Raw genomic sequence first — 72,089 nt, forward strand, 5'->3', positions numbered from 1 at the left:
AAAATGGTCTTTATTGATATTATACCCTATCAATATAAGTTGATAGCAAAAATTATATATCACTCTTCCATTCAGAATAAATTGAATATTACAAACGAAATTATATTAGTGGAGATTAAATACCCATGTTGGTTACTTGTTATCGTTCAGTGGTAAACCGATATTAATCGTAGTAGTTGGACGCAATGTGCCTTAGGCAATATCGATGGCTTGTGCAATCCCATAAGCTTTCCTATCATCTAATTGCAACTGGTATTCTAGTGCCCTGATCCGATATAACGCAGATATCAGGTTGGGGGCAGAAATGCCTCTTCAACTTAGAAAGAAAGAAATCCTAGTCGTCACTTGACTCCCCCGGTATTATTACAAACACAATTGGAATGATTCTTCCACTGCCATTCTATGCCAGAGCTAGCAATAGCTGATAGGTATATTTACCATATATAAAGATACCGTCAATTTGTACCAATGGCTCCAGAATAGATGCTTGAACACTTGGCATCCACAGAGCAAGTGGTCGTTATAGTACACAAGGCTCGTTTCAAGGTTTGTTACGTAACCTAAGACGTACCTCTCCAACACTTGACACCACTATCACACCTCATTATATGAAGCATCCCACCCACTATGCATATTTTCCAACGCCTTCTGCTTAGCTATCCAGGCCTTGCAGTAAGAAGACATGTACTTCAATTGGCTACGAATATTGGTAATTAAAACCGACACAAAAGTCTTGAGATTCGCCTTCACCATCGGTAGTATTAAGCTAGCTATCATATCTGAATTCATCTTGGGATAATCTTGTGAAACACCTGTCAATGAAATACTTTAAATAATGCAACATTAAGTAATAACAGTATTATTCAAAAACCCTAAACACCTAGTGGTACTGTACCAACAACACATATATGTGGACCTTATACTTCTTTATCCCCCATAACCCTATCTTTTTCCTAACTGAAGCTATGCTTTTCCATGAACATATATCGTCTTGCACTGCACACTTGGCTTCAAACTTCTTGGATTTGGATTTAACCACGTGGTAGTTAACCCCGTTCATGATGTTATATTGTTTCAATGCACCAAGAAAACTATCATTTCTGTAAAACTCCTTACCAACTTCTAATTCACCCTAATCCAATGAAGAACTTGTACGGTTACTCCTTCTGTGTGGTAGATCTGGAAACTCCAACACATTATCTGCCGATAGATCAATATTTTGCATGTGGGCTGGAGGCGAGTATGCCGTGAATCACAAATCTTCTTCTTCTTCATTTGAACCCCCTTCATCGTCATCAGGTTTGGTTGGAACAGGCTCTGGTTTAAAAAATAATACAACTTCTGCACTATCGGGGCCAGGCTCTCGAGATGGATCCACATCGGATTTATCATCTAACCCATCATCATTTGTAACATATGAGGTCCCTTCGCCGGTGGATGTCGTATAGAGTACATCATCCCTTCTTGTAGATGTTTCATAATGTTCCTAATCATATATGGATTGCCAACCACTAGAAGTTGATGTCATTCCCCAGTAAGTATTTCCAGCATCGAACATCGACCCACAAAGATGCATGTCCCATCCACTAACTGAGTGTCGTGCAGGGGTTGTGTATTTCATATTGCCACCAAACATGGGCATTTCTGTGTTCTGTTTCCCACTAACGGAGTGTCAGGTAGGGGTCATGTATTTCTATCGAACAACAATAGATGTTGAAGTCGCGAATACTTCATTTGACAATGAAAATTGTACATATAACTCAAGATAGGGTGATCCACTAGCGAGATGAGTTTGCACCATCGCCTCCAAGCTACGACCACCTTTGATATCAAATGAGTCATATATCACAGGATCAACTGAAGCACAAAATTGATACTTAATAGACAAAACTCTTATTGGCGTCTATCCGAAGATTTTGTACCTAATTCTTTTACGAAGTTCTGTCAAATCTATGTTCTAGTTAAAAACCAATCGCGCTGTGTTCTTCGATAAAAAAATAACACCGTTCTCGATGTCACAGAGCTCACCATCATAGTAAATAACAACGCTAATACGTTTACTCATCTTCAATTTCTATTCTGCTTAGCCTCTCTAATTTTTCTTGCTGTAACTTATGCAACATGAGAATGAAATTTGGCTCATTTATAGCCTAAGGCCAAACAGGAATTACTGTAGAAAAAGAGTGTCCACGTGGGAGCTTTTTTCAGTAATTTTGTTGACAGTGCATCCTGCTTGAAGCGTTTTTGACACTATTTTTTCCGAATCGTCTTCTCAAAATTATTTTTTCAAGAACTATTGTAGAAAAAGAATGTCCACGTGGGAGCTTTTTTCAATAATTTTGCTATCAGTGAGTCCTACTTGAAGCGTTTTTGACACTATTTTTTCAAAACCGTCTTCTCAAAATTATTTTTTCAAGAACTATTGTAGAAAAAGAGCGTCCACGTGGGAGCTTTTTTTAGTACTTTTGCTGACAGTGCATACTGCTTGAAGCATTTTTGACATTATTTTTTCAGAAACTACTGTAGAAAAAGAACGTCCATGTGGAAGCTTTTTTCAGTACTTTTGCTGACAGTGCATCCTGCTTGAAGCGTTTTTGTCACTATTTTTTTAGAACCGTTTCCTCAAAATTAATTTTTCAGAAACTACTGTAGAAAAAAAAAACAAAATCCTTCTTGTCAATATAATTTTTTCAAGACTCAACCCTAAACCCTTTTACAAAAACCCTAAAAGCTAAACACAAAATTATTTTTAAAAAACTCTAAACTCTAATTTAATTAAATTTTTTAAAAACCCTAAACCCTAATTTAATTAATTTACTTAAAACCCCTAAAACCTAATTTAATTAATTTTTAAAAAAAATTCTAAACCTTGATTTAGTTTTTAAAATACCGAAAACCTAAACAAATAAATTCCTAAATTATCTTAACAAAACCCTAAATCTAAACCATTAAAACCCTAAACCCATAAACCCTAGGCACTAAACATGCAAATAGCCTTAACACTAGAAAAACACGGGCTAAAACGTGTCCCTGAGGGAGCACTTTTGCCATGTCAGCAAAGCGTGTCCACGTCAACGCGTTTTTTGTTAATATGGCAAAAGCACTCCCTTAGGGACGCGTTTTGCTGGAATTTCCCCTAAAAATGCTCCTATGTGGACGCTTTTTAGTACTTTTGGCCCATTCCAATAAATAATAAATAAAGTGGCTCATTTCCATAAATAAAATAGGAAATGAGTCTTTCTTGGTAAAATGGTCATATATTTCATTCAACAAAAAACAAATTTTTCTAAAAATTAAATTACACTTATGCGATATTTTCCAAAAGGATTCCTCTTTAGGTATCAAAATGCTATTTATTTCACATTAAGATACCACGTTTGAATGTTAGTCCGATTTCATGTTTCGTAAAAAATAGACTTAAGGGTGTAAGCAACCCTTAAATTTTTTTTCAAAAAAATAAAAATAAAATTAAGCAATTTATTTTTTTCACTCATTTGGAACTTGAACTTTCACAATGCATCAAAAAGACCATCAAATTTTTTTCAAAAAAAGTAATTAAGCCTTTGTTTTTTTTTTTGCACTCAATTAGTTACTTGAACTTTCAAAATGTATTAAAAAGGTCTTCAAACTTTTTCAAAAAGGCAATTAAATCTTGCTTCTTCTTTTTTTCACTCAATTGGGTACTTGAGCTATCCCTAATTTATTTTCAGTTAAAGTCACCACATGTCACAGCCACAATGTGACATGTGGAAAAATATGATAAAAATTCAATAAAATGATAAAATGATTAAATTTTAATAAAAAACATAAAAAGTATTTAAAATTTATTAAAAATTAGAAATTTTTTTATAAAAATCATAAAAAAATTATAAAAGATTGTAAAATTATATAAAAATTGTAAAAGAAAATTTATAAAATATATAGAAATATAGAAAAAAATTATAAAATTTTATAAAGTCGTAAGAAAATTATAAAAAATGTAAAGAAATATAAAATTTGTAAAAAAAAGTATAAAATTAGTGTACTAAAAGAAGCATTTTATAATTTTTCTATAACTTTTATTTATTTTTATTTCTTTATCATTTTTTGCCACGTCACATTGTGTTGTAACACATGATAGTTTAACTGAAAAAACTGGGGGTTGTTTAACTTTAACAGTTAACTATTAAAGTTAATGGTTAAAGGGTCTTTTTGATGCATCTTGTAGTTTTTATAAATTTTTTTACAATTTCTATAAATTTTTTTCTTATTTTTATATTTTTAATAAAATTTAATAATTTAATAATTTCATTGATTTTTATTTTTTATAATTTTTTACCACATGTCACGTCGTAATTGTGATACGAGGTGGCTTTAACTGAAAAAAATTAGGGGCAGTTAACTTTAACCGTCAAAAACTTTTTTAATGCATTTTACAGTTAAAGTATCTAATTGAGAACAAAAAAATCAGGTGTTTAATTGTTTTTTTGAAAAATTTTAAAAATCTTTTTAATGTATTTTGAAAGTTTAAGTACCCAATTAAGTGCAAGCAAAAAGCATGGGCTTAATTTTTTTTTTTGGAAAAAGTTTGAGACTTTTTAATGTATTGAAAGTTTAAGTACCCAAATAAGTGGAAAAAAGGAAAAAAAGAAAGAAAGAATAAGGACTCAAGTTTAAAGGCTTTTTACAAGATATATTACATTTTCCTAAATATTTTGCAACTATTTTTTCAAAAAAATAAGTGTTATAATTTTGGTGTAAAACAAATTTTTTATTTAAATCAGGAGATGAAGATTTGAGGGAGAAAGGCACGGAAATGAGTTATAGAAATCAGAAATTTCAGTAAAAAGGAGCATATCGTACCAATTTGAAATTGAGAATGCAATTTATTTTATTTTATTTTATTTTATTTTATAATAATTTGAGGAAACAAAACAAATGAAAACATATGACGCTGTTGAACAAAAAATAAAAATAAAATGAAGCAACGTCACCAATAATTTATGGTGTTTACTTCAAATAAGAAACCATATAGTGAATTGGAATTTAATTGATTTGTTGTTGTTGTTGAACGCCTCTTTATACAATTTTGCCTCTAAATTATTTGAGAAAGAAGAAACGGTGAGAGGATTCCAAATGGTTACGGAAATTGTTTTTTAGAGATGAAAGTCTTGTATACTATTTACTTCACATTACATGTCACTATATCACACCACAATTTTCATTAAGCTCCTCTAATCTCATTTTCTCACCCGCTCCCTCCTACCAAAAACAAACAAACAAACAGTAGGCAAGAATGAAGGAAAACATACTGGAGAGAATATTAGATGATGCACATATGGATTTAGTCTGTTAGCTCAGCGAGGTTTGATAGAAGGAATAACGCCACTGATAAGATCACTCCCTGAAACATTCAATGTTGAAACATAGGAGGCGGAAGATGATGCTGGTGATAGCAACTTGCCTGAATTCGGATACGAGGAAACCGAATCTGATGAAACCGATTCAGTTTCTGGTATCATTGTCAGTATGTACTCTAGTTGCTTTACCACATCCAACATTGATGGACGCTTCTCTGGCTTGTTGTGGCAACAACTCAGAGCTAGCCCTGCAAATCTCTCGATACATTCAGAGGGATAACACCCCATTCTACCATCTATTATTGACATCATCATGCCGGACTGATGAGCCATATTCACCTTAACACAGATTTCAGATTAACTTAATAAGTAGCTGTAACATCCACATCAACATTTACATTCACCAAATTTTAAAATCTTGGAGTTTTCAGACAGGATTTTGCTAGGGATACAGAGAGAGAGAGCGCACTGTGTAAGAGAGTACCTCACGGACAATGTTTCTGCCATGTGATATTGGCCGCATACCCGTCAACATCTCCAGGAAAACAACTCCAAGGCTATAAACATCACTTCTATCAGTCAATTTATGGGTCAAAAAGTATTCTGGATCAAGGTAGCCCTGCACACCAGAGAGCAATCAATAGCACTGTGGTCACTAACATCTACGAGTTTATATCTAAAAGAAGCGGATCCTATCCATTTGAGGCATGCAACTGAAATGGTGAAACCTCTCCAAGAAGAAAAATGTAAATTCCACTTCCGAGTTTATCACATCATATATTCAATAATTTTCTCATACCTGATTAATCTGACAAATTTCGCGTTTCATACTACGAGTCTTGAAGTATATAAAACATAATGGAATGCCTTTTAGTCATAGCAAGCTTACTGGTGTTCCCCGCACAACTGTGGACACATGATCTGGCACAGCTCCCTCGTCTTCCAGGGCTGGAGCTAAACGTGAGAGACCAAAATCAGCAACTTTTGCATTAAGTTTGGAGTCAAGAAGAATGTTGCTAGCTTTGATATCCCGGTGGAATACCGGAGGATGTGCTTCAGTATGGAGGTAAAGAATTCCCTTGGCCGAACCCAGTGCAATACGTAATCTCATTCCAAAATTTAGGCTTCTTTTAGATTTAGCTGCATATCATGTTTTACATTAATTAATGAGCTAAGAAGACATTTTGAAAGCATATCAAGTATCATCATAACATATATAGCGCCATAATATATATTCCAACTGTTTACAAGCTAAGTAGCCAATTAATGGCATCAACAATGGTGACACTACACTACTAATGCTGAACTTATAGCCCATCCAAACACTTTAGGATTTAAAAGCTGATGATAAGATTTGTTACAATTACCAATAACAGAAAGTAAAAATAGCAGATGCAAACAATTTGGTTCAAATAAGCAAACATTTCAAAAATCCGCTCCAAGCCAATAATGACCAAAGTCCTAAGTGCAATCTTTTATACACTAACACCAAAATTTTCAACAATATTTTCTTCTCTCCTTTTTCTTTTCCCAGAACTACGAAGAAAATGAAAGAAGTGATAAGCATGCACATGATAAAACTTGAAAAGCAAGGACTACTGAAAATTAAGTACCAGAAAGCCAGTCCCTCAAGGTGCCATTGGGCAGGAACTCATATACCAACATCTGCAAATGGGCCAACAACACAAGGATATGAATTTTATATCTAACTCACACCTTATGTACCTAAAAACTAACTAATAGACTGCTTGGAGACTTAAAATCCACACCATAAGGACACAAAGAAATGCCACATGCACAGCCCAACCCACTCATGTTATTGACTTAATACAGGTTTATAGTGATCAGAACCACAAAAAATATACCTGTTCCCCTTCTTCATCACAATATCCAACCAAGGAAACTAGATTCCGGTGATGCAGCCTTGACAAAAGCTTTATCTCTGTAAAAAATTCTTTTTGCCCCTGCAAAGATCCTTCTTCTGCACGTTTTATAGCAACAACTGTTTTGTCTGGTAAAGTGCCTTTATACACTTTTCCATACCCTCCTTGACCAACTTGATTTGAGCTGTTAAAGTTGTCAGTAGCAAGTGCCATTTCTTTAAATGTAAAGTATTTCACCCCACCAAGTCTCATAGAAACCTTTGTAGCTGCAAAGCATAATAAGATATTTGGACTAGACTCCTTTTGTGGTGATAGTTGGAGACTATATTATTGGGAAAATAATTCAAGTAGCATATCAAGGAGCTTACACAAACATTTTCTTGACATTGCATGCCGGTTTCCTGTGTATCTTCTTGTTATTAGAATTGTTATTATAACAGACATTGCAACTGCACAGGCAACACCCCCGACTGCAACGGCTACCAAAATACCCTTACTAATACCTTGATTTTCATTCTCAAACTTCACTGAAGCAAATAACAAATCAAACAAGGCATTATTAATAATAATAAATTAAGAATAAAAGACAAGCCTGTTAAAGAAATATAATGCAGATACTTAAACTATCAACTAGCCTTAGTTATTCTTGGAATATAACAATATGCATCCACCAGTTCCCTAGTTGCATTCTCACAGCGTTGCTTCTCTCAAGGAAACTGGATTTTGCCCAGATTGACAGTCTTGTTTTATACATAAGGATGTTCTAACAATCTTTATGATAATTTAACTTCTATGTAACTAGAAAGTTCTGCCATAAAAGTTTCAAGAATAAGAATGAATAAATTTGGAGGAATTTATTTATTTCAGGTTACCAAAAAATAGCTTCCCAAGTACTACTTCAACTATGTCAACATAAATAAGAAAACATTATTCCATTAGTGCCAGAAGAACTGCAAGATGAAGTACATACTATCTGCATAAGGTCCAAGTAGAGTGAAATTGAGCAACTCATAGGGTCCAAACAAGGCACTACCAGGAAAAGTCCATGATGTATATAAGTGTTTGATTCTCTGAACTTCGCTCACGTTAAAAGTACTGGAGTGGTTAACATTGATGCTAGGAAAAAGCTTCAAGTACATCCTTAGACGTGGTCCTTTCTCCCAAGAATATGTGTCAATTGACAATTGATATCGGCTTAATTTCAATGAACTAGTCAAATACACCTCCAAAGGCTGGATGTATGGAGGAAAATAAGAAAAACTAGGGCTCTTCAGACGATATCCAATTCTGAGAGGTGCTGCACAGAAACACGGCAGAGGAGATGCTGGGACATATTCATAGAAATTGTCTGTGGGGCATGCTTGAATTGGGCAATTTGCTATTGAGTCATTGAAGTTTGTAAGCATCTTATCCTCTCCAGGTTCAGATCCACAGAACAGGTTTACATTCAATAAGTTCGCATTTTTGCAGACAGGATTGCCTTCAAGCCTAAAGAAAAACTGCTAAAATAGTAAGGGTTTTGATAATAATTTTTTTATAAAAAAAAGCATGAACAAGAATCCTCTATTAATATGCCAATAAGTTCATTACAAACAAAAGGTAAGAACAAGAAATAAGACAAGAAGTGAAATCTTAGACACATAAGTGGGAAAAGCAGTAACAGATCCTGTCATTTTCAACTATGAGCCATTTTTTGTGTAGGTTGTATTTGACATGGAGTCAAGAAAGTTCTTTTGCAGTGCGTGTGTGTGTTTAACTTTTGGAATCTTGAAGAATGTATTAAGGATGCTATTGTACTATCTTAAAGATAACTCAGAGGTGCTCCAAAACATGGCCTACTTTACTGACATCGTAATCATCTAGTTAGGTTAATTCCAATGCAGATTTGATGGTTCCTCATTTGAGATGTACCACTCGGATATTGTTTTTTCTTGGAAGTAACTTTGTGTCTCGGTAGATGTTGACTATGATTCAGTGATAGCTAATTGTTGATGAAGTGAAAGCACCGTAATGACAGATTCTTAGGCATATTCTTCAGGATTTTGATTCATTTATTGTTCATAGTTTAGGCAACGTTATGTATATGTATATAGCGTGTAAATTGATTAGTAGAATACACAACAATATGATTCAGAATTTGCACAGAAGATTTATGCATGTAGGTGGTAAAATAACTGGAATGCACTCAAAGATTAATCAAAGAGTTCAAAAATGTTAATAAGAAAATTGAAGAAAAGTTTATGGTCTAATAAAAAATTTTGGAAAGGAAAAGAGGTCATTGCCCCTCCCTCTATCCTTCCTTGAACCAAGGGCATGATAACCATTAAGTGGTAATTTTCTGAATCGAGTTGTTGACCAAGGCTAATGCATGAAACAAAAAAATAAGAAGTTTACCTCAAGGTAACATTCACCGGAGGATTTAGATGTCCTTGAATGCTTGAGAATGAATTGTTTCTAAGATCTCTGCATTTTGGAGGTGCAGACAATGGGAAACTATTACCAATGCATTCTATTTCATAAGAGCAGTGCTTAAATGTGTAGGAAAACAAAGCTTTTCAAAGACAAATGGTTTATAAAAAGTGAGTTCACTACTTTCAGATCTTACAGCTTAAGTCTAGCACCAGTACTGAAGGACATGTTCTGCCAAATGTTGGTAGGAACAGGACCTGTCAGAAAATTATTCTTGAGTGATCTGCAATAAACCATCATTCAGATTCTAGACTAAGCAAATATATTCATCCATGAAATCCAAGAGCATCGTAATAGATATTTTAAGCATCATTCAACAACAGGAAATATTAGATATAGATTCTCACAGTGTCTGAAGTGAAGGAAGGTCTGAGAAACTTCCAGGGATAGATCCTTTTAGCTGGTTATCTGAAAGATCACTGCAATACGAAGAAGTCATCTCTTACTGGGAATTGGTCTTCACTGCATTTTTATTGAATAATCAACAGAAGGTAATAGTACAAATTTCAACAGATCAATTTATCATTCAGTTTAACCACGAGGCAATTAGATTATCCAGATCGGAACAGGTAAAATTTTATAGGAGTTTATTTATTTATTGAAACAGAACGCTTGATAAGTTTAAATTAGCACTTCACTTACATGGTTGTCATATTCTCTGAAAGCTTATTTTCTGGTATGGGTCCAGCAAGATGGTTCCGGCTGAGATCCCTGCCACATGAATGCAGATACAAGAACAGGAGTTAAGTCTGGTGGCTGCAATGAGATGAAAATTTGCTTTATTGCATAAAGAGCAGCCATGCCCATGAAGGTAAATATTAAATACACACAATAATTTAAAGAGTAACCCAGACATACAGATAGGTAAGGCTTGGGATCCTGCTAAGATCAGGAACTGCTCCCTGCAAACCGCAATTTCTGAGACTTCTGAAAGACATGAAGAAAGATAAAAAAAAGCATCAGTAGTCTTCCGCAGATTGGTGCCAAAACATATTGCTTGTACAGTTTATTCCATGGTATCAAATACAAAATCTAGAGAGTTAAACATTGAAGAGTTAATTAGGTATACATTATATTCAACATTGGGATTGATGTATTTCTATCTCAATGGCAACTCCATGGTCTTTATGACCCTTTTAGTTAATTAGTGACATAACAATCACTACCTTTATAAGCTTAAATGTTTATACCTCACTAGGATTAAGTAAAAGGTTTACTAACACTCACAATTTCACTAATCTAGAAAAGTTCCTGTAAGAAGCTGGAATAACAGATCCACTGAAGTCGTTGTTATCGAGCTGACTGCAGAAATGAAGAAAACAGTTAATGCCAGTACAACTAACAGATACATAAGAAAATGAAATATGTATGCCTTATCAAAGTTTGCCACTTAAGATTTTGGTGACAAACACTTAGCTTGGTACGAAAAAGGTATAACATCAATAAAGAAACAGATTAAACCTGGAAGATAATGTCAATAACTAAAGAAAATAATGAGGAAGATGATTGTAGGGAAGAAAAATACAGAATGCGCAAGTCTGGCAAGTTCGAGAATTCTGGAGGAAGATATCCAGATAAGTTATTATTATCCAAAAGCCTGCAAACAATCAAAATTTTATATCACCAATAACTCACCAGATTACAAAAACAAATAATTAAATATGATAACAATGCAAAAGAAAAGAAAAACGCATATGAACGTATGTTATATGAACTTACAAGTGAAGCAAAGTGAATATCTGAGATAACTCTGGAGGAATTTGGCCTGCAAGGGAGTTGTTGTTGAGGTGGCTGCACATTACAAACCAGCATGTAAAACAAGTAGAAAATTGTTTGTCTCCTATTTAAGCTGCGTAGAAATATACAAGTTAGTTTAGCTAGTTATAAATGAGTTAAACAGCTAAGTTAGTTATGCCTATATATAATATAGCTTAGAGATAATTAACTAAGAATGTATAGAATTCTTTTCTTTGAATTTCTCTCACCTTTGTACAACTTTATTCATCCATATGGTGAATATTAACAAGCTGAAACACATTTAAATGTTTATGTCCATGTAAAGTAGAAATGGCATTTAGCTTGCAGGTTCACTTACAGGTGTCTCACACAGCTCATGTTGGCAAAGGTTTTCGGTATTTGACCAGAAATGTTGTTCTGATCTAGTTGAAGTCTGATCAGATTTGAGAGGTAGCCAAGTTCATCTGGCAAAGAACCATATAATTTGTTTCCGTTCAAGAGTCTGCATAAAGATTGCCATATAGAAAGTTAAAACTAACAAATATCATGTTTTTCTCTTTATTTTTGGACAACCACTTCATCTTCAAACTCAAAGAGCCTTTCATTTATATATTTTAACAACTTTAAATGGATCTTTGCACCATATAAAATTGATCTTAGGCTGAGAAACTTATTATTACCTCATATTTCTTTATTAAAGAAGAAGAAGGAATAAGAAAAATCCAACTTACAGGAGTCTTAAGGTAGAGATATGTCCTATCTCCTTCGGTATACTACCAGTCAATTCATTCCACATGAAATCTCTTCCACAAACAGAAAGAGAAAAGGAGTAAGCTCTACTGGAAATTATGTGTCAAGAACATTTAAGATATACCTAACTTACAGTATTTTGAGGTGAGAAAGTTGGCCAAGTTCAGGCGCTAAAGTTCCAGAGAGATTCATATTTAGTAGCTGACTGCAACAATTATATATAGCAGACAGCATTAAGGACAAGCAGCAAAATTTTCCAGAATCAACAAAATGAAAAACGATTGAAAAGTGGAGCAGCAACCCTATCACAAGTCGATGTAGAGAATGCAAAGAGTGGTAAGAGAAAACGTACAGTTCCTGAACATGCAAATATCCATCCTTCCCAAGATTATAAAAGCATAGAATTCCAGTCCAGTTGGATGTGCAAGGATCCCCTTTGTCCCAATTTCTGAGATTGTTCTTTGGATCAACCAATTGCTTCTTCACTGCTAGTAATGCGCTAACTGCAATTATATATAAAAATATTCTGATTTCAACCCATAAAGAAAATTGATAAATAGGGCTTCAAAAAAGCGAAATCATGTTTTTCACGCCAAAACATGCGTAGATGCAGAAGCAGTATGCATCACCCTTATCCAATAATAATATCCTGAATTCTAAATAAGAAATAAGGTGCATATTACTAATCCAGTCATTTCTATCATTGTTAGATACTTCATCCAGCAAATGGTAAAGATGTAGGTTCAGATTAGTAGTGTTAATTAGAAGTGGAAACGAGAATGATATATGGAATTCAAACCTTCGGAAGGATGGGTAATGGGAGCAGGTGCAGGTGCAGGTGCAGCAAGGAGCAGGAGACAACAACAGCAGAAGCTGAGGGCCAATATGTATCCCCTCCAAATCATCTCCAAGTTGACACACAACTTCAAAAACAAATTTCAATCAAATTATTAATGAGAAGAGGGAAAGAGGAAAGTGGCAAAAAGGAATGGCTGTTGACTGAATCAGCTCATCCATATTTTCAGAAATCAAATCAGTCATCAACGGCTTCCAACGAACGTTTACAAGTAGAGTTTGGTGGGAACAAAATAAAGTCAACAACTTCGCTTTTTTCTCTTACCTGCTGCTATGCTATTGCCCCTCCGATCAACAATTACAAGTAGAGTTTGGTGGGAATTTGTCAACCTTTGAAAACCAACGCTTTGATTTCGAGCGCCTACAATTTTATTGATGTGCGCATAATGGATACAATAAAAAAATCAATTGAGAAAGTATGCCTTATGCTGTCTTTGGAAACTGAAAAGAAAATGCTTTTTCACTTTGCTATTCTTTTTTCATTTTTTTTTCTTACGGTTTGAACTTAAAAGTTTGTATATTTATCTTTTCGTATGGTTGAGATAGAAATTATTATAGTTTAAAGGTATATTTGAACTTACAATGGTGTTGTAAAACTGAGTGAGCTACAAATTTCATTTGGCATGTGAGCATGGAAGCATAACCCGAAAAGCTGGATCGTGTTGCAACTCAAGATCCCAGTTGACGATGATCATACGGTCTCTGGTTGAAATGTAACTAGGGCTTAAATTTTACAAATGTTATGCTATCAATGGATGGAGCATAAATGGGGCCCCATTTGACAGTAGTTATGCGGGCATGGCAACGAGTTTCTCATCATCAGGGGAGAATGCTATAAACCACCAAAATAGAACTATAAGGAAGAAAAATGCAGTGGCGTGTTAATATAAACAAGTAATTTGTTTTATCCATATCCACAAATTACTTGATTTTACTAAAATACCACTACGTTTTCCTCCCTCGCACTTTTATTCTGGTGGTATATAGCATCCTTCTTTGATGATGGAAAAAATCATTGTCGTGCCCGCATAACCACCATCAACTAGGGCCAAAGTTATGCTCTATCCCTTGGTAGCATAAACTTTGTAAACTTGAAGCCTTAGTTACACTTGAACCCGAGATGATATAATCATCGTCCACTTGAACCTCGAGTTGCAATGCGATCTCGGCTTCTCGAGTGATGGCTCCATGCTCACACAGTAGGTGAAATTTGTAGGTTACCCGACTCCACAACATCACCATGAACCCAAACATAATTTAAAAATAAGATGATGTCTCTCTTAAAGCCAGAGAAATAAATCTTTAAACCCAAAAATTTCAACACTCAAGAGTAAGAAAACCCAATTTAGAGATGTGGGTGAGTAGGTTTAGCATTGGTGCATTTATATAGGGAATGGGCAGGGTAAAAGGGAAAATTTTTTAATCTCGGGAATCTTGGGTTGTAATGTATTAAATTTACCCCGAAAATCCCGAGTTGGAGGGTCTTAAATGCACTAACAATTAAGCATGGTTGGGGGTTGAAACCTCTAGAGACAAAACACCTCTTGCAATAGGCGTTTTTTACTGAAATTGTAGCTAAAATGCTTTCAACAGGGGGCATTTTCTTTCTACATGTCTAACTAGAAAATGCTTATAGCAGGAAGCATTTTCATTACATTCTGACATGTCAATGGAAAATGCCTCCTGTAAGGGGTGTTTTCTCTTTGGGGGTTTTATCAACCGGATATAAAATTCACGATTCCTGAAAAACGCATCTACGGAGGAGTATTTCCACCCCACAAATTTCATGTTCATCTATGTAAGAGCTCTATAGAAAGAGCGTAATACAAATATTTGGTTTTCTATACCACAATTCGAAGCAGGTTGTTGAAGGATACTTGGCATTAGCAATCGACATTGTCGTGCAAGCTTGAATTTCATTCTTACGTTGTTGTCGAAGCAAAGGTAATTCGTTAAGTTACGTATAGGTTTATGGTTTTGGATGATGAGAACTATATTTTTTACTATTTCCTTGATTTTAAACATGTAGGATAAACGATTTTTTCGAAGATGAGCAGATGAGTTAGAGTTGTTATCTATTATAATGGTCAAATTTGTGAGACCAAAATTGGCCTCGTTTTTGTATCAGCGCAATCTGAAGATTTGGCATTCAACTGTAGCCTAACATTGAAAGAGCTTTAGATAAATATTAGGCGCAAAGTGGGGATCCGGAGAAGAATTTCGAGCCTCAAATGTAGATATCTCTTGTTATATGACCCCATTAGATATGTCATCTTTGAGATCAGGAGGGACAACGATCTAGAATAGGTGACCAAATCCCATTGTTCCAGTAGGAATGTTATACTAGAGTTATATGCTGACTTCGTCGAAGAGGACGAATGTGGCCTGAACTTGATAGCACCATGTCCGCCAAATTCCCCATCGGATTAAGAAACTGAAAGTCTTACCACACGATTGTGCGGTGGATTTACATTATTGCTGCAGAGCTTATACCAAGGCTTGTAGTAATCATCATAAATGGAGAGGTATTTATCAGTTTTGCCCCTCGATGCCAATTTTGGGGGACAATCAGGTGTATTTGGTCGCTGGGCCTATGACACACCCGCACTAGATTCTGTCAGTGCGTTTGATTTTAACTTTGATACGCTGATGTTCAACACTAGTAATACTCACGCGGGTACATCATCAAGTTACTGGGTAGGCCAAACAAAAGTGATTTTGGGGTTGACATCAGCTTTAAAAGAATAGATGGTCTATTCCTAACAACCTCAACTGGCGATGGCACATCCCGCCTTGGATTTGTAGACAGGGTTGATAATGAAGAGGTCGAAGATAATTGCATGACAAATAATGACATGGTAGAGAAGCCATACCGGATGGTGCAAAAATTGCAGTGATTTCAGAATCGGATCCCATTCCTATTGAATTGGAAGATGGTGGACATCGCTCGATGAGATGACCCAAGTTTCACGGCGTATGAACCCCTACCCCATATATGTATGCTCGATCTTGTTGTTGGGATGGAGTTTAACTTCAAAGATGCTTTTGTGGCCGTAGTCAAGCGGTACAGCATACAGCTTGCGGTCAAGTAGTGACAGGAACAAATGAATCATACTGACCGAGAGGTTACATGACAATCGAGTCCTTGTGTGCATGTGGAGTAGATGTTGATCCCTCCGCGACATCTCCACTCGACCTAGGATTTCTAGGCCCTCATCTTGGACTCCTACGGGGAAGTTGCCTACTCTTTTTTGAAGCCAACATTAGATACGACTTCTCGTGATGCCTGAACCAATCCATGTAATCCAAAAATGTCTCTAACTCCAGCTTGAGAAACGATTCATGCGTTGGCAAGTAATTGTACTTGTGCCAAAAGTCGATATACTTCTTTTGGAATGTTTTCCAATCTTCCTCGAGTCTCCCCCGCATGTCAATCTTGTGTAGGTCATCGAGCTCCTGAAGTTGCGGTAAAATATGTTGTGTACACCAGATCTGCCATATCACTTGGTCGGATTCGTGCATCTCGACCATTGCAAAAATGATTAATGACACTTTCACGTGCTAGATGTTGTGGTTAGCAAAAAATTCATCCGAGATGCATTCTTGAATCCTTGTATCCACGTAGGGCATTTGTAACACCCCTAACCAGAAACCATCGCCGAAACAGAGTTACAGAGCATTGCCATGACTTACAGATTAAATAAATAGATATTCTATACCATAAAGTATTCATGTCTGAAATCAATCATAAAGTTCCTTATACAAACCCTCGAGGTCCAAAACATGCATTAGAAACGAGTCAGGATTAAACCAGTTACTCAGAATTTTTTTTGCAAAATCTCAAAATTTTTCAAAAATGCAAGGGTCAAATGCCTGTGTGGTGAGGCCATGTGACTCACACGTCCAGGGACATGCCCGTGTCTCAGACCTCAGACCGTGTAACTCTCTAACTTTGGTCTCATGGCCAATCCACTCGCCTGTGTGCAAGGTCGTGTGTGGGTGCAAGGGTAACACGGCTATCCACACGCTCGTGTGCTAGGCTATATGATCAATTCTGAGCATTCTGTTTTGACATTTTAAAGATGCAGAGGACACACGGCCAGATCAACGCCCACGTGCTAGGCCGTGTGTCACACACGGCTGAGACACACGCCCGTGTGGACAAAAATAGGTTATTTTTCAAGCCACATTTCTCACCCAATTGGTCTTCCTTTTACACCAATACTTAAACATATTTACAAGCCATTTTAAAACAATTAAATCAAGTCAAAACCAAGTCTCAAGCATGGCATATCATCACATACAATGAATGTGCTCTTAAACATCTCAAATGACACTTTACCACCATGTAATTAAATATACAAACTTACTCATCGAATTCACCTATATGCATATTTTATCAAATATGTTAGAATTAATTTTCAATATGTGAACATGATTTCTATCAATCAATCATTTAAGCACACACTAAACATGTTATAGCCTCATTTATACATATCAAAACATGTTCATCACAAGCCATTCCAATGGCTAGTTATAACCCAAACATTTACATGCCAACATTGGCTAATTAACCTATACATGCCATTATAACCATAATTAATTTACCATATATACCAAGATGGGCTGATGGATAGTGTGAGTGATCTCCACCGATGCTTTCAATCCAACTAGCTTCCGAATTACTATAGAACAAGGGAAAATAAAACAGAGTAAGCATGAAATGCTTAGTAAGTTCATATAATATGGTAAATAACTTACCATATATTTATGTTCAAAATAAACATGCAACGCACTATCAACCAATTTTATCACAAGCCCTAAACACATATCCTCATCATGTTAGCCAAGTAATCACATATAATAGTCCTTAATCATGGATGAACAAAGTCATCAAACATGATCCACATTCATGTGACAACCAATTCATGCATCTTTATATTAGGTAATTTCATTTCCATGTACTTCATGTAAATATGGGTAATAGTTCATTTCTAAGTCATATTATCTCATATAAACATCAAGAAACCTGTATGAGCTCAATAACAACCAAATTCCCATATACATATGCTTTCCACATCATGAATTCAAATAATATATATAATTCATACCCATGTATTTCAAGTACACTTTCATAATATTTTGTCTCAAGTTCAGATTATTTCATGTCAGGATTTTGCTCACTAAATAAACTAAAATGTCAATAGAAACCTGGGAAAATACACTTGAAGTGTACAAATCTATAATCATAGATGAACATATTCATCAAACAAGTTCCATGTTCATATATCACCATCTCATACTTCCATAAATCATGTATCATCATTTTCATGTATTTCAAGCAGATACATGTAATAATTCCTTTCGTGTTCATATTTTCTCATGTCAGGATTTTTCCTGTTGAATTTATTTGAAATATCGATGGATAACATGTAGTACGCTCGAAGTATACAAATAAAAAACCATCAATTCATATTCAGGGGTACCCATAAGGGCACATAATCAGGAAGCACACTCTCGAGCCATATATCAAGATGTTCATCTGAGCCATGTAGCAGGAAGCTTATTCGGGCTATACCAGGAAACTCATAAGAGTCTATAACAGGAAGTTCACAAAGAACTTTTAATTAGGAAACTCACGAAGAGCCTATCGGGAAGCTCACAAAAAGCCATGTAACAGGAGCTCCAGATAGCATAATAGGAAGTTCAAGCGAGCCATGTCAGGAAGCTCATAAAAGCCTATATCAGGACGCTCACGAAGAGCTGCGTTTGTGTCCGCAATAAATGCTGGATCACAACCGATCGAATCATGTAACAGGATGCTCACAAAGAGCTGCGGTAGTGCGCAACACATGCAGAATCACTATTGATCAGAATGCTCGCAAGAACTATATAACAGGATGCTCGAGAGCGCTTATAATAGGATTTCTCGTTCGAGCTATATCCTATTTGCAATATATGCAGGACCACATTCAATACGGGAAATCATGTATCCATCGAATTTCATTATTCAAACGGAACTTATCATTTTCTAAACATTAACGGGCATGGGATTATTTCATATATTTATAACATTTATATAATTCATATAAACACATACCACACTCAGTTCAAGCATAAAAATAAACTCAATTTAGTTACACGAACTTACTTCAATAAATGTTCGTGTCCGTAAAATTTACTAATTCGATACTTTCTCTTTTCCTCGCTCTAACTCTGAATTTGGTCCATCCGGATCTATACGAGTAAAGTTAACATTAGTTTAATACAATTCATACTCAATTTAGTCCAATTCACATCTTAGACAAAATTACTATTTTACCCTTAAACTTTTAATTAATGACAATTTCGTCCCTATGCTCGGAAAATGAAATCCATGCAATTTAATCCTTATTCCAAGCCTAGCCGAATTTTACATATAAAATTTGCAGCTCATGTATTTCATAAAATTCAAAATTTTTCCTTGAATTTTACAACTTTATAATTTAGTCCAAAAATCATAATTTCATCAAAATTCACTTTACAAAAGTTGTTTATCTATCAACAACCTTTCATTTTCTACCATAAATTTCAAAATTTCAACATTTACATCCATGGTAAAATTTCTATATTTTGATATCTTTACAAATTAATCCCCAAAATAGATAGATTAAGCTATTTCGATCTCAGAAATATAAAAGTTACTAAAAACGAGACAAAATTACTTACCCAATTAAGCCAAGAAAGCTTGCTTTCTCTTTCCTAGGGTTTCCATGTATTTTTGGGGAAGAAGATGATAAAATTAATGATATTTTCATTGTTTTTATCATTTATCATCTTTTATTATTTCACTTTCCAATTTCATCCCCCTCTTTATTTTATTTTCCATGGATGAATCATCATCCTTAACAACTAAGCATTTTTAATGATCTATTTACCATTTAAAGACCTCAAATTTTGAATTCCACAGCTATTTATGTAACACCTCTGACCCGTATCCGTCGTCGAAACAGGGTTTCAGAGTATTACCCATACTTTCAGAACATTTTACAATAATCTATGTAAATTACTATTCATTAATCGAGATCATACAAAAAATCCCTTAAAATAGACTCTCGAGGCCCAATACAAGCTTTAGAATCGAGTCGGGACTTAATCAAAAGCTCAAAGAATTTTTCGCGAAATTACAAAAATTTTCTAAGGTGCAAGGCTCACACGCTCGTGTGGTCCAAGGGACACGCCTGTGCTATAGGCCGTGTTCGACCCCGTGTAACTCTCTGAATTGTACACACGGCCATGGCACACGCCCGTGTGTTAGGCCATGTGGTTAATTAATTTGATTCAAAATTAGGTGTATGTTTCACACGGCTAAGACACACACCCATGTTCTAGGCTGTGCAGCACACACTGCTAAGACACACGCCTGTGTCTCTTCCCGTATGCTCAATTTTGAGCATTCTGTTTCTTAAAATTAAGGTACAGGGGACACACGGCCTAACTACATGCCCATGTTACCAGGCCGTGTGGACAAAATAAAGTCATTTTCTAACCTCATTTATCACCCAAATTTACCATTTTCCTGCACTAAAACACACATCCAAATACCAACCAATTCAAGCATTCAAATTAAGAAAATTACATCATTTAACAAGGCATAATATTACATTCATATATATATTTATAATCTTACCTTAGTATATTCCATATGTTAGGTATAATTTGAACAACCACTTAACATATATTTAACTACCATAGCATGACATTACAAGTATATCAAAACAACCATTACTAGCCATTCCAATGGCTAGATTACAAACATCATTTACAAGCCACTAATGGTCAAGTTGTCCTATACATGCCATTATACTAAAATGATTTTACTATATGTATACCCCAAAATAACTAGTTGATAGTGTGATGATGCTCTAATGATCTCCAACCTTTGAGAGCTTCCGAGCATTATAAAACAGGGAAAATAAAACGAAGTAAGCATTACATACTTAGTAAGTTCGTATAACGAAAACTAAACATACCAATCTCGTTTATTAAATCTAAGCATACAATATCATGTTTTTCCATCCATTAGCAAAATTGCCTAAACACATGCATTCAATCAAACATGTTAGTCACCAAAATCTTCATATCAATCAAATAAACATAGATGAGCTCATCATACAATATTCTTTCAAGTCATTATCATTTCATCTCATAATTCTCATACCATGTCAAGAGTTGTGTCCGTTGAATCATTGGAATTTCTGATGGATGCTCAAGTAGTACACTCGAGGCGTGCGATTCAATAATCCGTCAATTCTTATTCAAGGGTACCCATTAGGGCACTAAATCAAGGAACACACTCGAGACACATAATGTATGCTCAAAAGGGCTCAATTAGGATTACCAGTCTAGGCTAAACCCTAATCATAACGTATACTCGAGAGGTATTGTATCAGGATTACCCATCCAGGATAAATCATTTCTATAATGAGGTCAATAGGATTACTCGTCCGAGCTAAATCTCATCCGTAACAAATGCAAGACCTTATCCATTTCTAGAAAGCACATATATTTATCGAAATTCAATATTCAATTGGGACTTAACCATTTTTCACCATTTCAAGCATGTATTAAAATTTTCTATTATAGCTTTCAAGTAATACATTTCAATATAAGTCACATTACATACAAACAAATCATTCAATTAACATAATTACATGCTCAATTAAGTTACACGAACTTACCTCGACACTTGTTTGCGTATAAAATCTACTAATCCAAAACTTTTTCTTTTTCTTGGTTTAACTTTGAATTTGTGTTATCCGGATCCAATTAAGCCTTGGAAGTTTCCTCTCTCTCTCCTAGGGTTTCCATATAATTTTGTGGTCCCAAAACCACTGTTTTGATTTTACTAAAAACGAGTTGTTACAACTCTCCCCCCTTAAAAATTTTTGTCCTAAAAAATCTTACTAGTAGTGGGGCTCAGATATTTCTTCTTCTATATCATATCATTGGCAGAAAATTTTTACTAAAGATACCTTCTTATTTCTCAGTTCTTTCACTTCACATGCCAGAATTTTAATCAGTCCCTCACTATGAGTCATGTAATGCCCCGTACCCGAAACCGTTACCGGAGTCAAACACGGGGTGTTAACGGACTTAATTCATTTGCTTACACAGTTCATTTTAAAATTTCCAGACAAGCTGGCTAACTGCATCACAGTCACTTTAAAAATCATATCTCGAGTTACAAAACTCGAAAACCGATTCCATAAATTTTTCCTGAAACTAGACTCATATATCCATCTACAAATTTTTTTTCTAGAATTTTTGGTCGGGCCAATTAGTACAGTTTATTAGTTAAAGTCTCCCCTGTTTCAGGGTTCGACTACTCTGACCTTCGTGCATTACGACTTAGATATTTCCCTTTACAGGGCTTCAATACTTATGCCATTTGTTTCTAATGAAACTAGACTCAAAAAGGAATCTGTAAATATAAAGCATGACTTCTAATTATCTCTTGTTAATTTATAGTGAATTTCCAAAGTCAGAACAGGGGATCCAGAAATCGCTCTGGCCCTGTTTCACGAAAACTTAAGCATCTCATAAAATACGGCTCATATGGTCGTTCCGTTTCTTTCATATGAAAATAGACTCATCAAGATTCGATTACATAATTTATTCATTATTTAATTACATTTCTAATATTTTTAGTGATTTTTGAAACTCACATCACTGCTGCTGTCAGCATCTAGTTTAAGGTAAATTTCACCTATTTCATAGTTTTCCATGAATCAACTAGCCATTTGTCATACATAGCACCAAAATGATCGTGATTAACCATTCCAATGGCTAATCATTACCAAGCATTTCCATACTACTCAATGAACAATATACAAAATGATTATAATGCTATGCTCAAAATATATATAAGCCATTTTCGCATGGCTATCCGAATATATACATTACCAAAAGGTACTTGATTAACAACAAAGGTCAGTCCTATACATGCCATTATCAAAGTTCAACTAAAAGAGTACCAAAAGGACTTTGATAGTGTGGACGACTTCGAATTTGACACTCCCGAGTCCGATAGCTGACGAACAAAATCTATAAAACAGAGAATCAGAGCAACAGAATAACCATTTTAATGCTTAGTAAGTTGAATTAATGAAATTATTTACGACTAAAGTATAGCGTTCATATGACTAAATGAATAATTGCATATACGCATATTCCCAAAATCATACTTACTTCACGCTTCAACCAGTATATTCATACACAGGGGATCAAACCTAACTAAGGCCGGAAGTTTGTTAATCAATTGAGCGAATACTATTTAAAAGGAATCAACTTTCCGATGCATATACGAAACATACCTTATCGTTTGGACTTTATGAGCGTATTAATTGAAATTATTATAGCAAGATCGCTCATTTCCAAACCCAAGTACCTTCGGGATTTAGCCGGATATAGCAACTCACACAAATGCCTTCGGGACTTAGCCCAGATATAGTAACTCGCACAAATGCCTTCGGGACTTGGCCCGGATATAGTAACTCGCACAAATGCCTTCGGGACTTAGCCCGGATATAGTAACTCGCACAAATGCCTTCGGATCTTAGTCCGGTTATCATCCGAATAATCATGCACATATATCAATAAATCATAACACATCTATATTTCATTTTCATTACTAGAACTCAAACACAAGACACTTATCAACCATTACCATTTTCGGCTCAATAGCCACATACAAAGGGTATGATTTTGATTTGCTTTATAACATGATCTCCATACGCATTCGGCTACTCGTCATAAGTATAAACGAATTACCTCAATATATAATTCAAGTAGAATCATTATATCACCGTTTATTTGTTATGCTTATATGTCATGACTTAATCAAATCATAAACTAAGTTCCATTACTCGAAGACTTACCTCGGATGTTGTCGAACGACTTCAACGGCTATTCAATTACTTTTTCCTTTCCTTTATCAGATTTAGTTCTCCTTTGCTCTTGAGCTTAATTTAACAAATAAATTGATTTAATCATTTTGAACATTAAAGAGAAACTCAAGGTACTTAGCCCATATATACATTAGACATTAGAGTCATATATATATGAAATCATGAATCAAATTCAACATATTAGCCAATATTCTCCTTTAGCCGATTATCTAAGTCAAGATAAAATCATCAATATGCTTACCTATAGCCGAATATGCAACTTCAATCTATCACTATCACCTATATCCTTAATTAAAGGTCGAATATATGCAACATCAATCTATGTATTCATTCATGTGGTCGAATGTACATATTCCAATATGATATCATTTCCATTTCATTTAACACTTAACATTTACCTATACTAACCATATAACTAAACAATTTTAAGTTTAAACACAAATACAACATTTTAGCACCATGGCCGAACACCTCATGAAGTTGCTAAGACCCATCCTTTTCAAATTCTCACACACACTCACATCCAATCCTTTTTATTAAGCACTCAAACTCAATCATCTTCATGCCTCATCACCACAACATCAAACACCAACCAAGAAAGACAACATCCATGGCCGAGTATCATCTCCATCAAATAGCAAAAATTTAAACCATGGGCTAGGTAGAATTCAAACTAACAACTAAAAATATGCATGAAATTCATGGAATAACATCAAACATACCTCAACCTAGTTACAAGCATGGCCGAACTTCTTCAAACCTTTCTTTCTTTCTTTTACTTGGTTTTTCGGCCAAGAAGAACCAAATTCTCACTTTGTTTTCATCACCCCCCAATTTCCATTACTTTATTACTAACCTTTTATTTTATTATTTCTAACACAAAATTTTAACACAAAATGTTTATAATATGTTTTAACCCATAGCATGGCCGGCCACTACCTAAAATTTTGGGTAATTTGACATGCAAGTACAAGCATTTTCTAACATGCATTAATAGATCCTTATAGATTAACCTATCACATTTCAAAAGTGTCACACATAAGTCCTATTAACTAAATTCACATGCAATCGACTAAATCGAAGCTTAAAACTTTCACACATTCATATTCACATATTTTAGAAAATAAATATTATATTCAAATACTTCGGTGACTTGGTTTAGCGGTCCCGAAACCACTTTTCGACTAGGGTCAATTTAGGGTTGTCACAAGTCATGTCAAGCTGAATTCCAATATCTATCAAAGAAATAACATGTGAAAGATCTGATCGATACTGTCGTAGCATATACACATAAATAACATTTATGAATTCTATCAAGCTTTGACAATAATGCCAATCTGTACGTAACAAGTCTGATTCTTTTCAATGATCTCATATAGCCTGATAAACCGTGGACTTAATTTGCCTTTATGGCCAAACCGGAGAACTTTCTTCCATGACAAAGTTTTCAAGAACATTTTGTCGCTAACTCAGAATTATATTTCTTTTCATTTAAGATCCGCATAAGATTCTCTAACGATCAGAAGTTGCCTTTAACTATCTCAGATCACTTTCACTTTTTCTTCAGTTTCACAGATCAGATCAACTCCATGTATTCTTTTTCTCACTAAGCTCAGTTTAATATTTTGAAGTTTTATATTCGTGATCATACAAAGTTTCATATGGTTCCTTTAATACTTGACTGGAAACTGTTATTATATGCGAATTCGACTAATGGAAACACAAAAATTTACACACTTTTCCATACCCTTTTTAACTTAAATTCATGCGAATTCGGTTAAATTCTTGTCGAAAAATAATTAATTTTTATAAAATAATTAAAGAGTACTTAAAATATGAACATGTTGAAATTTAGTTAATTTTATAATTATTGTTGATAAATTTTTGTTATTTTCGATAGATTTGCACAAAACAAAGGGTGAAAAATTGCCTGGCAGACACTGCTAGAAGCACAAAACCGAGAAGCAATTTGAAATATTGAGGCGAATTAATTTCCAGCCTAAGACGGTCCAATTATGTGTATTAATTCATAATATAATTAATTTTAATTTATACCCAATTTAATTTGGGCTAAATAAATTATTATTAATTAATTATGGAAAAAGTGGTCTAGTTGAACCGAATCAATTGAACTGAACCGGCCAAGGATTGGGCAGCCCAAAACCGTCCATATGCTGACCCAAATTAGCTTATTAGCTGATTAATTAAGCTTGCAAAGAAGCTTTTGAAGACTTGTCAAAGTTGCATTCAAGCCCTTCCACAATTGGTAGCTTTATGGATTTGCCCCAAACCATATTTAGCAAAGTTGAAGCCATCAACTTTTCCACATAGATGGCCGGCCAAGGGGTGGCTCTTTGGCTGCTATTTTTAGCAAATTTTAGCTTCCACATTCATCTATAAAAACCCCATTTGGTTGATCATTCAAAACACACCTTAATTCATTCACATCTCTTCTCTCATCTCTTACTTTCTCCTCTCATTTTCCTGTTTCATGTCCCTTGCTCTTGTGCCGATTTCTCCCCTTGGAAAAGGGTTCTTCTTCAGCCATTTTGGAGCAGCAATTGAGTGTTCATAGAAGCCTTGATCGGCAAGGACAATAAAGAACGAAGAACGGAGCAACTTTGTCAAAGCCTTGGAAAAATACCAGATTTGATTCTTGTTCCCTATCTCTTTAATTTTTGTTGTTGTTATGATGAACATATCTATGAATATTTATGTTGCTGGAATGGTTAATTTAATTAGTTTAGCTTGAATTTAATTCATGTAGGTTTGATTGCATTTCATCTGCTTAAATTATTAAAATTGTGTTTATGCTGTTATAGGCCTCGGTAAAATGCTTGATTAAGTTAAATCATGCCTAAGTTATTCTTGCATTACAATTGTGAGGTAGCTAATGAATTAATTATTTAAACGGATTGAAATTGTAATTAATGGACACAATACTTAATTAGTGCATGTTTATTCTTTTAAGGTAGCTGAAGGTTAAATTAGCAATGTATCTAGCGATACACTTGCCTTGCATAACTTGCAAGATTATTGTGATTAACTTGTTTCAGAGTAAGAAGACCTTGTTACCTCACGTAGTCTTTTATGTGTTTTTTTAGATTTAATTAATCATTTGAATTGACATAGGGATATGCAAGAGACTAGTTCAATTTAATGAGTATGTATGTGCCATAACATGTTTGCTTATTAAAATCTGTTTAATCATTTGAATTAACATAAGGATATGTTAAGAGATGAATGGATTTGGATAGGTGAATATGTTCATAAGTTAGCAAATTACAAAGTTGCCGTGAATTTATTCGTAACAACATAAGCATGAGCTTAATAATTCTAAGTTAAGGAAATGTAATTAAATCAACACAATTATGTCATCTTGATTAAATCATATTTTGAAATCATGCATTTGAGACTTATTTCTTTAGTTTACTTAGTTTCAAATCTTAGTTTTTAATCACCCTCTTCAAACAAAATATTTTTTTCACCAAAGTATTTTAAATAGCATTCATAAATAATCCTTTCCACAGTCCCTGTGGGTACGATAACTCGACATTAACTTGTCACTTTATTACTTGTTGCGATTGTGTACACTTGCACATTTTCGTCGTTCCAACTACGACAATTATTTCTTTTCCAATTGCCTTTAACTTTTAAAATATTTTATCGAAACATATCTTCAAAATCTAAATCACACATTCAGATTGACCATCCATCTAAGGATGAAATGTGGTTCTAAAATGTAACCACATACCCAGAGCTTCTTGTAACTTATTTTAGAATAGGGATATGAATTGTGAATCTCAATCAGAAATAATGGAAACTAGCATACCATGAAATCTGACAAGCTCAGAAATAGATAATTCAGACAACCTATTAAGTGAGAAATCCATTCATACTATGAACAAATATGTAGACTTCGCCAAACGGTCGATGATTACCAAAGTAACATCTTTCTTTTTCAGAGATAGGGGTACTCCCAATATAAAATCCATAGTAACTTTATCTCATTTCTATTTCGGTATCATTACTGGCTGTAACAGTTCTGAAGATACTAGTACCTGATGTTCAGCTTTATCTTACTGACATATTAAACATTTAAATACAATTTCAGAAATACCACATTTTATTTTGGACTACCAGTATATCTGTTTTAAATTGTTATGCATTTTATTATTTCCACGAATGAATAGACATAGTACTACTGTGAGCAATCATGTAAAATTTTCTGTACAAGCTCTGAATCCTTCAATACACAGGTTCTGCCTCTGAATAACAGGCAATTATCAGATCCATTCTAAAATTCTAAGTCAGAAGTTGACTTACTCTGTAACCGTTTAACTTGTAACTCATTATAACTTTTTCTAAGCTTCACTGCTCTGTTGTAGAAACATTGGTTTAACTTTAAACTCAACTAAAAATTGAGCCATCATCAGGCAATAATAATCGGGTATTCATTGCTTATAAGGCAAAATGAGATTTTCTACTCAGAACATCAACAATTACACTTGCTTTTCCCAAATGAAAGTTAATTATCAAATCATAATCTTTCAGCAGTTCTAGTTATCCATACTATCTCAGATTCAAATCTTTTTTACGAAGTCAAATAATTTAAACTTTGATGATCAGTAAATATATAGCATTTTTCACCAGCTGATAATTTCACCAAAATTTTAGTGCAAATACAATAGTTGTCAATTCTAAATCATGTATTGAGTAATTCCTGTCATACGGTTTTTAACGGTTTGGAAGTATAGGCTATTACTTTGCCTTTATGTGTCGAAACAAAATCTAAACCATTTAATGATGTATCACTATAATTCACAAATTATTTACCTGACTCAGTCTAAACCAGAATTTATGCTTTGGTCCATAGAGCTTTCAACTGATCATGACTTTGTTGACATTTACCAGAATATTCAAATATTACTTCTTTCTGTAATAACCGTGTCATTGGTATAGCTATAATAGAAAACCCTTCCACGAAAATTAAAAAAGAATCATTTAATAAAGCTATTTCAATTTTAACACCGAAGCTTTGAATTATTCCGAGGCCACAACCATCAGATAGATTAAGAACCATAGTGCTACAATAGGGCCAATGTTTCAATAGTAGTCCCAATAACAACCAGGGTCATAATACAATTTCTATAATTTGAGATCCATATCACTGAGCTCCCATAATAGAGTCGAAGTTTATAACAGTAATAAATGTAATTACCTCTAGCCAATGAATATCTTTTACAGATAAACCATGTTTGATAGATAAGATTAGACCATAAGAATGATAAAAATACTGAGATAATAAAATCCATAATGTGAAGCTATATAGAATTTCTAAAAATACAACCTATATTGAATGATAAAGAGATCAATGATTTCCCATAGAAAGTCCAGAAGAATAATGTTGTTCATACGTACTAAAAACAATCTTGATAGAGATAGTATAAATTACATATTTGCAATTCAGAGCTTTAACCAGTTGAAGTAGAAAATGCTATCATACGAATCTTATCATCAAGTCTTTTCTCAAACATAATTGATTAGAAAACCAAAGAAAGTTAGAGAAATACCGTTTATGAATCAACCAGACTTACAATAATTCTGTCTAATATCATGATTACCCAACCTTTCTAAGTAATAAGAATCACATCTGAAAATGAACAGTTACATATATTTCTGAACATCAAAGAGTATATATATAATACCCAGAGGAAATCACTGTGAAATACCCAATTATAACAACTGCATTCAGATATCTTTGCAATTTCATCACTATTCCACTGATTAATAAAATCATCAACAATCTCATATTATTCAAGTCATTAAAAGAACCAATTCAGAAAAAAATTTGGTTAATCCATTCTATAGATACCATACCTGAATAAGTCAATTACTCATGAATAACTTCTTTCTTAATAGTGATATTGCGTATCCCAAATAATCTTCAGAAAAATCTGATATCTCTTTTAAAATCGTTTCTACTTACTAACCCATTCTCAGCTCTGACTGCATTATTAATCATTCAGCCACTAAACTCTTCAATTTAACACTTGTGAACTTAATCAATATAAATCTTGTGAATTTTATTATATAAAACTGTATTGGTGAGGGGGTGGAGGTCGTAAAACCTCAAAATTTAACTTTTATAAATATACACATACAACATAGCATTTTCTATCAACATGTTCAATATAAAACATTTATTTCATACCTTTATGAGTTCTGTTTCATCATAAGTAACATTTTTACTCAGACACTTGAGTATTGTTTTCAGCATTATCGGAATTAGCTCGGTTAGAAAGCATCATTGTTTATTAATAAAACAATTCTCATCAGAGTCAGAAGGTATCACACTATCACAGGTTATATAATGGCATTATTTCTAGACTTCACATATGCTACGTTTAGTCCAAAAACTGAATAAACCGTGGCTCTGATACCAATAAATATAACACCCCTAGCCCGAAACCATCACCGAAATAGGGTTACAGAGCATTACCAGAACTTACAAATTAAATAAATAGATATTCTACACCATATAGTATTCATGTCTGAAATCAATCATAAAGTCCCTTATATGAACCATCGAGGTCCAAAACATACATTAGAAACGAGTCAAGACTAAACAGGGTACTCAGAAAATTTTTTGCAAAATCTCAAAATTTTTCCTAGATGCAAGGGTCATATGCCCATGTGGTTAGACCGTGTGAGGGGCACACCCGTGTCTCAGGCCATGTAACTCTTTGACTTGGATCGCATGGCTAATCCACACGCCTTTGTCCAAGGTCGTGTGTGGGTGTAGGGGTCACACGACCAATCCACATGCCCGTGTGCTAGGCCATGTAATCAATTCTGAGCATTCTGTTTTGACATTTTAAGGATGTAGAGGACACACAACCAGATTACATGCCCATATGCTAGGCCGTGTGTCACACACGGCTGAGACATATGCCTGCGTGGACAAAAATAGGCTATTTTCCAAGCCACATTTCTCACCCAATTGGATTTCCGCTTACACCAATACTTAAACATATTTACAAGCCATTTTAAAACAATTAATTCAAGTCAAAACCAAGTCTCATGCACGACATATTATCACATACAACTAATATGCTCTTAAACACCTCAAATGACACTTTACCATCATGTAATTAAATATACAAACTTACTTAACTTATCAAATTCACCTATATGCATATTTTATCAAATATGTTAGAATTAATTTTCAATATGCGAACATGATTTCTATCAATCAATCATTTAAGCACACACAAAACATGTTATAGCCTCATTTATACATATCAAAACATGTTCATCACAAGCCAATCCAATGGTTAGTTATAACCCAAACATTTACATGCCAACATTGGCTAATTAATCTATATATGCCATTATAACAATAATTAATTTTCCATATAGACCAAGATAGGCCAATGAATAGTGTGAGTGATCTCCACCGATGCTTTCAATCTAACGAGCTTCCGAATTACTATATAATAAGGGAAAATAAAACAGAGTAAGCATGAAATGCTTAGTAAGTTCGTATAACATGGTAAATAATTTACCATATATTTATGTTCAAAATAAACATGCAAGGCACTATCAACCAATTTTATCACAAGCCTTAAACACATATCCTTATCATGTTAACCAAGTAATCACATATAATAGCCCCTAATCAAGGATGAACAAAGTCATCAAGCATAATCCACATTCATGTAATAGCCAATTCATGCATCATTATATCAGGTAATGTCATTTCCACGTACTTCATGTACATATGGGTAATAGTTCATTTCTAAGTCAAACTATCTCATATAAACATCAAGAAACATGTATGGGCTCAATAAAAACCAAATTCCCATATACATATACTTTCCACATCATGAATTCAAATAATATATATAATTCATACCCATATATTTCAAGTACATTTTCATAATATTTTGTCTCAAGTTCAGATTATTTCATGTCAGGATTTTGCTCATTAAATCAATTAAAATATCAATAGAAACCTAAGAGAGTACACTCGAAGTGTACAAATCTATAATCTTAAATGAACATATTCATCAAACAAGTTCCATGTTCATATATCACCATCTCATACTTCCATATATCATGTATCATCATTTTCATGTATTTCAGGCAGATACATGTAATAATTCATTTCATGTTCATATTTTCTCATGTTAGGATTTTTCCTGTTGAATTTATTTGAAATATCGATAGATAGACATGTAGTACACTCGAAGTGTGCAAATCAGAAACCATCAATTCATATTCAGGGGTACCCATAAGCGCACATAATCAAGAAGCACACTCTCGAGCCATATATCAAGATGCTCATCTGAGCCATGTAACAAGAAGCTTATCCGGGCCATACTAGGAAACTCATAAGAGTCTATAACAGGAAGTTCACAAAGAACTTTTAATCAGGAAACTCGCGAAGAGCCTATCAGAAAGCTCATAAAGAGCCATGCAACAGGAGCTTCGGATAGCATAACAGGAAGTTCAAGTGAGCCATGTCAGGAAGCTCATAAGAGCCTATATCAGGATGCTCACGAAGAGCTATGTTTGTGTCTGCAATAAATGCTGGATCACAACCGATCGAATCATGTAACAAGATGCTCACAAAGAGCTGCGGTAGTGCGCAACACATGCAGAATCACTACTGATTAGGATGCTCGCAGGAACTATATAGCAGGATGCTCGAGAGGGCTTATAACAGGATTTCTCATCTGAGCTATATCCTGTCCGCAATATATGCAGGACCACATTCAATACTGGAAATCATGTATCCATCGAATTTCATTATTTAAACGGAACTTATCATTTTTTGAACATTAACGGGCATGCAATTATTTCATACATTTATAACATTTATATAATTCATATAAACACATACCATAGTCAATTCAAGCATAAAAATAAACACAATTTAGTAATATGAACTTACCTCAATAAATGTTCGTGTACGTAAAATTTACTAATTCAGCACTTTCTCTTTTCCTCGCTCTAACTCCGAATTTGGTCCATCCGGATCTATACGAGTAAATTTAACATCAATTTAATACAATTTATACTCAATTCAGTCTAATTCACATCTTAGGCAAAATTACCATTTTGCCCCTAAACTTTTAGTTAATGATGATTTCGTCCCTATGCTCGGAAAATGAAATTCATGCAATTTAATCCTTATTCCAAGCCTAGCCAAATTTTACATATAAAATTTACAGCCAATGTATTTCATAAAATTCAGAATTTTTCCTTGAATTTTACAACTTTATAATTTAGTCCTAAAATCATAATTTCATCAAAGTTCACTTTCCAAAATTTTTTTTATCTATCAACAACCTTTCATTTTCTACCATAAATTTCAAAATTTCAGCATTTACATCTATGGAAAAATTTCTATACTTTGATATCTTTACAAATTAATCCCCAAAATAGATAGATTAAGCTATTCCGATCTTGAAAATATAAAAATTACTAAAAAGGGGATAAGGTTACTTACCTAATTAAGCCAATAAATCTTTCTTTCTCTTTCCTAGGGTTTCCATGTATTTTTGGGGGAGAAGATGATAAAATTGATGATATTTTCATTTTTTTTATCATTTATCATCTTTTATTATTTCACTTTCCAATTTCATCCTTTTCTTTATTTTATTTTCCATGGATGAATCATCATCCTTAACAATTAAGCATTTTTTAATGGTCTATTCACCATTTAAGGACCTCAAATTTTGAATTCCATAGCTATTTAATCCCTTTAGCTATTAGAACTCAACTTTTACACTTTATGCAATTTGGTCCTTTATCAAATTAAACATATAATCAGTAAAATTTATTTATGAAATTTTCATACGAAATTATTATCATACTGTAGATCATAAAATGATATTAAAATAAATTTTCTTTTTGGAATCGAATTTATGGTCTCGAAACCACTGTTCTGATTTTACCGAAAACGGGCTGTTACAGCATCCATACGAATTGCAGTATAGATTTATAAATTTCAACACTTGCTTAATATTTAATTTTAAATGATGGAATAAAAAACTGATAACTTTGAAATTCATAAACTAACCTCCTCTTCTATTTGTTGATCAAAAGCTAGTTCAATGTCCTTGAGCTCAGTTGGTATATCGCTGTGTCTCGCGGGGTTGTTTCGCCTATTCAAATAATATGTTATTTCAAAATCACAACAATGAAAATTCTAATATGTTAAAAATATTATCAAATAAATTTTACCATGTTAGAAGTGGGAATACATAAGGGACTTGCACTCGAGGGCGTAAAAATGGTAGTCAATACCATGCCCACGATTGAAGAAGGAGCCTGCAATTGCCTATTTTAGCTTTTTTCGGTATCGTCGCTCGACACATTTCTTGGTACAATATCGCCAGCACCACCGATCCACAACTAAGTTGTCCTGCTTCTTTGAAGTCAGCTAGTAGTAGTAGAAGCCTTAAATGAACGAAATTGCGAGATTTATCTGATATTAGCAGACCTCCAATCAACCTTAAGATGAATGCGTGTGCGAATTGTTCCTTTTCAACGTCGCTCGTTGAAGTCTCGATAGTTTGGAAGTTGTCCTCCAACCATCTCATCTCGATCCGGCTATCCCTAAACCTATTTGACACCTTCCCTAGTAGTTGCTCACATATTGCACTCCAATCGGCACTAACAACTGTCCTTGTAATGTCATCCCCGTCGATCGGTAGACCAAGTTGTAAACTGATGTCCTCAAGTGTAATTGTACATTCGTCGCATGAAAGATAGAACGTGTGTGCCTCTAGTCTCCATCTCTTGGCCAAAGCACTGATGAGTGGGGGATCCAATTTAGTCCTCTCGAGCATGTGAGCCGCGTATAAAAAGCCTGCATATTGCCAGTGTCCATGAAGGACCTCCGGTGTACCTTCGTTTAAGTTGTTTATGTATGTCTTCAAAATTCAATCTTCAGGCTAAGTATATAAACATAAAAAATTAATAATCTAAACAACATAATAATTAACTATTTAAAATTAAATAATTAAATATTTTTTTCTTAACATCATAATAATTAACTAATTAATATTAAATAATTTAATAATATTTTATTACCATTTGTAATTGAATGCTAGAGATGTGCTTGTCATCCAAATGAATAAGCTGATTTGACATCGAAGAATGAATAAAATAAAATCAAAGGGTTTAGACAATTTTTAAAAAAAAAATTGGAATTGGGAATTGAGAATAAAAAATCGAGAATTGACAATTGAGAATAACAAATCAAGAACAAAAAATTGAGAATCAAATTGTGAAAATTGAGAGTTAAGAGTTAAGAGTTGAAAATAATGAGAGTTAGAGGATTTTATATAGGGAAAAATATGGTTGCTGGAGTCCCATAATTGTTGGGACTCTAGCTGTTGGAATTTTTGCCCCTTAGAAAATGTTACCATTGGACAAAAAACACGTTTTATAGGGTGCTTTCTTTTCTCTCTACAAAAACAACATAAATCAGTAAAATTTTTTTAATAAAGGCATAGTTTCTCATTGATTTTTTTTCCAGCATATTTGCATAATTTTTCCAAAAAGTATATAAAATTATCTTCAAAATAGACCTTTCCAAGGATTGAGTACCCTATTCGACCCGACTTGAATCGAATTTGGACAAAAGTTTTTGTACCCTTGGGCCGACCAGACTTGATTTCAATTTAAATAATAAAAAATATTTTTAATATTTAAATATATAAAATACCAATTAAAAATATTTTATTAATTTTTTAATAGTAAAATTAACTTTTTGGACAAGTTAGGCCAACTCAAAAATAATCTTGGCATGAAATTTGTCTAAAACTGAAACCCCAACCCAACTCATGAGCAACTATTTCAATGTGTGGAATCTTGATTATTTAACGTGCACACGAGATATTTAAACTTTTATTTGACTTTGATAAAAAAAAAACTAAAAATTTGACTTAGTACCATCGAGGTCATTGTATTAGGAGTTAGATTGTATTTTGCCCCCTTTACTAAAAAAATGGGTAAATTAATCCATATATGTTAGACCAAAGAACAAATTGATCATTTCTATTAAAAATTTCATTCTCTTTTTTACTATTAAAAACTAATGTGACTGACAGAATAATCAAACAATGACGTATAGCGTGTCATATGTATCTCATATTGATGTACAACAATCAATTTTTAATAGTAAAAATAGATAAAATTTTTAACAGAAACATCAATTTACTATTTAATCTAACGTATAGAGACCAATTTATCTATTTTTTGAGTGAGGGACTAAAATGCAATCTGATTCTTAATACAAGGGCCTTTATGATACTTTTAAGAGTAGTTTACAAATTTAATGGAGCTTTTTCTATATTTAATATATATTACTTTTATTTATTATAAAGGTTTTTAATTTAAACACGTATAATTGAACTTAAAATGAACAAAGAAAATTGAACTCAATTTTTACATGATAAACTAACCGATTAGAACAATTTAATATATGTTTTTTTTTTTGTGAAATAAACACAACATTCAAACTACAACTTAGATCCTAACTCATATCAAACCTTCAATTTCTTACAACTTTGACTCAATTTAACTAGATTATATCTCAAAGGTTATATCGGTAATAATTAGTGACCAAGAACAATATATGCCGTGAGTTATAAGTATCATACATTCAAACCGGTAAAGAAGAATATATACTTATGCATTTTCAGCATTTAAAACAAAAACCACCCCACATGCATTGAGTGGTCTAATTGTGAGTGATAAGATAATATATAAAATACCCCTTCCCAACATGATTCGTAATGTCAAATGTATGATTAATGTCCCAATCCAAGCCCCCCATCTGAGCTCTGAGAGCCGAACCAACATGATCAAACCACTTCTTGGAGTTGAAGTAACAAGTGGTTCTTCTCGTAATTGAAACGGTGATCAATACCTTGGATACCAAAACATACCCTTAATGCCCTCAGGATCGGGTTCAAAACCCAAGTTCCGATAGAACTCCACAACTGCAACCAATTACTTTAATCAAGTCAGATACTTCATTGGAGTTCAATTTCATGGCATCCAAGTTACTTTTAAAGGGCGTCATACCTTGACTGTCCGCAAAAAGTGTTATATTACCAATATCTCTCTGTAGAAGGGTCCTTATCATCTTTTCAACCATGGCCTTACCAAGGCCTTGGCCCTGCATTGCATGCATAACATAAGAAAACAACATTGATGATTGCATGAAATAATTATGTAACTTCACACAGTTCTTTTCCCTCCTTTCTTTGCCTACTCCCAAGTACCTGATAGCTAGGATCAACAAGAACATCCCAGATTGTAGCATTGAAAGCATGGTCGGATGTAGCACGAGCCATTCCAATTAGCCTCTTTTGCTCATTCCCTTCTGTCAAATAACTTCCCCAAGTACACTAAGATGTTTATCAATAGCTTTAGGAATAGAAATATGGTCAAATTCATTTCTGACAAAAACAACAGCAGTCATTTCTACATTAACCGCATACCTGAACCAGGCAATTTCTTAACGGAATGCAATGCTGCAACCATGTAACTATTTTTTAAAGCCGCTGCTAGTTTTGACAATGGTCTCCTTGGCCAGCCAACCTATTAAAAAGCAAGTTAATAAATCCAAATTCTATAATGCGTGTGCTGTGTACAGCATAACTCAAAAGCAACAAAAATGGGCCATCCGACGTTATCTGGAAGCATGCAGCAAAAGATCCTTACCTTATCACATAGGGCTTGAAGCTCGTAGACATCCACATCTCCTCCAGAAGAGAATATTATTTGTTCAATTTCACCATCAGGTTGAGACTTTTCAACAAGCACAAATTCATCAGGCAAGGGTTCTTCCTCTTCTTCAAGTGTAGAGGGTGGTTCAACGATTTGTGTTGTGTTGTTCTTCAAAATCCTGGGACAAGAAGCAAAGCAGAAGCTTTCTCCAATGAGACTAGAGAAATGAAGGAGCATTTCACCTACAACTCTTTTTACGACAATCATACAATTGTCCAATCACAGCACAGTCCACCACTTATAAGTGTAATCTTCATACTGAACCCTATACACTTATGATAGTGCGATATTTCAAGGTGATTTGCTCCTGAGAAATGAAGCAAATGGTGTTGGTTCTCCTGGTACTACGGCTTAAAATCATGTCAGCTGGTAAATTGAGGAAAAATTAAACAAAAGATTAGATTTGGGATCAAAATCTAGGGTGCCCCAAGGCCCGAGGCCTCAATGGCTGCCTGGAAGCAATTTTAAATAAGACTAAAACCTAAATACGTAACATTTAACAGACAGTCGAGAGAAACAGAGAGAAGAACAACAATCTAAGATTACCAATCTCAGCATGATAAAGTCCAGGGTTCAAAACAACAGATAAATGAGAGTACCCTGATCTGATGGACTCCCAAAAGCTAGCCTTGAGTCGGCATCCCTTAATCTTTCTGCTTGCTGCAAAAATAAAACACAAGTGTAACCCACAAGAACAACAATAGAAAAAGAATAACTTTCCGAAATATGAATCTAATGAAACAAGGAGCTTCAAAAACCTGTGGAACCAAAAGAGAAAGGGAAAAGGAAAACAGACATGGGGTAGAAGTAAATACCTCTCCAAAATAGATTTGGGTTTAGATTGTGAGGAAATATAAGCTGATCAGATACATGGAAATGCCAGTCATTGGAAAGAATTGGGCATCTGCAAAAGAAATTGAAACCCCATAAATTTTTTTTTTCAATTGACAACTTATTAAAGAGAGTTCTTACAGAGAAGACGGCGCAGCCACGTTGTGAGTAAGCATATCTTTTGGTTTGTGTGTTTTGGTTATGGATAGCTAGCTATAGGACGGTTTAGTTTACTTTCTGGTTTTCCTTTCCGGTCTGGTTGGTCGAGTCGACATTCTCATAGTTAGAGACACAGACACCACATATTACGAGTCTTCAAACATGGCTCGAATTAATTAAAATTATAAAAAAATTTATTGTTAATGGAGGAGAAATTCTTTTATAAATTTTAATCTACTGAATTAATTTCAGTTAATTCGATTGAATTATTCAAAAATTTTATATATATTTTTATTTTATTTAAATAAGTTTAAAACAAAAATAAATATTCTTGTAATTTTTTTTTACTTTTAATTAGAAAAGAAGAAGTAAAAGCAACAAATAACACAACAACTCTAATTTAAAATCATCATAACAAACACTACATTAAAACCAAAAAAGTTTGAGACTTGAGAGATGAAATAAAAAAAAATTAAGTTTAAAAATGAATATATATATATTTGAAGAAGTCAAGGAAAATAAAAGATAGTCTAGTGTCGAGGGGCATCCACCCAAACCTTGTTTTGAGTTTGACAATGGAAAGAAAAATATATACGTAATAGTTCGTTTTTCAGTGGTATCATAAATTGTGATTTTCGAATCCCATTTTTAGATGATCGAGTTCGTATTATAGTGTTATATGGATTTTCAGTCTAATAATTTTATTGAGCTGATAGTTAATTAATGTATAAGGGTTAAATTGTAAAATTAGTAAAAAAAAGTTACTCGTTATAGATTTTTTTATAAAAGGCTTACTTGGCAAAAGATCAACAATTTATGTGGCAATTAGACCATTTTAAATGGTGAGGGATGGTTAGTGCTCTTTAATTAGAGAAAAATAAGTTAAAATAATGTTAAATTATGTTTAAAATATGTTAAAAACATAAATACAGTTATCATCTTTGTTTTATTTATTCTCCCCCATTGTTTAGCAAAACTTGAGAAACCATTTTTAAGCTTCAAGAAAGGTTCAGCTATTGCATAGCAAGTGTATTTGAATCCGTCTTTTGTAAATTTTATATTTTTGATATTTTGGGAGCTTGATTTAGCTAATCCAGGTATTATTTTGCAAAACTGTTAAGGTTTCAAAATGTTGTCATTGATGAATGCTTGAAGTTTTAGTGCTAAATAGTTAGATTTTAAGATTAGATATGTAAAGGGACTAATTTGTAAAGTGAAAATTGTTAGTTTTGAATTTAAATACTAAAATGCAATAATTTTGGATTTGGTATAAAATTTCTTTAAATTTTGATATTGAAGGGCTATTGAAGGATGAAATTGAGATCAATTTCAAAATCAAAGGTCAAATTTGAAAGTTATGACAATCTTGATTTTATGGGCTAAATTGAATAAAATGTAAAAAATTAAGGAGCATTCAAAAATTGAATTTGAATTGATACATGCATTTAATAAGCTGCCATAAGATGTTTAAAATTGATAAATTGAATTGAATAATTGTACAAATCAGAATTTGGACTAGACAGTAAATAATCGCGGAAAAGGTAAATTAGTATATCAGTCCTCAACATTTCGTAGTTGTTGATTTCGTTTGGTAAGTTTGTATGATATGTGTAAGTGTATTTAATTGATAAAATCTTGTTATGTGAATGTATGTATGTTTATCATGTTTTGAATTATTTACAAAAGGGTGAGATTTGAATTGAATTGAAAAGCAATGTTGATGTCAGGTGAACGTAGTAAAGAATAGGATACAATTGGTATGTTAATAGGGTTAGTTGTGCGCTTGTATGGGTTTGCACTTTGGTGCCTCTGTTTGCACTTCGATGCTTCTACTTGCACTTCGGTGCCTCTGTATATCACTATGATTGTAACACCCCAAACTTGACCTAGACGTTATGGTCGAATCTGGGAATGTTACTAAGAAGGGTTTCGAATCTAATCCTATCGCGTTACAAACCTCGTATAGTTCATTACTAAAAGGAGTCCATATTTTATAAAACATATATATTAACGTATTCATTACTGAAACCGTTGTTAGTTTGTTCATTCAGCAAAACATAATTTGCAGTGAAAATCTTAAAGTCATTATATTTTGAAAACCAAGTTTGTATTTAAAAAAAAAGACATTTGTTTGCATAAAACCGTGGTATAAAAGTAAAAAACACATCCAAAACCAAAATTTAAAACAAACAGTCGAGAGAGTCCAAAAATTACAAAACTCTCAAAATAAATTAGAATTTAAGTAAACTTTTAAATAATCTAAGTTTACAGTCAGGTGGACACCTCTGAGCCTCCGTCACACCGACCTACCTAAGCATGAGGATTACCTGAACAAAACAGACAAACATATGTGAGTTTTTAAAACTCAGTGTGTAACTTAATAGAGATATAAATACACACAACTCTGATTTCTCATGTAGAAGATCAGATATGGACATAAGTTCTTAGCAGAATCAGATAATAATAGCCATACAGATATGCAAATTCCCACCCCCATCCTCTACACACCAACTTTGACCATCCCAACACACCATGTGGGGTATAAAACACCCACCCATCTCTACACACCACATAGTGTCTATACGACACTTATCAGAATAGTTTGTAAGCTGCCAGTTTATTAGTGAAATGTCGCCTCACAGAATACTTCCTCCACATATACAAATCCCACCCCATATATAGATACAGATAACAAATAAAAAGATATAACAGAGTTAACATGTCTCGCATGCTCATATATAGATATCATACATATTTATACAAAACAGTCCAATTATACATATTGGTTTTCTCAATACTCAATACAGTAAATTAGAGTAACAGATCTCATGCATTAGGGTTTGGTTTTCCCTTAGCGACCTTACAAAAGACCCACAGTCAATCGGAATAGACGTGTGCAACCCTAGGGAAAATTTTAGATTTTTGGGCCTACATGCCTATGTGGGCCCACACGCCCAAATTGGCCTGGCCGTGTGACCCACGCGACCACACACTCACTTGTCACATGACCGTATGTCGCACACCGTTGGGCACACGCCCGTGTGGCGACGACAGACCACTTTTTCGACTTTCACCGAACCTCGTTTACTCGTGTTTTCCTTACACACCTGATTCACTTTTGATGCGAAAATAATTCCGAGACCACCAGAATCTAAAAATAGAAACCTAAACACCATTTAGCCAATAATTACTAACTCGACAACGATAATCCAAATAACGCACACAAACTTACCACCGACAAAAAACAATCACTAATACGGTTTAGGCCGTTGGAGCGAAATCTACTGCTTTACAGCCTTCTCCTACACAACACATTCACAGAATTTCAATTCCTGAACTACACCCCAGTACCATTCCAAAGGAAAAGTTCCCATAGACGGCAAAAATCAAAAGCTAAAGGAAAAAAAAACAGCCCTACTTACCAACTACACAAAGAAACTAAGGATTTGAAACGCACGAGAATAAGAATTTGTGACAAAATCAAGAAGCGGAAAAAATAATTTTTTTTTGTGAACAGAAAAAGATAACGTTGTAATGCCCCAATTTTCGGGAATTCTGTGAATGTTGGCATAGGTTTAATTATGTTAGTGGGCCTCTAGAAGGCCCAAGCTTAAGATAGAACCCGACAATTTTAGTTAATTTTTGTTCCATAAGAAAAAGGGGGTGAAATTATGAAATAGGACCTATGTGAAAATGTTTGAAAATGCTATAGGCTAAATTAAAGTGGCCAAATAAATAGGAGTGCAAAATAGGAGGATTTGCATGACGAACCTCATATTTTACATGTAGTGGCTGGTCATCATGTTGTTGTAGACAAAATGTGCACTTGATATCCATAATTTATAGTACAAATTGATACAAATTGATAATGGGTTAGGTAAATGTTCCATGATAATGGGTTAGGTAAATGTTCCATGATAATGGGTTAGGTAAATGTTCCATGATGGGAATTTCATGTCTTTTGTATTAAAGAATTAAATGGATGAAATATGAAATTTTATTAAAAAAAAAGGGGTGAAAAGAACAAAGTTTTGTCCATCTTTGTTCATCATAGCCTAAAGTTAGAGAAGAGAAAGGAGAGGAGAAAGCTCTTGAATGTTCGGTCACTTGGGGAAGAAAAATTGAAGGTAAGTTCATGGTAGTTTGCTTTTATTTTGAGGTTCATGAGTTCTTCTTGATTCTACCTTAACTCTTGAAGCATATTTTGGTTTTTAGTTGTGTTGTGAGCATTTAGTCATGAATTAAAATGAAGGAAATGGTTGTTGTTTCATGTTCTTTTGATGAAAAATGGAAGATAGGTGAAGTTGAGCCAAACAAATGAGCATGCATGTGCCTTAGATGCTAAGGGGAAAAATCGGCTAACATGTTGTGCTTTAAAATGATGAAATGGAGATTATACTTAAGTAAAATCATAGATATGTGATGATTTATTGGTGATATACATGTTTAAATAACAAGCATGCATGTTAGGTGTGAAAGAGTGATTTGGTAATAAATCTGCTTGGGACAGCAACAGTAACGTGACTTTGGAAAATCACCATAAATTGTGGGAGATGAGCTAGAAGCTGCATAAATTATGTAATTAAAGCTTAATGAGTCTAGTTTCAAATGGAATAAATGAGAACATATTTTGAATTCTGTACAATGAGAAATTTGATTTGTAATGAAGAGTGGTCAGATTAGTCAAACAGTGAAACATGGGAAATTTTAAGAAAAATTTGGTATTGATTGGCCAAACCACAAATTCTAAAAATTTTATCGATATAGGATATATGAGTCTATTTTCAGGGAAAATTAACGGCAGTTGATTTGGAGTTTCGTAGCTCCAGTTATAAATGATTTAGTGACTGTTGCTCAGGAAGACAGCTTGCAGTGAAATTATGATTATGTGGTAAACATTGACAAAAATTTGTTAATGAGTTGCTTATTGATTTCTTATAAGCTTACTATGATCTGTAGGTGTGGTTGGCCGAATATTGTAAGGGGTTAATACGTAGTTTGTATTTGAATAGTTAGATTAACGTGTTAGTAATCCAAATGTAGGCGGTTCGTGTGTGGATCTCGTCAGCATATCGTCGCAAACAGGTGTGTAACTAACACCCTCTCATAGACTAGATTGGCAAAAGCCGAAAAGCCGAAATGCCGAAAAGTCGGTATTTTGGGAATTTACGAGTGTGCGAATGCTCGTAAGATAGTTGGGTTTGTATATTTGGTAATCTAAAGTGATAAACTGCAGTACGCGCGATTTCGTACATTTTGATAATTTGGGCTTAATGGGCCAAAGATCGAGTTCATGGGCCAACGGGCCCAATTCGGTAAGTATGCGCGGTAAGTGTTCTGATAGTACGTAAATAGTTAGGATATGCATGAAAACCCTAAAAGCAGCTAAATTACTATAATACCCCTATGTATGGAAAATTACTGTTATACCCCTAGGTGTAAAATTACCGTTATACCCCTAGGGTTAATTTTGACTGAAAAGCATGACGATCTGATTCTGTATGATGTATGCCATGATTATATATCTGTTGCATGGGGACATGGGTTATATTATGGAGGAAGCGTCCTGGTGGCTATGCCACAATTATCTGATCTGGTGGCTCTGCGACATATATCTGTCCTAGTGGCTATGCCACAATTATCTGATCTGGTGGCTCTGCCACATATATCTGTTCTGGTGGCTCTGCCACAATATCTGTATCTGGTGACTTCGTCACAATATCTTGCAGCCTCGCTGTGATTTCTGTGGTGTGTAGCGGCTGGGTGGGTCGAGTAGTCTCCCCACATGGTGTAAGGCTGGTACGGGGGTGTTATGGATGAATCTGGGTTGGGTTTCTGCATAAACATGTAATATCTATTCTGTTCTGTTATGGGCCTATGGGCTTTATTCTGAATTCTGTTCTGGGCTAAGGCCAACTTATTCTATTTTTGTGGTTTGAGCTGATATAAGCTATGGTTGGGTTAATTTACACACTGAGTTTTCCCCAAACTCACCCCTTTTATTTTCATCCATGCAGGTAATCCCCAACCATAATGGGCTTGGAGCTGTGAGGGAATTCAGAGTGGCCACCCGTTCTGAAAGTTTGATTTTCTTCTGGTGAACTAGACATCCTTTTATACGTTTGAAGTTTTGGGTTTTTAAATGTAATAAGGCCGCTTAATTATTTTTGATGGTTTTAATATGTATTACTAAGATAGGTATTACTTATTTTAACTGTTGAAATTGGATAGCTTTAGGGCGCATTTTCAAAAAAAAAAAACAACAATTGATTTCAAAATAACACGACAACAAGCAAAGCTTCCGCAATGAAAGTATTTTCCAAAATTAATCACTTTTCCTAAAAATGACTTAATCAAATCGGTTTCCTAGAAATATACATGACGTTAAGGTGTGGCAATGGCGGTGTGCATGTCTAGGATTGGATCCTAAGGGAGCTTGGTACTTAAGTAGTCCAATAGACTCACCTCCTCTTTTCCGGTTTCCTACCTGGTGCACAGCTTCCATTCACTTTAACCTATAATGAAATTATCTTTTAAAACACTAAGTAGGTTTTTCTGGATCAACAATATAAAATATTTTGAACGCTTCGATGTGGCATGCCGGATCCGGCCATAACGTCTGAGCCGGGTTTGGGGTGTTACACGTCAAAAGTGAGGATTTTTGGGAAAGAGAAGAACGTCAGAAGCAAAGGGATTTTTGGGAAAACAAAAATAAAATAAAATAAAATAAAATTTATTTAATTCAAAATAAAATCCTACTAAAATCCTAACTCCCCACTAACCAACACAACCCCACCAAATGCGACACCTTTATCAACATCCAACTACCTAAGAATTTCAACTCCACCAAACCTCTATCAGACAACCGGAGCAAAAATTATCATCCCCGCTCACACAGGGATTTGAACACTAGACCTTAGGGCAAGCTAACACCTTACTACTTGAACTAGCAGGCTCATTTTGATATGGTTTGACTAGCAATAAAATATAAGCTGAACTGCCAAGGAAAAAGTTAGGATAAAAAATAGCTTATTTCCCAAAAGTGGGACTTGAACCCAAGACCTCAAGCACACATAGAAGTCACTTAACCATTGAAGTAGATACTCATTTATGATAGAACTCATAAAAACAAAGTAAAATTAATCAGGGCGTTACAATGGTGTTCTCTGGTGTGGTGTAGTACCTGTGTATCCAAATTTATTTACTAAACTTCATTGGGCTAAATGGCTAATACGAATTGAGTAATGATATTGATATGGTATGAGTTTGATATGGATGAGATTTAGTATTGGATTAGTCATATGCTTTATATCGAAATATTGGTTAATGATAAATGTATGTATAAGATGACTTATGGTATGGAATGCAAATGAGAACTCACCTTGTGGAATTGAATTGGCATGTTAGATCTAAATGTTGGATTGTTTATGTTATCACATATAGTATTAAATGAGGTAATTTTATCGTTTTATGACTATGAACTTATTAAGCATTCAAAATGTTTACTTTGTTGTTGTTTTCTTTTCCATAGTTGTCCATTTACGAAATCTTATCGTTCAAATCATGTCAGAGCTCACACATTCAATCATTAAGTTGGTAGCCTTTTGAATGTTTTACATCTGGTTATGTGGCATGTATATTGGTGTCTTACTTGTTACATGAACTTGGTTAAGTCTTTGTGGATATGTATATAAGAATACATATATAGAGAGTTGAGATTGCTAAAATGATAAGTGTGCAAGTGATAATATGCTAAGCTAGTTTTATGACTGTGTTTGGAATGGATGGTATAACATGGTTGATTTCATGACCAATTAGGTGAATGATAGGTGATTTTTTACCAACTATGTATATGCATTAGCAAGTAGTTTGGCTTGATATGGTGTTATGATGGTATAAAGTTTGAATGATGATATATTTGGATAACATGTTTCAATGTCATGGTATAGGTTGAATTGATTTTGGATCTAGGTTGCTTGCATTGAATGCTAGTGGAAATTGCATAGGTGATCATGAAATATTGATGGTAATGGCTATGTAAGCTTGATTGTTGTGATTGGTTATAAGCGTTTTGTAACAACCCGTTTTTCAATGGTACCAAAAATAGTGATATCGAGATCATAATTTCGTCGAGAGAGTCCATAGATGTATTTAGTTAATATTTATGAGTTAAATATAGTGTAATACTGAATCGCGATTTAATAGATTTTATTAATTGGTTAGTTAGTCAAGGTACAAGCGGTGCGTACCGAAAGCCAAGTAGTTTTAGAAAATAAGGTTTTGAGACCTCGTTTTTGTAAATTGAGCCTGCGAATATTTTTATTAAATATTTGCGAAGCTGTTATATAGGTAAATTGAAGTTTGATCCAAAAATTTTGATGATTTGATAGTTAATTAAGGAAAAAAGACTAAATCGTAAAATTAGTAAAAGTTATTTAGTATTTATTTTAGTTTGTTAAAAAGCTAAATTAATTAATGTTAAGGGTTTTAAATTGCAATTTAACCTATTTATAGCCAATGGTTGATTAGTATATAGTTTGTTTGAAATTTTATAATTGAAAATTTAATCAAGTTAAGTTAAAATAATATAATAAATGTTAAAATTATAAAACAAAATAAATCATCATCATTTTTGCTCACCACCACCAAATATTAAGAACCAAAAACTTCATTGAAGGAGCTCAAGGTTTGACCAAATTGTTTTGCTTGCATAGAGGTTTAATTGATGTCCGTTTTTCCGTAATTTTTATGCTTTTGAGATCGTTACAACTAGATCCAATTAGCCCGTACTTCCATTTTTAAAACTACCAAAGATTCAAAAATTTTCCATTGATGTTATTTGAAATTTTTTGAATGTTTATGGTAGATTTTGAAGCTTAGAAATGAAATAGGATTAATTTGTTAAGTAAATTTTGTTAGTTTTGAATCTAGGGACTAAATTGTGATTATATTGAAATTGGTATGAAATTTTTATTAATTGTGATAATAGGAGGCTGCATATGAATATAATTGAAGTGGGTCTAAAATTTGGAGTTCAAATTCGGAAGATATGATAAGTTCGGTTTTAGGGACTAAATTGAATAAAATGTAAAAGTTTAGGGGGCATTCGATTAAAAATTAAACTGATATATACTTATAATTAGATGATATAAGATGTTTGAAATTGATAAATTGAATTAAATTATTGAATAGATTAGAAATTGAACCAATTTGAAGAAAATCGAGGAAATGACAAAAATTGTTGATTAGTCCTTAAAGAGTTGTTTGTTTTGTAACGCCCCTAACCCTTATTTGTTGCCGAAACAGGGTTACGGAGCATTACCAAACTTTATGGGCTAATTTTGAATATTTCATTACCTTTTTTACACAAATTAAGAATTAATCATAAATCATTAATATTGTCTTTTAGATGGGCCCTCGAGGCCCAATATACACTTTAGAAGTGAATCGGGACTAAACCGAACACTTAAGAAATTTTTCCCAAAATCTCAATTTTTTTTAGAAATAAGGGACACATGCCCATGTAGCCAACTGTGTGCGTCACACGGCCAGGAGAGACGCCCTTGTCTTAGGCCGTGTCCAAATTAGGGTAGCTACTGACTTGGGTCACATGGCCAACCACACGCCCGTGTGCTAGGCCGTGTTTGAAGTGCAGGGGTCACACGGCCAAGTCACACGCCCTTGTGCTAGGTCGTGTGAAAAAACCTGGGCATTCTGTCTTGAAATTTCAAGGTGCAGGGAACACATGGCCAGACTACACGCCCATGACACACGACCGAGACACACGCCAGTGTCTCTGTACGTGTGGACAAAAAGAGGCCATTTTAAGGCCACATTTCTCACCCTTTTCGATATTAACCTATAAACATCAATTCAATATCTCAAATAGCCCCAATCAAGCAATAACCACAAGCCAAATACCATGTTTTAAGCATAATATGTCATTGTAAGACTCATTTATATAAACTTACCATAAAAACTCCATTCATTGAATACTAAAAACTACTACTAAATATATGCATACAACCATAAACATATGTATCATTCATAACCATGTTTCAAGTTTAACCCTTTTCTAAACCAACCTTATACATGCCATTAAGCCATAAGTTGTATTACAAAATCTACTGGAGAAATCTAGACAGTGTGGGCTAATGTGTTGATCCGATCCTCCAATCTCACATTAATCTACAAGAACATTAACCACTCAAGTAAGCTTAATGAAGCTTAGTAAGTTCATTGGTTTTAAAGTTAAATCTTACCGAACCTACTATAACAAATCATAAAACATGCATTTCACTAACACTTCTTGCCAATCACAATTTCAAATGGTGAATTCACTTGATTGAGCTCAATATAAATAACTACTTAAATTTTATCACTTTAATCCATATGACACTTACCAATCATTGTCAAATTAAAGAATGTCTTATGAAATTGAGTACAACATTTTCTTGATGCCATAGTCCAACTATGGTCTTACACAAATATTTCCATGGCCCTGCCATGGTCTTACACTTGTAATGCCATAACCCAATTATGGTCTTATCATCAGGATGCCATAGCCAAGCTATGGTCTTACACATATACATATACTGCTATGGTCCAACCATGGCCTTACGTTCACGGTGCCATAACCCAGTTATGGTCTTTTCACTGAAATGCCATAGCCTAGCTGTGGTATTACATTTAAATATTGCTATGGTCCAACCATGGTCTTATCCGTCAATTCATCTTGTGTCACGGAACGATCGTACTCAATCCTGCATTCCACTTAAGTTGAACATTCAATTCGATTTTCATACTATTACAATAATCATAAATCAATAACAAAGATATGAAATGATACATTATATCATTCCTAAATTAACAATTTAATATGAAAGTTCAACCATATGAACTTAGATGGGGTAGATTGTAGAAGTTGTAGAAATTCAGGGACTAATCTGTTAATTTTTCTTTTCCATTTTTATCTTTGGGTTCTTGATCTATAATATAAAATTATTCATTCATCAGCATCTAATTCAATTCTAATTCACTTCACAATTTATGCCCTTCAATTTTTGAAATTACATATTTACCTCAAATTTTATAATTTTTACAATTTAGCCCCTAATCAATTAGCCCATCAATTGAGCTAATTTTTCTCAATTAACACTTTATCTAAATATTTAGGCTATTTCACAGCCTTTGGCATTCAGAATTTCAACATCAAAACCTAGTTCATAACCTTTTCACAATTTACTCCTAAAAATCAATTTATATTAAAATCACTGGATGAAATAATCATATAATAAAATTAAAGCTTCAAATCCATATTAACTCATCACAAAATTCTAGCACTCATCAATGGTAACTTTCAAAATTACCCATGAAATCAAAAACATATGAAACATATAGTTGGACTTAGTTGTAAAAGTCTCAAAAACATAAAAATTTCAAGAAAAGAATAAGAATTGAACTTACATGGAGTAAAATAAAAATTGAGATTTTTTTTTGGCTGAAGAAAAGTGAAGAGATATCTAGAAATTTCAATTTGGTCATTGTTTTATTTAGTTAATTTGCAAAATTTTCAATTTTGTCATTATTTCACCCAATTTCCTGATTTTTTTCCTGTACATGCCGTTTCAGCCTTTTAATAGGGGTCTAATTGCCTTTTTGGTCCTTTCTTATTCATCACTTAAGCTATTTAATCACTTTAACAAATTTTGCACATTTTTTAATTTAATAATTTTTAATTAATTAACAATCAAAACGTTAAAATTTTTTAACGAAACTTTAATACTAACTCACCAACACTCCGTAAATATTTATAAAAAATCTACGACTCGATTTATGAAATCATGGTCTCAGTACCTCATTTTCAACCCAATTCACCCAATAAATTCTTTTAAACCACAAAATTCACTAATTCAATAATATTTCTAAAATCACACTTGACTCATAATTATTAATTTATTAGATTTTCAAACTCACTCGTTGGATTTAGTGATCTCAAATTACTGTTTCCGACACCACTGAAAGTTGGGCTGTTACAACTCTCCCCCTTTAGGAAATTTTGATCTCAAATTTTGTTGCCTGAGAATAAGTTCGGATACTGTGATCTCATTGATTCCTCAGTTTCGTAGGTTGCCCCCTCCGAACCATGACGATGCCACAACAGTTTAACTAATGGTACCCGTTTATTCCGTAATTCTTTAACTTCCCAAGTTAAAATCTTCACTAGTTTTTCTGAATACGTCATATCCGGTCATAACTAAATTTCATTATAAGAAATCACATGTGAAGGATCTTATCTATACCGTCTTAACATGGATACATAGAGCACATTATGAATTTTCTCAAGTTCTGGAGGTAAAGCTAATCGATAAGCTATAGGGCCAACTCTTTCAATTATCTCATACGGTCCAATAAATCTTGGACTCAGTTTCCCTTTTTTGCCAAATCATAACACTTTCTTCCGCGGTGAAACTTTTAAGAACACTCGATCGCCAACCACAAATTCTATATCTCTTCTTTTCAAATCTGCATATGATTTCTGATGGTCTGAAACAGCTTTCAAACTGTCCTGAATGATTCAAACTTTTTCTTCGGTTTCTCAGATCAAATCGACTCCCACTAACTTGGATTCACTCAATTCGGACCAATACAATGGAGTTTTCATTTTCTACCATATAGAGCTTCAAATGGTGCCATTTTTATACTAGATTGATAACTATTATTTTAAGAAAATTTAGCCAAAGGTAAATACCTTTCCCAACTATCTTTAAACTCAAGTATACAACACCTCAACATGTTTCTAGAATCTGAATTACTTGTCCTGATTGCCCGTCAGTTTGATGATGAAATGATGTGCTGAAATTTAGCTTAGTACCTAGGGCTTCTTGTAAATTACTCCAAACTTTCAATGTAAACCTCGGATCTCAATCCGAAATAATGGATGTTGGAACCCCGTGTAATCTTACGATATCAGACATATATAATTCTGCTAATTTCTCAAGTGAAAAGTCTGTTCTGACCAGGATAAAATGTGCTGACTTAGTCAATCTATCCACAATCACCCAGATCGAATCTTTTTTCTCGGAGTCATAGGTAATCCATATACAAAATCCATTGTGACATGTTCTCATTTCCATTCAGGAATAATAACAGGTTGTAACAAGCCTGTTGGTACTTGATGTTCAGCCTTAACCTGTTGACAAATCAAACATTTTGCTACAAATTCACAAATTTCCCGTTTCATACCGAGGCACCAATACATTCTTTTCAAATCACAGTACATTTTCGTACTACTTGGATGGATAGAATACATGCTATTGTGAGCTTCAGAAAGAATATCATTTTTCAAATCTGAATTATTTGGAACACAAATTCTGTTGCGATAATATAACATACCACTATCATCAATGGTATACTCTGAACTCAAATTGTCCCGAACCATCTGTCTTTTCAACACCAATTTTGGATCATCATCTTGTAACTCCTTAATCTGTTGAAGGAATAAAGGTTTGTTCTCAATTCTGCTATTAAAGAACCATATTCATTTAGAGAAAAATGAGTATTCATCGCCCGAAGTGTAAATAAATATGACTTTCAACTGATTGCATCAACACTCACATTTGCTTTTCCCAGGTGGTAATCAATAACAAAGTCATAATCTTTTAGTAGTTCTAGTCACTGTCTCTATCTCAAATTCAATTCCTTCTGATCCATCATATACCTCAGACTTTTATGATCTGTTTACATATAACATTTTTCACCGTATAAATAATGTCTCTAAATTTTCTAAGCGAATACAATTGTAGCCAACTCAAGATCATGTGTAGGATAATTCCTCTCATGTGGTTTTAACTGTCGAGAAGCATAAGCCACTACTTTTCCTTACTGCATTAAGACATAGCCCAAACCATTTGGAGACGTATCACTATATACAACATACGGAACACCTGATTCTGGTGGAGTCAAAACTGGAGCTTTTGTTAACATTTTCTTTGACTGATCAAAGCTCTGCTGACATTTATGAGACCATACAAATTCAACATTCTTCTGTAGTAATCGGGTCATTGGTGAAGCAATCATCGAGAAATTCTTAACAAAACGACAGTAGTATCCTGCTAATCCCAGAAAACTTCGCACTTCTGTTATAATTTTTGGAATTTTTCAATTCACCATTACAGACACTTTACTTGGGTTGACTCGAATTCCTTTAGTTGATAAAATATGACCCAATAATTCGACCTCATAAAGCCAAAATTCACATTTACTGAACTTTGCATACAACTATTTTTCTCTCAAGATTTGTAACACAATCCTGAAATGTTGTGCATGCTCAGATTCTATCTTGGAATAGATCAGTATATCATCAATAAACACAACTACAAATCTATCCAAATAAGGTTGGAAAATCTGATTCATCAAATCCATGAAAGTAGCAGGAGCATTAGTCAAACCAAAAGGCATTACCAAAAACTCATAATGACCATACCGAGTTCTAAAAGTAGTCTTCACATTCTTTAACTTTCAACTGATAATACCCAGATTTGATATCCATCTTCGAAAATACTACATCACCTTTTAGCTGAGCAAACAAATCATCAATACGAGGCAAATGATATTTATTCTTGATTGTGACATTGTTCAGCTGTCTGTAATCTATGCACAATCTCAAAGATCCATATTTCTTTTTCACAAATAAAACAAGTGCACTCCAAGGAGACATATTCGGTCTGATGAACCCTTTTTCTAGTAACTCTTGTAACTGTGTCTTTAATTCCTTTAACTTGGCGGGTTCCATTCTGTACAGTGTTATTGATATCGGAGCTGTTCTCGAAATCACATAAATCACAAACTCAACTTCATGATCAGGTGGTAAACCCGAAAATTCCTCAGGAAACACATCAGTAAACTCATTAACAACTGGTAACGGTTCTAACTTCGATTTAGAACCCCGAGTATCAATAATATAGGCTAAAAAAGCCTCATTACCTTTCCGCATTAACCTCTACGTTGAAAAAGCTGAAATAATTCTAACAGTTCCTTTCAAATTTTCAGACTCAACAATAGTATTTCACCTGTCTGACATTTGAGATCAATCTATTTTTCTCTACAATTTACTACAGCATCATGCTTTATCAACCAATCCATTCCCAAAATAACATCAAATTCCCGAAAAGCTAGTAGCATCAAATCAACAGGTAATTCACAGCCTTTTATTTTCAGTGGACAGTCACGACACACTAGATTAACTATCACACTTTGGCCTAATGGATTAGTGACTTGAACATCATAATCAGTAGGTTCAACAAACAATTTCTTTTCTGATGCTAATGCTATGCAAACATAAGAATGTGTAGACCCGGGGTCAATCAATGTACACACAGTAACATAAAAAAAGATAGAAAGTACCAGTAATTACATCTAAAGCTCTTGCTTCCTCTCTAGCTCGAATAACATATGTACGCGCAGGTGCCGTAGGCTCTGACTGAGTAGTCGAATCTCTCATACCGGAATGAGCAGTCCCAGTAGCCCTGCACTTATAACAAGCTCCTATCTTGCCTCTACATTCACTGGAGTGAGGTTTTCCACAATATTTTCATCTAGGCTTGAGAGTATTCTGTAAACTGCCAACACTAGCTGTAAGTTTAACAAGTACCCCGAAATCCTGTTGAGTCAACTTGTTCTTACTCGATTGTTCCGGCATTGAGGTAAATTGACTGGAATCATCTCTAAACTTTTTAGTCGAAAATGCTAAAAATGATTTGGAGGAGCTTCTCTTATAGGATTCTTTATTCCTTCTTTCCCGTTGCATTTTTGTATTGTACACCTCTTCCATTTTATGAGCATGATTTGATAGAACAAAAAATTCCTGTATCTCTGTGCCCCCAATCATCATTCTGATTTTATCATTTAACCCTTCCTCAAACCGAATACACATTTCTTCTTCGGTTGATACAATTTCTTGAGCATATCTACTGAGTTATACAAATTCCCTCTCATATTTAACCACTGTTCGATTTCCTTTTCGTAAGTCATGAAATTCCCTCTTCTTTTTATCTAGATACCTCTTACTGACATATTTCTTTTTAAATTCACTTTAGAAAAATTCCCAAGAAATTTTCTCTTTCGGCGCTACAGCTACAATGGACATCCACCAATTATATGCTTCCTCTTTCAGTAAAGAAACAACACATCTCAAATAATCATTTAGAGGACAAGCCATTTCTTCAAACACTCGCACTGTATTTTGAAGCCAATACTCAGCTTTGACTGGGTCATTATCTAACCTGCCTCGAAATTCTTCGACCCCAAATTTTTTGAGTTTTTCTACCAGAGTATGCTTACTTGATTCAGTTACCAGAAGAGGTGAAAGTATAACAGGGGTTGTGGTGCTATAGATGGTGTAGTTGGGGGAAGAGGTTGCTGAGCTTGATTTCTTTCTTGCATCATCTCTTTAAACCATTGGTTCATAAATTCATAAAACATATTTTTTAAGTTCTTATTATTGCATTTGTGAAATTGGGAAACTACTACTTGTCCCGTGTTCAGATATTTGTACTTTGCTATTAGCGTCATCACGTTCAGCATGTTCGAACTTATCTGACATCTTTACAATCTATAAGAAAAACAAAGACTAGATTGGATCATACACATCATACTATCACAGATTTATATGGCCTGTATTTCTAGACACTTTACACATTACATTCGTTTCGAGAATCAGTTAAATTAAAGCTCTAATACCAATAAATGTAACACCCCTAACCCTTATCTGTCGCCAAAACAGGGTTACAGAGATTGTTACAAGTATGTACATGTATATTATGAGCTTAAAATCGAAGAAGTTACAAAGTTTGTATATAAGCTTATGAATAAGCTTGAATGATTTGTTAGTAATCATAAAGTACATGATAATATGTTTAGATTAATGAATGTTGTATTTGTGATTAGTTAAGTTTATATGATAAAGCTTACTAAGCTTATTAGCTTACTTTATGTATTTTCCTATATTTTATAGTGATATCGAAGGTAGCTCAAACTCATGGATCGTCGGAGATTACGTCACACTATCCAACCATCACTTTGGTACTTTTGAGCTTATGGTTTGGTCATATGGCATGTATAGGATTTTGGTCATGTTGGTTATGTTTTGGTAGTGAGTTTTGTCATTTGAGATGGCTTGTGAATGGTTATGTTTTGGATTGTATATATTTATAGTTGTGAGATTTGGCTTAATTTGGCTAGTTTGATGATGTATATATAACTGTGCTTATGGTTATATTTTGAGATTTGTGGAATTGGTATCTTACTTATGAATTGGTACAAATTGATGTGTGTTTGGTAAATGTTTAGCTAGTTAATTGGTATATGTGTTTAGGCATGTCTTGATTAAGAAAACCATAAGTTATAAGCATGTTGGTTATTAGTGTTGGAAATGGTATGAAATTTGTCTTGGTTGTGGCTAAAATATACACTTAATTATGCTATGTTGGGGTGTTATTTGGGTTGTTTAGGTACAGGAAGTTGTGGGTGGCAAATTGGCTTGGTAAATAGTCTATTTTTGTCCATACGGGCGTGTGTCTCAGCCGTGTGTGACACACGATCATATTACACGGCTGTGTGTCCCCTAGCGTTGAAATTTAAATAAAGTCAGTAAGCTCCACACGGTCTTACACATGGGCGTGTGATCGGCCGTGTGGTAGAAGTCAGTATACCCCTATTTTGCACACTGCCTAGCACACAGGCACGTGAGTTGGCTGTGTTGCATAAGTCAGTATACCCTACAGGTTTGGCACAGCCTAGTACACAGCCTGGCACACGAGCATGTGTGGCCACTTTGAAGGGTACACTGGCTAGACATAGGGGCGTGTGGTTGGCCGTGTGACCCAAGTCAATATGTTCCCCCTGTTTTCACACGGCTTGTGACACGGGTGTGTCTGGTGGCCGTGTGAGACACACGGCCTGCCCACACAGATGTGTGTCCTCTATTTTGAGTAAAATTTTCAAAGTTTCGTGAAAGTTTTATAAGTTATCGGTTGAGTCCCAAACCGCTCCTAAAGTATGTTTTAGGCCTCATAGGCTATTATAAGGGACAAATTGATTGAGATTTAATGAGAATTGTATAAATTGATTGAATGTATGAGAAAAGTATGGTAGTATGTTCTATAAGTTCGGTAATGCTCCATAACCCTATTCTGGTGTTGAATATGGGTGAGAGGTGTCAAAAATACAATAAAAACTTTTCTTTCAGCAGCAATTCACACATGTTAAACAAACAATTTTTAGGCATAGGTATGTTCAAACAATCAAAACTCTCAAAATTCCTTCGAATAGGTAGAGATATCCATAAATTTTTCTCACATTATTTAAGAATTCATATAACAATCTAAATCAAATAGATTAAGCTTTTTACATGAAAATTCTTTATCACATACGATCAAATTTTGTATATGTTGATTTAATCCAACCACATCAACAAACTTACCAACATAATGCACATCATGAAAAAAATCTTCATGGCAGTATTTGAGACAAAATCATCAACAACAATCAAAGAATAACAATTAACCGAAACAATGTGCGGGGATCTTTCCAAAACTAAGTCACCAATAATTTTATCAACAACATTCAAATTAGATTGCCATGATTCAATTGATAAAGATTCCTTACCTTGCTTACCTTTAAGCAGTTGTGGATTAATTTCATTTCTGGTCTCACCTTTCTCGATCAATCGGAATCGTTTCTCATGGGGAAGGTATTAAAGTTGGAACTTGTCAAATGAATCTTTAGAGACCTGAAAAGAAGGAAAATCAGGAAAACTTACATGCGGGTTAGTTAGGACATTCCTCACTTTTGCTTGACCACTTTCTTCTTTTTCAATTCTACTTTTTTTTTCTTCTCTCTTGTACTTTTTTTCAATTTTCTTTTCAAGCTCACATTATCTTTCAGTCTCTTTTTCTTTTCATTCTCTTTTCTCATAGCTTCTTTTCTTACACACTATCTTTTTATTTCCTTTTCTTTTTTTCTTCCCTCAATCTCCTTTACTTTTCTTTCATAAAAATTCTTCTCTCTCTCTTTTCTTAATTTTTTTTTTTCTCATTTTTTTCTTCTTCAATTTCTTTTCTTTTTCTCTCAAACTCTTCTAGTTTTCTCTCATTTTCTCTCATTATCAACTCTTGTTGTTATTTTCTTTCAATTTCCTTTTCTTTTATTATTTCATTAAAAGATGGGGTTGACATGAAAGAATTAGAATGAGTAGACTTTCGTTGTGTAACAGTCCAATTTTGAGCCTAGTTGAAATAGTGGTTTTGGGACCACAAATCTGAAGAGGAAAAAATTATTTTTACTATATTTTTGTAGTCTACAATTTCAGGAATGATTTCATGAAAATTTCATTCAAAATATTTGACGTCTGGGCACTCAATTTAGTCAAAAGAACTAAATTGTAAAAAGTGCAAAAGTTGAGTTCTATACATTAGAGGTGTCCAATTGTTATGAAATTTTAAATTGAAGGTCCTTAAATGGTAATTAGACCATTGGTTAATTTTTTGAACAAAAATGGACATGAAATAGGTGAAATAGAATATTTTTAAGTTAGGGGCATTTTGGTCATTTAGTAATTAAAATGAATTAAAAAAATTAAAAGCCAATTTTTGTCCATCTTCAACCCCATGGCCGAATTTCACAAGGGGAAACCATGGCTAAGGTTATTCAAGCTTCCAAGCTCGATTGTAAGTCCGTACTAGCCCTGTTTTTAAGGATTTTTACATTTTTGAGATCTTCGTAACTCGGTTTAGCTATTTCTACCATTATTTTGAGCAAGGGTTTGTGTTTAAAATTTACCCATGGATGACATACATGTGTTTTGATGTTTTGTGGAAGAATATAAAAGTTTGGAGTGTGATAAACAACTTTTACTAAGTGATTTTTTATGAAATTTCATAAAAGCACCTATTTGTAAAAGTTGTAAAATATGTGTAAGAAATGTGATTTAGTGAAAAAATGTGGGCTGCTATAGAGGGAATATGAATCGGCTAAGCTTGGAAATTGAGAAAAATGGATACATTTCATTTACGAGCCTAAAGGTAATTTGTAAATATGTGAAACTTTAGGGGCAAAAATTTAATTTTGCCATAATATGATTTTTGGACTGATTTGAATAGTATAATAATTTAATAAGTCGAATGTGATATTATAGATCAAGAAAAATGAAGTTTGGACTTAGAATGGGGGAAAAATGAGTATTGGACGATTTGGTCCTTTTCGCCATTTTAAGTCGAGGTAAGTTCGTATGTTAATAAACGTTATTGATTAGTGTTAATTATACAATATTATTATATATTTGATTAAATCGTGAAAATTAAAGTAAATGTTCGAATTGAGTAAAAACGCAGGATCGATCACGATCGTTGCATAGTGAAATATGAATTGATGGTAAAAGACCATGGTTAAACCATGGCAATGTGCTAAGTCAAATAAGTGATTCGCATGTAAGACCATGTAACAGCCCGATTTTGGGGCTAGTCGGAGTAGTGGTCTTGAAACCACAAATTCGAAGTCAAAAAAATTATTTTATTATTATTTTGGAGTCATAGCATGTTATTAGTAGTTTATGAAAAATTTGGCGAGTTAATTTTGATGTTTATGAGCCCAATTGCGAAAAAGGACTAAATCACATAAAGTGCAAAAGTCTTAAATTGATAGCTAAGGGTGTTAAATTGTTATGAATCTCAATTTTGGGGTCTTTAAAGGGAAAAAATACCCTTAGATCTTAGCTTGGCCGGCCATGTGAGAAAAAAATGTTGAAAAGTCAACATTAGGTAAATGGATGACATAATGTGTAATAAAATAATGCCTAAGCCTAGATATCATCTTTTCTTTCTTTCATTCTTCCTTCTCCCACAAATTTTTCAGCCATTGTTAGGGGTTTTGAGCTTCAAAAATTTCAGCAACTTATTCCTCTTGCAAGTAAGTAATTTACATACTTTTTGTTGATGATTTTTACATTTTTGGACCCCTTGAAGCATAAGCTTTCTAATAAGGGGACTATTTTGCAAAATGGTTGAGAGTTTAAGGTTTTGCCATGAAAGCATATGTTTAGTTTTCTAAAATTTTATGGAAGAATATGAGTAGTAGATGTGTAATAAACAACTTTTGTGAAAGGATTTCTCATGAAAACCGTAGTAAGGACTATTTTGCATAAGTTGAAAGTTTGATGATAAATGTGTGAGATAGTGGAAATTTTGGATTGCTATAAGAGTAAAAATGGTTCGGATAGGCTTTTGATAGGAGGAAATTTGATAAAAATTGATTTTCAGATCTAAAATGGTCATTTTGCAAAAGTTTAGGGGCAAAATGGTCATTTTTCCCAAGTATAGATTATTGGGTGCCTAGATCGATAAAGTGACTAAATTTGTGAATTTTTGTTATTATAGATCAATAAATACCAAATCTGACCTTAGATCGGGGGAAGGCCAAGCAAATTGATTAAACTGTCTAGACACCATATTTTGTAATCGAGGTAAGTTGTATGCAAATATTACAACTACATTGTTATTATATGCAATGAGTTAATTTAGCATGAATTACTTGATTTTGGAAATGAGAAGTCATGATGATAATCAAGATAGCAGAATTCTCGTTTAAACCATGGGAAATAAATTGGATATTCATGCCATGATGTATGGACTACTGTGAGCTAGTGTAAGACATGTCTGGGACATGCATTGGCCATATTACGAGAGCCAATGTAAGACTATGTCTTGGACATGGCATCGGCAGTGAGACGAGAGCTAGTGTAAGACATGTCTGGGACATGCATCAGCCTCGAGATGTAAGCCAGTCTAAGACATGTTTGGGACATGCATCGGCTACGAGTTAAGCTAGTGTAAGACCATGTCCGGGACATGGCATCGGCATCCTATCCCATGTTGAGGTTTATTAAATATCAGGTAATGTTCTGAATGGTTCAACGGTGAAGTTATGGTTTAAGATTTAGAGAAAAGTATAACCGTGTTGTGAGTGGTACAGGTACCTATTTGGTATGTATGAGACGTGAGTTCAAAATATATTGTATGATGTGTAGTGGGATGTGATAAGTAAGTTGTGCTTATAACTATTTTATATTAAGAGCATGTTGATGAATGGTATAGTTGTTGCTATGTATTTGCATGCTTCTTACTAAGCTTTATGCTTGCTCCCTCTCTTCTCCATTTTCTTATAGTGTCGCCTACATAGCTTGAGGATCATCGGACATCGGATGTTACGGTTACACTATCATCCTGAACACTAGGTATAGTTAGAATTCTTATTTTTGTGTATGGCATGTATAGGGCTTAGACTTTAATATTTTGTGTCATTGAGAAATTAGCCAAATGTGTTGGCTTAGGATAAATCCATTTATTTTGTATAAGGCCATGGATAATGGTCAATACTCATTTTGATATTTATAAATTGAAGATGATATTTTCATGGATGAGTATATTGCACAAATGAAATGTTGTCCATTGTGGTTATTTTGGCTATGTGATGTATCATTGTATTGGCATAGAGTGATTTTATGCAGGTTATGTATGTAAGGGTGGCAAAGAGGCTTGGTAAATAGCCTCATTTTGTCCACACGGGTAGGCACACGGGCGCGTAGGCGTGTGATCCGGCCGTGTGTCCCCTGCACGTAAAAATTGCAAGCTAGTATGCATGATAGTAAACACACGGGCAGAGACACGGCCGTGTGTCTCAGCATTGTGAAGGGCACGGCCTAACAAACGGGCGTGTGCCTTGGCCATGTGACCCTTAAGAATTATTGACGTCAGAAACAGAATGTCTAGGTTTTTGCATACGGGCTAGATCATGGGCCTATCATGGCCGTGTGAAAACCCTTGTAGGTGTGAATTTAAAATTAATTCCACACGGGTAGAGGACACGGGCGTGTCCCTCTATTGCTTAGGCCTTGTAAGCTACACAGTCCAACAGTACGACCATGTCGAATTGATCACACGGGCGCGTTGCCCCTCCCACACAGGCGTGTGCCCCTGTGTCTAGCAAAAATTGTAACACCATATACCTGTAACCTACGTCGGGGTGGAGTACAAGGCATTACCTAACTCGACTTCATGCATACCACCAAACTCAAGTTACCAAGACTCGGTCCTGATTAAAACTTTTTCAATCTCCACTTTAAACTTCTTATTATGGGCCTACGAGCCCCACATGGATTATTGAAAATTTATTCAGAACCATTCCGGATCTTTAAACCAACCTTAAAAATTTTACCTTTAAAACATGGAATACGCTCGTGTGGAAGGGTAAACACCCGTGTGACCATTTCGACAAGGTCGTGCTGAAGGTCCGTGTGGTTCACACGGGCTAAGCACTCTGGGACATGCCCGTGTCCTACACCTGTGTGGAATTAAATTCTAATTCACACTTACAGGGGTTTTCAAATGGCCATACACACGCCCATGTCAATAGCCTGTGTCCCTCACATGGCCATGACACGCTCGTGTCTTAGCCCGTGTGCAAAAACTTGGGTATTCTATTTTTGACGTCAGCAACCCAAAATATCACACGGCCATGGCACACGCCCGTGTTCTAGGCCGTGTCCTCCACACGGTTGCGACACACGGTCGTGTCTCTACCCGTGTGTTTATTATCATGCATACTGACTTGAAATTTTTACGTGCAGGGGACACACGGCCGGACCACACACCCATGGGGCTGACCGTGTGTCACATACAGCCTAGACACGAGCCCATGTGCCTACCCGTGTGGACAATATAGGGCTATTTACCAAGCCTTATTGCCACCCTTGCATACCTATTTTCATGCAAATGGAAACCAACAAAATCAAGCATGATTTCCACAATTAAATCAGCCACACTAGATATTCATTCAACCATGAGGATGCATCTTTTATAAACTCAAAATAAATATTAGCCATTATTCATAGCTCAATACTAAGTGTAGGATCTATCCCAAGCCAACACATTTGGCCAATTCTCAAAGACTCAAAATAATAAGTTCTAACTCTATACATGCCATATTCAAAAATATAAATCCAACTATATCGAATGTTTCGGATGGTAGTGTAGTCGATATCTCTGACTTCTGGTGATCCTTGAGCTAGATAGGCGGCTCTGTAAAGAAATGGAAAGGAAAGGGAGTAAGCATAAAAGCTTAGTAAGTTGCATATAAAGGAATATACCACAACAATACATTGATAATCAAAATGCTCATAATACCAAGGTAGGCATAGATATAACTTACTCATTACCATCCATACAAGTCACATATTATACAATGAGCTCATATTTCATAAGTACCAATTAGGTATCTGTGCCACTCACAACACGGTTATACTCTCCTCATTAGATTAAGAACATAACTTTTACTGTTGGACCATTTGGAACACTACCAGATTTCCATAAGCCTCACACATAGAGTAAGTATGCCGATGCCATGTCCCAGACATGGTCTTACACTAGCTATCATTAACGAGGCCGATGCTATGTCCAGACATGGTCTTACACTAGCTCTCGCATATCCGTGTCGATGCCATGTCCCAGACATGGTCTTACACTAGCACTCGACTCAATGCCGATGCCATGTCCTAGACATGGTCTTACACTGGCTCTCATAATGTGGCCGATGCATGTCCCAGACATGTTTTACACTAGCTCACACAATTAATCCAAATGTCACGGCATGAATATCCGGTTTATTTCCTAGGGTTCCAACAAGATTTCTATTGTCTCAATTATCAATATGCTTTCTCAAGTCACAAACAAAACAATTCATGCTATATCAATTCAATAAAAATTCAAATACATATATCAACAATGTAGTTGTGTTATTTACTTATAACTTACTTCGGATTACAAAATGTACACGACTAGTCGGTTTAGTCGATTTGCTTGGCCTTTCCCCGGTCTAGGTTCGGATTTGACAATTCTTGATCTACATTAGCAAAATGCACTCATTTAGTCACTAAACATAATTAGGCAATTTAAAATTCACATCTTCGATAAAATGACCACCCCTAGACCTTGGCAAAATGACCATTTTGCCCTTATTCTCGAAAATTGATTTTTTTTATCGAATTTCTTCGTGTCTCAAGCCTAGTGAAACTCTGTTTACTCTTATAGCAACTCCAAATTTTCACCATTTCACACACTTATCACCTATTTTGCAACTTATGCAAAATAGTCCATTTAGGTGTTTTCATGCTAACACATTTCACAAAAATTGTTTATAACACAACTAGGACTCATATTTTTCCATAAAATCTCAGCAACTATCACAAATCCATTCATGGAAAAACCCTAAACTCTTAATCATTTTTCAAAATAGACCCCTCATTTGAAAGCTCATCTTCAAGGGTTTCAAAAATACAAAAATCATCAACAAAGGACTTGGAAATCACTTACTTATGAGTCAACTAAGTGGCTAAAAATTTTGAGCTTCCAAACCCCCTTCAATGGCTAATTTTTGGTGGTGTATATGAGAAGAGAAGAAAAGATGACAACTTTTCTTTATTTTAATCAATTTGCTAATGTTATCAAAACCGAACACTTTGACTAATTGATTTCCTTGTCTCATGGCCAGCTAGGCTTCCTTTTAAGGGTCTATTTACCTTTTAAAAACCTCCAATTTTGGTTCTCTAGTTATTTGACACCTTTAGCTATTAATCTAGGACTTTTACATTTTATGTGATTTAGCCCTTTTTCACAATTCGTCCCACAAACGTCAAAATTAACTCATCAAATTTTTCATGGACTACTATATACATTCTATGACTCCAAAATAATAATAAAATAATCCTTCTGGCCTCAGATTTGTGGTTTTAAGAACACTGTTCCGACTAGGCCCTAAATTGGGCTGTTATATTTCTCCCTTCGTTAGGGATTTTCGTCCTCGAAAATCTTACCGGTGAATAGATTTGGTTACTGATATCTCATAGCCTCCTCGGGTTCCCACGTGGCTTCCTTGACTCCATGTTTATGCCACAAAACTTTCACAAGTGTTATACTTTTATTTTTCAATTATTTGACTTACCGGGTTAAAATCTTGACCGGCTCCTCACCATAAATCATATCTGGATGAATCTCAACCTCTGACGGCGCAATTACATGCAAAGGGTCTGATCTATACCGACGTAACATGGACGCATGAAACATGTCGTGAATCTTCTCCAACTCTGGTGGCAAATCCAATCGGTAGGCAACTGGCCCTACTCTCTTGGTAACCTCATAAGGTCCTATGAAACGAGGACTCAACTTGCCTCTTCTTATGAATCTGAGAACTTTCCTCCATGGAGGTACTTTCAAAAATACTTTATCACCGACTTTAAACTGAATTCCTTTTCGTTTTAAATCCGCATAAGATTTCTGTCTATCCGAGGCGACTTTCAAGCAATCATGAATCATTTTAACTTTCTCTATAGTCTCTTTGACTAAATCGATCCCGAAAATCTGATTCTCTCTAAGCTCAGCCCAATATAAGGGAGTTCGACACTTCCGCCCATAAAAAGCCTCATAAGGCGCCATTTTATGACTTGTCTAATAACTGTTATTATAGGCGAATTCAACCAACAGTAGATCTTTTCCCAACTACCTTGGAACTCAAGGACGCAACACTGTAACATGTCCTCTAATATCTGAATTACTCTCTCTGACTGACCGTCGGTTTGCGGATGGAAAGTTGTGTTAAAACTCAACTTTGTTCCCAATGCCTCTTGTAACTTTTTCCAAAACCTCAAAGTAAATCTCGGGTCTCTGTCTGAAATAATTGATGTGGGCACCCCGTGTAGTCTTACAATCTCAGAGATATACAAGTCGGCTAATCTCTCAAGGGAGTAGTCGATATACGCACCAGTATGAAGTGTAACAACTTTGTTAGCCTATCCACAACAACCCATACTGCATCTTTCTTTTTCGGGGTTACTAGAAAACTCGTCACAAAATCCATAGTGATCCGATCCCACTTCCACTCGGTGACCATGATAGGCTGAAGTAGACCCGAAGGTACTTGGTGTTCAGCCTTTACTTGTTAACATACTAGGCACTTGGAGACAAATTCAGATATGTCTCTTTTCATACCCGACCACCAATACATTTTCTTAAGGTCGTTATACATTTTCACACTACCCGGGTGGACGGACAAACAACCACTATGTGCCTCTCCCAGGATCTTTCGAATAGGCTCATTGTTTTTGGGTACACAAACTCTGTCTTTGAACATTATACATCCATCGGTATCAATACAAAAATCTGATTCAATCCCTGACTCACACTGAGTTCTCTTGGCTTGCAATTTCTCATCACCTTTCTAAGCTTCTCGAATCTCATGAAAAAACGTCGGTCTAGCTCTCAACTCTGTTAGAATTGATCCATCATCAAAAAAAGCCATATCGGCATTCATTGCTCTCAGCGCAAATAATGATTTTCTACTCAATGTATCAGCAACGACATTTGCCTTCCTCGGATGGTAGTCGATGATCAACTCGTAATCCTTTAACAGCTCCAACCATTGGTGTTGCCACAAATTCAACTCCTTTCGAGTCATCAAGTACTTTAAAGCTCTTATGGCCAGTGAATACCCAACATTTCTCTCCATACAAATAGTGTCTCCAAATCCTCAACACTAACACTACAGCCGCTAGTTCCAAGTCATAGGTCGGGTAATTTCTTTTGTGTGGCTTTAGTTGTCTCGAGGCATAGGCTATAACCTTGCCTTCTTACATGAGCACACACCCCAAACCATTCAAGGAGGCGTCACTATATATCACAAATTCCTTGCCTGATTCTGGTTGCATTAATACTAGTGCTTCAGTCAATAAAGCCTTCAGTCTCTCAAAACTTTGTTGGCACTTTTCTATCCATTCGAACTTGACATCTTTTTGCAGCAATCTTGTCATTGGCGTAGCTATCATAGAGAATCTGTTCACAAACCGTCTATAGTATCTGGCCAAACCCAAAAAGCTTCGAACTCCAATTACATTCTTCGGCGGTTTCAACTTTACAATAGCAGAGATCTTGTTTGGGTCAACTCTGATCCCATTACCCGACACAATGTGCCCTAGAAATCCGACTTCTTTAAGCCAAAATTCACTTTTACTGAACTTGGTGTAAAGTTTCTTATCTCTCAAAGTTTGTAACACAATTCTCAGATACTCCACGTGCTAGCTCTCACCACTTGAATAAACCAATATGTCATCGATAAAGATGACGACAAGCTTATCTAGATATGGTCGAAAAACACAGTTCATCAAATCCATAAACACCGCTGGGGCATTAGTTAAACCAAAGGGCATGACGAGAACTCATAATGCCCGTATCTTATTTGAAATGCAGTCTTCGGCACATCTTGCTCTTTCACTCTTAACTGGTAGTATCCGACTCTCAGGTTAATCTTGAAAAATACAGTGGCTCCTTTTAACTGATCAAATAGGTCGTCAGTCCTTGGTAAAGGATACTTGTTCTTCACTGTTACTTTATTGAGCTGTCTATAGTCGATATACAATCTCATCAACCTATCTTTCTTTTTCATGAAGAGTACAAGAGCACCCCATGGTAAAAAACTTGGTCTCGCGCCGTTAGCCCTTGCAACTATGCTTTCAACTCTTTCAACTCCGTTAGAGCCATCCTATACGGAGTAATCGAGATGAGTGTTGTACTGCGGACCAACTTAATTCCAAACTCTACTTCTCTCACCGAAGATAATCCGGGCAATTCTTTCAGAAACACATCTGTGAACTCACAAACCACTGGTACTGATTCAATCGTCAACTCAGACACTTAAGTATTCAACACAAAAGCTAAATAAGCCTTATATCCTTTCCTCAAATATTTCTTGGTAGTCAAAGACGATATCACTACAGGCAGATTATCTGACTCATCTGATCCAACTTGAAGAATATTTTCATCTTCACATTTTAACTTAATTATCTTTTTCCCACAGTCCACTACAACACTATGAGTAGTCAACCAATCCATCCCAATTATTATATCAAATTCAGTAAATGGAAATAACATCAAGTCAGCCGAAAAACAATGACCTCTAATTGTCAAAGGGTAATTTCTACATACTTGGTCCACTAACACATGCCTGCATGAAGGATTGGACACTTTTATTACAAACTCAGTGGTCTCTACTAACATACTCGTATGAGGTATCAATTCCATACAAATATAAGAGTGGGTAGATCCCAGGTCAATTAAAGCAATAACAGATATGTCATAGATAGAAAAGGTACTCATGATCACATCGGGAGACTCTGCCTCTTCCCGAGCTCGTATAGCATAAGTCATTGTAGGTGCTTGCCTTCAGACCTCACTGTGGTATCTCTTGCCGCACCCCTACCGCTAGCCTCACTCCCGAGGTTCTTCTATGGTCTACCCCTCAACGGTGCACTACTTGCCTTCACTTCTTGCTTCCTTTCTCTATCTTTCATCTCAGGACAATCACGGATAAAGTGGTCTAGTGACCCACACTTGAAGCAACCCCTTTCATTTCCTCAGCACTCATCGAATTGACGTCTTCCACATTGCAAACACTCTGGCCTATTTGGTCGAGTACTGCCGACGCTCGCAACCGAAGTGGTCTGGGCTCTAGATGTAGTGTTTTGTTGGTTCTTGTTTCTATTCAAATATTCCGTTGAAGCATTCGACCGGGTAGTAAATTTCCTTAATCTCTTGGATGAGGACTGATTTCTGCATTTATCTCTTCTTCGAATCTCGCGACTCAAAAGCTGCTTTCCTCCTTTCTTTAATCAGCTTTTCAGCCTTATAAGCTCTTTCAACAAGGGCTACAAATTCCCGTAGCTCTAAAATGTCAATAAACACTCGGATGTCTTCATTGAGGCCATCCTCAAACCTCCTACACATGGTAGCTTCAGGGGATACGCATTCCTGCGCATACTTGCTAAATTTCACAAACTCACATTCATACTCCGTCACAGTCTTATTACCTTGCTTTAACTCTAAAAATTCCTTCCTTTTCTGGTCCATAAACCTTTGGCTAATGTACTTCTTTTGGAACTCTTCTTGGAAAAATTTCCAAGTTACTCTTTCTCTTGGTACCACAGACACGAGACTATTCCACCACTGATGCGCCAAATCCCGTAGGAGTGACGTTGCACACTTCACGCACTCCTCAGGTGTGCAATGATAATTCATCGAATACTCTAATGGAATTCTCCAGCCAAAACTCTGCTCTCTCCGGGTCATCATCTAAGTTAGCCCAGAATTCCTCGGCCCCTTGTTTCCACATCTTGTCTACCAGAAGCTTCTCTCTTCTAAACATGTCCGCACTTTGTAGAGCTACTGAGGCATATTGAGGAATCAGAGGAGGTGAGGGAGGTGGAGTGTTTGGATTCGCACTAACAAACTCCGTGTACCAAGCATCCATCATTCGGAGATAGGCTTCTCTAGTCCATCCGCCTTGGCCTATAGTCACGGGCTCACTCTCAACTGGCGTGGTCCCTTCGGTGGGAGTCGGCGTGTTACTTTTCATGCCATCTGCCGTGGCTCTATCAGGATCCATTTACTATAAAAAAAAATTATAATCGTCAGGATTCATCACACTATCAATATACAACTATGGCATGTATAGCTAGACTCGTACTCTCGCTAGGTTAGTCTTAGAACCGACTAAACCATAGCTCTGATACCTCTAAATGTAACGCCTTATACCCATAACCTACGCCGGGGCAGAGTACAAGGCATTTCCTAACTCGACTTCATGCATACCACCAATCTCAAGTTACCTAAACTCGGTCTTGATTAAAACTTTTTCAATCTCCACTTTAAACTTCTTATTATGGGCTTACGAACCTCACATAGATCATTGAAAATTTATTCAGAACCATTCCGGATCCTTAAACCAACCTTAAAAATTTTACCTTTAAAACAGGACACTCATCCGTGTGGAAGGGCAACACGCCCGTGTGACCATTTCGACAAGGTCGTGCTGATGGCCCGTATGGTTCACATGACCTAAGCACTCTGGGACATGCCCATGTCCCACACCCGTGTGGAATTAAATTCTAATTCACACCTACAGGGGTTTTCACACGACTAGACACACGCCCGAGTCAATAGCCCGTGTCCCTCGTACGGCCACGACGCACCCGTGTCTTAGCCCGTATACAAAAACTTAGGTATTCTATTTTTGATGTCAGCAACCCCAGAATATCATATGGCCATGGCACACGCTTGTGTACTAGGTTGTGTCCTCCACATGGCTGAGACACACGGCCATGTCTCTACCCGTGTGTTTATTATCATGCATACTGACTTGAAATTTTTACGTGCAAGGGACACACGGCCGGACCACACGCCCATGGGGTTAACCGTGTGTCATACACGGCCTAGACACACGCCCGTGTGCCTACCCATGTAGATAATATAAGGCTATATACCAAGCCTCATTGCCACCATTGCATACCTATTTTCATGCAAATGGTAACCGACAAAATCAAGCATTATTTCCACAATCAAATCAGCCATAATAGATATTCATTCAACCATGAGGATGCATCTTTTATAAACTCAAAATAAATATTAACCATCATTCATAGCTCAATACTAAGTGTAGGATCTATCCCAAGCCAACACATTTGGCCAATTCTCAAAGACTCAAAATAATAAGTTCTAACCCTATACATGCCATATTCAAAAATATAAATCCAAATATACCGAATGTTTCGACTAATAGTGGGATCAATATCTCTGACTTCTGATGATCCTTAAGCTAGATATGCAGCTCTGTAAAGAAATGGAAAGGAAAGGGAGTAAGCATAAAAGCTTAGTAAGTTGCATATAAATGAATATACCACAACAATACATTGATAATCAACATGCTCATAATACCAAGGTAGGCATAGATATAACTTACTCATTACCATCCATACAAGACACATATTATACAATAAGCTCATATCTCATACGTACCAATTAGGTACCTGTGCCACTCACAACATGGTTATATCTTCTCATTAGACTAAGAACATAACTTTCACCGTTGAACCATTCGGAACACTACCAGATATTCTATAAGCCTCACACATGGAGTAAGTATACTGATGCCATGTCCCATACATGGTCTTACATTAGCTATCATCAACGAGGCTGATGCCATCTCCAGACAAGGTCTTACACTAGCTCTCGCATATCCATGCCGATGTCATATCCCAGACATGGTCTTACACTGACACATCTCATAGTTGATGCATGTCCCAGACATGTCTTACACTAGCTTACGTCTCGAGGCCGATGCCATGTCCCAGACATGGTCTTACAATAGCACTCGACTCAATGCCGATGTCATGTCCCAGATATGGTCTTACACTGGCTCTCATAATGTGGTCGATGCATGTCCCAGACATGTCTTATACTAGCTCACACAATTAATCCAAATGTCACGGCATGAATATCCGGTTTATTTCCTAAGGTTCCAATAAGATTTCTACTGTCTCAATTATCAATATGCATTCTCAAGTCACAAACAAAACAATTCATGCTATATCAATTCAATAAAAATTCAAATACATATATCAACAATGTAGTTGTATTATTTACATACAACTTACTTCGGATTACAAAACGTACACGACTAGTCAGTTTAGTCGATTTGCTTGGCCTTTCCCCGGTCTAGGTTTGGATTTGACAATTCTTGATCTATATTAGAAAAATGCACTCATTTAGTCACTAAACATAATTAGGAAATGTAAAATTCACATATTAGGTAAAATGACCATTTTGCCCCTAGACCTTGGCAAAATGACCACTTTGCCCTTCTGCTCGAAAATTGATTTTTTTATCGAATTTTTTCGTATCTCAAGCCTAGCCAAACTATTTTTACTCTTATAGAAACTCCAAATTTTCACCATTTCACACACTTATCACCTATTTTGCAACTTATGCAAAATAGTCCATTTAGGTGTTTTCATGCTAACACATTTCACAAAAATTATTTATAACACAACTAGGACTCATATTCTTCCATAAAAAACTTAGAAAATATCACATATCCATTCATTTCAAAACCTTAAACTCTTAATCATTTTGCAAAATAGACCCCTCATTTGAAAGCTCACGCTTCAAGGGTCTCAAAAATAAAAAACCATCAACAAAGGACATGGAAATCACTTACTTATAAGTCAACTAAGTGACTGAAAATTTTGAGCTTCCAAACCCCCTTCAATGGCTGATTTTCAGTGGTGTATATGAAAAGAAAAGAAAAGATGACAACTTTTCTTTATTTTAATCAATTTGCTAATGTCATCAAAACCTAACACTTTGACTAAT

General features: G+C 34.9%; 2 protein-coding genes across 5 annotated transcripts; both read right to left on the reverse strand.

The window, feature by feature from the left end:
* Positions 1-5,011: 5,011 nt before the first annotated feature.
* On the reverse strand, positions 5,012-13,482 carry LOC107951055 (probable LRR receptor-like serine/threonine-protein kinase At1g06840). 3 transcript variants are annotated; one of them, XM_016885954.2, is made up of 21 exons: positions 13,299-13,482; positions 12,978-13,101; positions 12,531-12,681; positions 12,312-12,383; positions 12,160-12,231; positions 11,787-11,930; positions 11,411-11,482; positions 11,217-11,288; positions 10,919-10,993; positions 10,550-10,618; positions 10,334-10,402; positions 10,039-10,110; positions 9,828-9,914; positions 9,617-9,685; positions 8,256-8,710; positions 7,591-7,749; positions 7,205-7,488; positions 6,953-7,004; positions 6,229-6,479; positions 5,824-5,958; positions 5,012-5,678 (listed from the first exon to the last, which is right to left on the reverse strand). In XM_016885954.2, the coding sequence occupies exons 2-21, from the start codon at positions 13,081-13,083 to the stop codon at positions 5,337-5,339; spliced, it is 2,808 nt and encodes a 935-aa protein (XP_016741443.1). In that variant the 5' UTR covers positions 13,084-13,101; positions 13,299-13,482; the 3' UTR covers positions 5,012-5,336. The 3 variants fall into 3 exon arrangements, with proteins under 3 accessions (XP_016741443.1, XP_016741441.1, XP_016741444.1); XM_016885952.2 differs by having other exon boundaries at positions 8,193-8,710; positions 13,299-13,481; XM_016885955.2 differs by lacking the exons at positions 12,160-12,231; positions 12,312-12,383; positions 12,531-12,681; positions 12,978-13,101; positions 13,299-13,482 and having other exon boundaries at positions 8,193-8,710; positions 11,411-11,540; positions 11,787-11,927.
* A 23,191-nt stretch (positions 13,483-36,673) lies between these two features.
* On the reverse strand, positions 36,674-38,971 carry LOC107951054 (histone acetyltransferase TAP1). 2 transcript variants are annotated; one of them, XM_016885950.2, is made up of 8 exons: positions 38,770-38,971; positions 38,613-38,701; positions 38,397-38,457; positions 37,732-37,915; positions 37,509-37,608; positions 37,290-37,390; positions 37,090-37,183; positions 36,674-37,004 (listed from the first exon to the last, which is right to left on the reverse strand). In XM_016885950.2, the coding sequence occupies exons 1-8, from the start codon at positions 38,802-38,804 to the stop codon at positions 36,925-36,927; spliced, it is 744 nt and encodes a 247-aa protein (XP_016741439.1). In that variant the 5' UTR covers positions 38,805-38,971; the 3' UTR covers positions 36,674-36,924. The 2 variants fall into 2 exon arrangements, with proteins under 2 accessions (XP_016741439.1, XP_016741440.1); XM_016885951.2 differs by having other exon boundaries at positions 37,290-37,387; positions 38,770-38,940.
* Positions 38,972-72,089: the final 33,118 nt, after the last annotated feature.

The sequence above is a fragment of the Gossypium hirsutum genome, chromosome A02, assembly GCF_007990345.1.
Source record: "Gossypium hirsutum isolate 1008001.06 chromosome A02, Gossypium_hirsutum_v2.1, whole genome shotgun sequence".
NCBI lineage: Eukaryota > Viridiplantae > Streptophyta > Magnoliopsida > Malvales > Malvaceae > Gossypium > Gossypium hirsutum.

What these genes read in the sequence shown, in the direction of transcription:
- LOC107951055 (XM_016885952.2), bottom strand. Translation starts at nt 13,083, where the DNA reads ATGATTTGGAGGGGATACATATTGGCCCTCAGCTTCTGCTGTTGTTGT. An exon ending in AATGTCAAGAAAATGTTTGT is followed by an intron (nt 7,489 to 7,590) that starts GTAAGCTCCTTG and finishes TATGCTTTGCAG; the next exon opens with CTACAAAGGTTTCTATGAGA. An exon ending in CAGTTGTGCGGGGAACACCA is followed by an intron (nt 5,959 to 6,228) that starts GTAAGCTTGCTA and finishes TCTGGTGTGCAG; the next exon opens with GGCTACCTTGATCCAGAATA.
- LOC107951054 (XM_016885950.2), bottom strand. Translation starts at nt 38,804, where the DNA reads ATGCTTACTCACAACGTGGCTGCGCCGTCTTCTCT. An exon ending in TAAGAAATTGCCTGGTTCAG is followed by an intron (nt 37,391 to 37,508) that starts GTATGCGGTTAA and finishes GTTATTTGACAG; the next exon opens with AAGGGAATGAGCAAAAGAGG. An exon ending in TTGTTGATCCTAGCTATCAG is followed by an intron (nt 37,184 to 37,289) that starts GTACTTGGGAGT and finishes CATGCAATGCAG; the next exon opens with GGCCAAGGCCTTGGTAAGGC.